We start from the raw sequence: 72,089 nt of genomic DNA, 5'->3' as shown, positions 1-72,089 counted from the left end.
AAAAGTCTTGACTTGAGCACCATTAAGCAGGGAGAGAGAGAAGGGCTACGCTCTTATGTCAGGCGCTTCAATATGATAAGAATTCAGATTCAGGGACTGTCAAATGAGGTAGCATTTATAGAGTTCTTTAAGGGTCTGAAAGACAGGTCGACCTTTAAGTTCGTCCTTGTCAGAAAAGGGGCATTCACACTGCAGGCGGCCCTGAGGGAGGCGAACAACTACATTTAAGCAACCGACCTCTGCTCGCCTGGCAACCAGTCAGACTCCAAGAAATTTGACAAACAAAAAGACAGCCGATCTACTCAGCTGACAAAGAAGAAAGAAGAGAGAAAAAAGAGATTATAAGTTTGGGCGGTTAGTGATTCTGATCAGTCGTCCCAGAAGAAAAAGAAAGAGTTTAAACCGTACGTCCCCAAGTACGAGTTTAACAAGGACTGCAACTCCATCCTCACGGAGATCAAGGACCGGTTGTCTCTTGAGAAGCCGAATCCTATGAAGAGTTCCATTCAATCAAGGAACAAAAATGAATTCTGCCAATACCATGAGGAAGTTGGCCATGACACCAACGACTGCTTTAGCCTTCAACGGGCGTTGGACCGTCTGGCTGACAAGGGGATACTGTAGTCCTATATTTCCAAGTCCAAAGGGACTAATAAGAAGAACCTAGGGCAGTCGTCTAAGACTCCCTAGCCTACTAGTAGCTCGGAAACTGGCAAGGATCCGGTCTACACCATAGCAGGCGGGTTCTCATGTGGTGGCCCTACCATCCGGGGCACCAAGAGCCATCTTCGAAAGATGGAAAAGGATGATGATGAGCAGGCATCTTCCAACTCCACTTCCCAGACGTTCTGATCACTGAGAAGGACAGGGGCAGCGTTCGCCGTCCGTATGACGACTTGGTCGTCATTGAATGTAAGGTCGCCAATCAGCTGGTTTGGCGGATCCTTATTGACACCGGCAGCTCGTTGGACATCATCAGCCTAAGATGCTTGCAGAAAGTACAAGCCCAGCAGCATGCATCCGCTAACCCATCCCCTGGTTGGCTTTGGAGGGGGGATGATGTACCCAGGCGGTCGGATTAATCTTCTCATCCCATTGGGAGAAAAAGGAGAAGGACGACACCTGGTCGTCAAGTTCCTGTTAGTTGAGGAGCTGACTGCTTATAACATTATTTTAGGTCGTCCAACTCTCAACAAGGCCAAGGCGGTAATCATTCCTTCCCTTATGCTGATCAAGTATGAGAAGGATGACGGCTCTGTTGGCTCCCTGAATGGGGATCAGATGACAGCCTGGGAGTGTTATCTCTCAGCCGTGAAGCCTTAGATGGCCAAGGACATGAGCCAATAGAACTTGACAATTTCAAGGACGTCAACCCAGCCTCACCAGCAGCCAGAAAGAAAAGAAAAGCTGATCAGCTGGTGGAGGTGAAGAAAGAGAAAAATTAGCAATCATTAACCGGTGAACGGTCAGATGAGCTCTGTCCCCAGCCGGCTGGTGAGCACATTGATATACCTATGGATGACAGTCGTCTAGAGCGTACTATTAAGGTGGGGAAGGCTGCTTATGCTAAGTTGGGTGCAGGCTTGCACCTTCTACTAAAAGAATTTAAAGACTTTTTTTACCTTTGAAGTGGAAGAGTAGCCAGGCATCAGCCCGGATCTCGCTGTCCACAAACTCGCCGTGGATCCAAAAAAGAAGCCCATCCGACAAAAGAAAAGAAATCACGGTCAGGAAAGAAGTCAGGCGACAGCTGCCGAAGTCAAAAAGCTGCTAGACGCTGGGTTCATTCGGCCATGTAACTTCCCTGACTGGTGGCGAATGTTGTGCTTGAAAAGAAGTCGAATGGTACCTGGCGTATGTGTGTTGATTACACAGACCTCAACAAGGCATGTCCGAAGGACAATTTCCCCTTCCAAAGATCGACAATCTGGTCGATCTAAAGCCGGTCATGCCCTGATGAGTTTTATAGATTTGATGCCTATTCCGGCTTCCATCAGATACCCCTGTGGAAAAAAGATCAAGAGAAGACGGCCTTCATCACTGATAAGGGGCTATTCAGTTATATTGTGATGCCGTTTGGCTTGAAAAATGCGCCTGCTACTTTCCAACGGATGATTACTACACTCTTCATTTATCAAATTGGAAGGAATGTAGAAGCGTACATTGATGATATGATAGTCAAATCCAACCAGCAGCCGAATCACCTTGCTGATCTCCGAGAAACCTTCACCACACTCAGGCGGCATAAGGTCATGTTGAATCCTAAGAAATGCGTCTTTGGTGTTGAGCCTGGAAGTTTCTCGGATTCCTAATTGATCAAAGGGAGATAGAGGCTAACCCCGAGAAGATACATCCGGTCATCCGGTGATTGACATGAAGTCACCACGCACTGTCGAGGAATGAAGTTCAGAGACTAACCGGTTGCCTGGCGGAATTAGGAAGATTCCTCAGCCGTTCAGGTGACAAATGCCTTAACTTCTTCCAAGCAATCAGGAAGAAGACTGGATTTGAATGGGGGGATGATGTTGAGGCGACCTTTCAGAAATTGAAGGAACACTTGCACTCTTTGCCAAGGCTTGTTAGCCCTCTTCCCAAAGAGACGTTGTACATGTACCTAGCTGTCTCAGACCCTGCCCTTAGTGCTGTTCGCCTTGTTGAGAGAGACGACATCCACCTCTCGGTCTATTTCATTAGCCATGTACTTAGAATTGCTGAACTCCGGTACCCATTGGTTGAAAATTTTGGTCTTGCTCTGTATATGGCATTCAAGAAGATGAAGCCATTGAAATGCAAAGTCTTCAAATCACTTACGAACTAAGAAAGGCAATGAAAATTTAGGCATTTGCCGACTTCATTGTTGAAATCACTCGTCCGGTTCCTCCGGATAATCTTGATCAGGTTTGGAAAGTGTTTGTAGACGGGAGCTCTACGAAGAACGGCTGTGGTGCAGGAATTATATATGAGTCTTCTGAGGGGGACAAATTTGAATATGCACTATGGTTCAAGTTTCAGGTCTCAAACAATGAGGCGGAATATGAAGCCCTGCTAGCCGGTATCCGCATGTGTAAGGCGGTAGGGGCAACAAAAATTGATGCGTACTCTGATTCGCAATTGGTTGTTAGCCAGTACCAGGGTCAGTATGAAGCTACCCATCCGGCAATGATTAAATATCTTCAGGCGGTTAAAGAAGAGGCTGGGACACTTGAGGAGTTCCATCTAAGTTATGCGCCCAGATCCGACAACACTCAGGCGGATGCCTTGTCCAAATTGGCATCTTCCGCCTGTTGCGATATGCTTCGGTCAGTCTTTTAGGAAGTTATGGAAAAGAAAAGCATATATGAAGAGCCCATTTGAATTCTGGACCGAAGCTCTACCTGGATGGATGGCATCCGGGCATTTCTAACAGACGGCATGCTCCCTGATTCACCACAGGAGGCAGCCGTCATGAAGAAACGAGCTACAGGCAGGTTTTCTGAAACCCTTCTTGAAGTGTGTTACCCAGAAAAGGGGAAGGAAGTTCTCGAAGAATTGCACACGGGATATTGCGCCTCTCATAATCCTTAGCCGTCAGAGCCAGATGGCAGGGTTAATTTTGGCCTACTCTTGAGTCAGACGCCATGGAGATGGTGAAAAAATGCGACAAGTGTCAGAAATTTGGCAAGCTTTTTTATCGTCCGGCTACCGACCTGACGGCAATCCACAACCCAATCCTGTTTGCTAAATAGGGCATGGACATCTTAGGTCTTTACACCCCTACACCAGGCGGAAAGCGCTATATTCTTGTGGATGTGGACTACTACACCAAGTTGGTGGAGGCAGAGGCGGTTAGAACATCAAGACTAAGGATGTCATCTCTTTCATATGGAAGAACATCATCACCTGGTTTGGAGTACCTATGTTTATGGTGTTTGATAATGGCCCTCAGTTTGAAACGCCTCAGCTCAAAACTTGGTTAGGAGATCAAGAGATATCAAACTGTTTTGCATCAGTCGGCCGACCTATTAAGGAAGAAAAAAAAACTTAAACACAAGATTTTGTTTAAGAGAAGTGATCAATTGTGCGTATTTTTAATTAATTGCATCTAATATAGAGTGATTGTAGAGCTCACTTTTTTTTCTTTTTTAAGAATTGAATAATACGTATATTCATATATTATTGCGTATAATAGTGTGCAATTTTGAAGATTTTTTATTTTATTTTATATGTTATCTTCATTGTATAATAGTGTGAGAAATATTGTGAGAGTTCACAAATGAATTTTTTTTTTTTTTTTTTTTTTTTAATTATTGTGAATTTGTGATTATTGTCCAAGTCAAACGTTCAAGATTTACACTCCTTTATCAAAGGAAGTAATAGATAAATATGTAATGTGAAATAAAACATTATATAAACACAAAATCTCCAAAAAGGCAGGTGTATAATAACTTATTGTAAGATGGGTTAAATTTATCGTAAAAGTATTAACCCTTTATACTACAAAAGTTTATATTTTTCTAATATTAAATTTTATCTAACAAAAAACTTATAATGTATTACATAGACCATTTTAGCCTTTATATTATGTAATTATGAATATATAGGAAATATCGTTCAAAAAATGAATATATAAGAAATTACAAATTAATATAAAATTTAAACCAATGAAAAATTCAAAGTTACCCAAGTGATTATAGCTATTTTTTTATTTTTTGAGGAAAAGTAGTGATTATAGTTATTATAAAACTAAGTAGCGTTACCTTTAACTGTCTTATAAAATTAATGTACACCCACCTTTACACTTATTCATAAATAAATTGCACGAGTAAACATTATATAATGTGAAGTACTGAAGTTTGTCCCACATGGGCACATGAATATAGATTATTTTTTGTGGCTTAATTGCTCGAATTCAAATTTATTAGTCCTTTTAAAACTCATTGAACATTACTATAACGTACTTCCCTAATCAATTGATGGTATAGATTTTAAAATGACCAAATAATTTCCAACAATAAAAAATCTGAGCTCAGTAAAGCCTAAGCAAGATTATGTCAGCTTTCAAAAAAAAAAAAAAAAAAGACAAGATTATGTCACAGAAACAAGTGTTTATTTATATTATAAAAACGTACATATGCTAAAGAGTGGTAACTAAACACACCCTTAAACACCATGTACATACATAGAAACTACAGATCGATTAAACGAAAAGATGAAGAGTGAAAGTCAACATCACTCTTCTTACTACTGTTACATTTTATTCATCCAACATTTATAGCCGTTGTGAAGCTACCATGCAACTACTACGTACTCTGATCGATATTGATTGTTTTTTTCAGCTTAAAACCATCCAGTGAACTCCATGAAGGAAGCCAACATAGGGTGCCTTCGGAACTGTCTTTCACACCTCTTTTCGCATTCAAATCCCTGTCCTTGCCTCTCGCATCGCTGCTGGCATTCACGGAAACGGCGTTGTTGTTGTTGGTCGTGACGGCGGGGGTTCTCGTCTTCGTCTTCGTAGCGTCTGCCTTCTTGGCCTCTCTGTTGCTGCCTTTGGAACTCTCTTTGGCACCTCTGCTGGCATTCGTGACCTTGTTGTTGTCTCTGGCATCTCTGCTGGCACTCCCTAAGGCGTTGTTGTGGCTGATCACGGTGAGGGTTGTCGGACTCTTCGTTGTCTTCGTCTTGGTAGCTTCTTCCTTGGCCTCTCTGTTGCTGCCTCTCGAACTCCCTTTGGCACCTCTCCTGGCATTGGTATCCTTGTTGTTGTCTCTGGCACCTCTGCTGGCATTCCCTTAAGCGTTCTTGTGGTTGTTCACGATCACGCCTGTTCTCGGTCTCCTCTACATCATCTTCGTCTTCGTATTGCCTTCCTTGGCCTCTTTGTTGCTGCCTTTGGAACTCCCTTTGGCATCTCTCCTGGCATTGATACCCTTCCTGTTGCCTCTGGCATCTCTGCTGGCATTCCCTAAGGCGTTGTTGTGGTTGATCACGATCATACCGGTTCTCATCGGTCTCCTCAACATCATCATCACGTCTTCCTTGGCGTCTCTCTTGCTGCCTTTGGAACTCCCTCTGGCATCTCTCCTGGCATTGAAACCCTTCGTGCTGCCTTTGGCATCTCCTCTGGCATTCCCTGAGTTGCTGTTGTGCCTGTCTTTGGTGGGGGTTATCAAACTCCTCTTCGCTATCTCGGCTTCCCCTTCCTTGCTCCTGACACTTCCTTTGACACTCAAATTTCTGACTACCCCTCTGCCTCTCACACCTTTGTTGGCACTCACGGTAGCTCCTACGATCCTCCCTATCTTCGGAGTCGAACTCGTTATCACCTTCATCATCAGACTGCCTACCTCTTTGCTGCCTCTCCCTACGCCTAATCTTCTCATCAACACACCTCTTCTCACACTCCCACTCCCTTTCAACACCGCCGCGCTGAGATTCGCCCCTGCATTCTCTCTGGCACTCCTGCAAATACTCCTGAGGGTCGCCACGACGAGGATTAATCATTGCGTCAAGCAACTCCTCATCGTAACTACTACCCCATTGACCTCTCTCCCCCTGCTGCCTCTCTCTGTAATCCTGGCGACATTCCTGAATACATTCGCGCTGCTCACGGCCGTGTTGCTGCCTCTGGCAGTGCTGCATGCACTCCCTCAGCTCATGCCGTGGGTCGCGCTCATGGTGAGGGTTAGGCAATCGGATAGCCAACGTTGAAGTTAGCAGAACCGAAAGGAAAAGGAAAAACAAAGGTGTTTTGGACTTGAAATTCATGATGATCAACTCAGGCTGTTTATTGTTTGATTTTGTGATGGATGAAATTGAAGTGCTAAATCACTCCAAATTTATAGAATACATGAAGTTACAAAGTTACAAAAATAGTTATAACACTTGGTGCAAGAGATAGCATGCAAATTGACGAGTGTTTTAGGGGGTAAAATTGAGGTGTCGAAAAATAGGAAGAAGTGGAGGACAGCAATATGTATGTAGCTAGAGCTGATCACGAGCTCGCACGCCGCGTACTGTTTGAGTGGGCCATAGAATTGCTAGGAATTTGGAATAATGACAAAACTAGTGATTTTTTAATTTTTTTAGTGGAAGTGTTGCTGGTTGAAGTTATTGATCTATTTTGGCAGTAGTAAATTGAAGAGCTAGAAGACTGTATTTTGCTACCAAAGGGGTAATTGATTGGCATCTGTCATTTGATATGCATGTGAGTATGTGACATTTCGTTTTGCAATTGCTGAATTGCATATTGAGTATTTGAGATTATTATCAGTTCAGTATTTGTAAAAAAAAACGATTGCTGGACCATTATTTGATTAACAAACACGATTATGGATGCTTTGAATGTTAACACTTAAAAAAGTTATTTATGTTATATTGCTTGTACACTTTAATCATTCTTTGTAAATTATGATAATCCCTCCGTGTTTTAATAAGTGTTACACTTATCAAATCCGACCGTGTTTTAATAAGTGTTACACTTTTTTTATTGGCAAAAAGCTATATTAAAAATTATATTTTTCTCCTTTCATGGTCTCCACCCAAACCCACGTACTACTACTATTTTTAATGTATCTTTCCTCTCACATTTATTATTTTTCAATAAACTATTAACCCAACTATCTTTCTTTTACAATTTTTTAATACTTCAACTATTAAAAATATAGGTATACCAATGATAATTTCCCTATTTAGATGAGAACATGATAAGAGGTGAAGATAAAGGAATTGAATCAAAAACATTTTGGCAGAAATGTATAAGAAATCACAAAGTCTTATATGTGACTGGCCACACGGTGTGGTCATCCATCATGAGGGTTACTTTGTTAGTGTTATAAGCGCTATTCGTTAAGTTTTATAGGGGTTACTTCGTCAGTGTTATAGAGGTTACTTAGGAGTTACTTGGTCAGTATTACAGGGGTTACCGGATCAGTGTTATAGGGGTTACTTTATTCTTTTACGAGTGGTCACATGGTGTGGCTAGCCGCACATAAGACGCACTGGATAAGATATATGGTGAGGGTAGATGGATGAACTATTATCATCATTTTGAGGATAATAGTCTTTTCATTCATCTCTCTCTTTTCCTTATGTATAATTCATTTTCTTTTTCATTTGTCAAATTATTATTTTTTTTTTTTGGTGTTCCACTCGGTTCACCCATTAGGCTCCGCATTTAGGGATTAGTTTTGGGTGGTTAGGTTCCAGTCCCCTCCCAATTATCCCAATTATTGTTATGAGGGATTACGACTTCTCCTTATCAAGTGTAGTCCCAATCATCACTACACCTCTAACTACTTACGAAGTACTTTAAAAAAAAGTTTTTTTTTTTTTTTAACACCCTTTGTACAGGACTATCATAATTAAATTTATTGGTGATCTTGTCCTAATGACATGGATGCCCCTAAAACTTAAAGTACAAAGATGGATTCTACAATATATTCACTTTTAATTATTGTTATTACATATAGACAACAATTATAGTTACATAATAAGTTCGTAAGTGTCAAAGTGGTGAGCACCAATTGAAAATTAATACAACTAGCTTAGTAAAATGAAAAGTAAACTTTAATGGTTGGTTAGAGTGTAGCAATCAAATAATACAAGCACAATAAAGTTCGATCACAAAACCAATTGATAAAGGTGAATGTATCTAACTTCAAAATCTTAACTTGAAACATGCTACAATTTAATACAAATCATTCAACCTCTTCAACAATGGAAATTGGAAACTCGTTCAGATCAAAGTAGAACCACGCACTTGATTGCACCATCTATCTCCGGTGCCAAATACACATTGATCCGCTAGTGCAATATCATCACCAGTTGCGTATATTTGCTAGCATTTTGTTCTAACAATCTAACACCTACTCCAATAATGCTACAAACCCAATTTCTTAAGAAAATTACAATAAATAATCTCATGTTACCTTTGGCTAATCTTCTCAAAATAATCCCACCTTTACATATTCCATAAATAATCCCAGTTATCCTACCTTTATAGCACATACTCTCAAAATGAGCCTTTTTACCTTCAACCTGTTTTATAGGTTAATTTTTTTTTTTTTCATTTTTTTCTTTAATCTTTCTTCTTCTACCTCACCCCCTCCATCTATGTCAACCACCATGACCATCCCTTGCTGCCTGAGCAACCCTAGCCCCACCCATGCCGCCTGAGTCACCCCCACCCAGATTCCAAAACCCTCCTAAACAGCCACTATCCCCACCCCTTACCTAATATCTCCCATGTAGAAACCTCCTAAACCCAACCTTTCACCAAACACCACAACCACCCATGAAACCTCTTTCACCTTGCTTTGCTTCCCCTCAAGCAATTACATTTCATCAATGTATTTAATTGATGAACAACCACCTGATTCGAACAAATTGAGAGGTATCAATGGAGAGAACGAAGCGCTGAAGGTAGAGGAAAAAGAAAGTTGTTTTGGGTAAAAATTACCCAAGACACGTGGCCCAACCAATGGGTGACACGTGTAAGCCCAGGATAAGTCCAAAGTAGACCTATCCCCATTAAACACGTGGAACTTTTAAAGATTGGGAGAAAAGACGGCGCGGCCTTCAGGGCCCAAATCCTGAGAAAGCCGCAATGTGGCGCAACCCATTAGAATTAGGTCAAAGTGACATAAGAAAGGGCACAATGTTCCAATGAACCTATTAATAGGAATATTTCCCCCATTTTGGGGGCACGTTCATTTATTACATTCCACCTACTTTTAATTACATCAAAGAAAACACCTGATCTCAAAATTCGAGAAGACCTCACTTTTACCTTTTCCTGACCCTTTTACATTCTCCAAACACGTTCTAACTTGATCGTCAGAGGCGGAGCTTCTACCAATCGGAGTCTCCGTTGTTTTGCAAGTAATGACAGCGCGGACCGACCAGTCTTGGAGTTGTAACTCTCCCGATGGACAAAGAAACACCCAAAACAAAAGCGATGGTCCGAAAGAGAAAACACAGTTTGGAATGTGTGTAAGTAAGGTGTTAGCTGATTGTGGGCTAAGCATTGGGGTTGGTTGATTCTCGATGGAAAGTAAGGGAAGTGTTGTGGTCGTGGCACGATGGTCGAATGGTGTTCGGGCTGGTGGGTTTCATTTCTGGTGGTGGCCTAGCTAGGTTGATTGGCGTCCGGTGGTGGTACCTGGTTTCGGGTCTGGTGGTAGCTGTGTAGTGGGTACCATGGATGCCAGGAGGTGGTTGATTTTTTTTTTTTGGTGTGAGGGTGGTTAGATGTGGTGCTGGTGAATTGGGTAGGAGGGAATCAAGGAGGCCGGGCGGTGGGGATGTGTTTGTCGGCGGCGACTAATCCGGCGAGATCGGGGGGCTTTGACAAAGGAAGAAGATGGGTTTTTTTTTTTTGAATTCCTTTTTAAAAAAAAGTAAAAATAAATATAAAAATAACCAATTAGAAGACAACATATGGCAAAAAATATCTTCTAAACAGGTTACAAATTTCACTAGCAGGTAAAAGGCTCGTTTTGAGAATATAGGTTATAAAGGTGGGATTATTTCTGCAATACGCAAAGGTAGGATTGTTTTGAGAAGATGAGCCAAAGGCGTGATAATTTGTTTCAATTTGATATGCAAAAAAATTGGCCATGTAGGAAAGGATTGCACGTTCAAGAAAGTAAGCTGATATGGAAATTGTTAATTTTGGCAAGGAAGATAATGAAGAAAGCTATTTTTGAAGAAGAAAATTAGGAAGTTGCTTATAACAAAGTGCTTTAGCAGAAATATTTGGTGTTTTGAGCATCAAAATAAGAAGGAAAAAAAGAGATGGATTTGAAAGGAAAAATTAGGGAGATACCAAATGACACAAGCATCGGTTGTTAGAAGATGGGAACACAAACAACAAAATTATTAAAAAGAAAGACAACCAATTAAGGTTGGTAACATGGGTACTAATTAACACAAAGACAAGATGAAGAGTCAAGATTAGAGGTTGTAGATCAGTGATAAGAAGAAGAAGAAACAATATCAGAGGTCGTTGGTGACAAGAGCATCAACAAAAAATGAAAGAATAATTTAAGAAGACGGTTTGGAGTACAAGATTTTTCATATTAAGGGGGAGTGTTCAAAAGTGTTACTAATTAGCTAGATAATTCTAGGATAAGCCTAGTGTCATGAATATCTAGAGAAATCTAGTCTATGTAAGAAATTAAGTTAAAGAGTGATCTAGAGCAAGCTAGAAAGTTAAGTGTGTTGGTGGAAGCAAGTATATATAACCGACATATGCTACTATATATAGAACTTACAATGCATTTGCAAGCAATTAACCCCATGCAACAAAGCCCTTACATTTCTAACCCACTACTACTTTCACTCGCCTAATTTATAACATATAATATTACGTTACCTATCAAGATTCTAAACACAATTATCTTACTTAAAAAAACATGACTTTGAATTATAAGAAACACCATCACAAATTCTAAACCAATAATACATTTAATTGATAAAGCATAAACAAGAATATTCAAAAATAGCAAACAATATAATGATTTAATTGCAAATAATGTATTCAACAGGTTCTTTGAGAAAATTGATTATAACATATCGGTTCAGATACTTCACTTGCTTTATAGTCTGGCCTCCAAGTGATGGATTTCAAACCAGACTTTGTTGCACATGAACTCATCTTTGTATGATATCTTTTGTCCGAAAAAGAATTTCATAATGATTTGAGTGGCCATGTCGAATGAAACTGAAGAAAACAAAATTAAAATAATGAACAATGAGTTTAAATATTATCACATGAAAAAGTGATTCATATACATTTTTAGTAAACATAGAATTAAAAAAGATAGCACATCTCATCCCTCCTAATTGTACTTTAATGATCATCCTCCTTAGCATAGTGGATGTAAATGAAGCAAAATTTATAACTTTAATTTCAGGAATGCTTAATCTGCAATAACATCAGATTGACTTGGTTTCCCCCATCATCTCCTAAATGAGTAAATAAATAGGTTAGCATATGTTGCATCATCTCTAACAACTGGAAAAATAGAACTATACAAACTAAGCCAAAATAGCAAAATTACAAACTATACATACGACTCAAGTCAATGATTCAACTCTCTAACTTCTGTGATAAAATGCTGCAATATCCCTTTGTACTCCAAAATTACAGCAGGGTTACTGACAACAGTTCCAGCTAGCATGACTCCTATATAGTACTCATTTGTCTGAAGTCTTCATAACATAAAAAGCAAACAAATAAAACTAATATTGGGATCTAAACCTTATCAAAACCCAATTACTCCACTCAACCTCATGCAAATGACCTATCAACCACCTATCAATCAGATAGTCTTGCCAAAACAACCATCTATCATTAATGTACCCACTTTAAAAAGTATCTTTTACAAACCTTAGCCGTTATCACGATGACAATAATATTTTGTTATTTCCTAAAAAGGGGTTTATTTAGAGTAAAAGAGTATTTTTAAAAGGGATAAATTTCCAAGGTATTACATCTCGTGTTTTTCATCCTCTCCTTTGACACGAACTCTCGTAATTAAGGTTTTTTTTTTTCCATTTTTTCCTCTTACATGAACTCTCTTGATTAAGCTTCACACATTCTCCAACACGAACTCTCGTGTTTTTCACGCTCTCACACAAACTCTCATGTTTTTCATCTCAAGATCTCTTTAAGCTCTTGAGAGAATTGCAAGAGAGAATATTAAATTAATAAAATATGATTTATGTTGGGTCTACTAGTTAGGAGAAATGAATTAAATTTTGTAAAAATTTTCCAATTAAGTAAATGAAACAATTTTTTTTAAAAAATCAAAAATAAAAAGTAGAGTAAGTTGTTAAAAGCTGTGGGAGTATTAATCTCTCCATGCATCATGTTGTAATGTCCTATGTAATTTCCCTATTTGAACGTTCTAAAATAGTAAAAGCGTGTTTCAAAATAAAATAGGGCACAATGCACAAAACATTATAGAACGTTCAAATAGGGAAATTACACAGGACTTACAAGATGAAGGGAATATATATGACGTAACTTAGGAAATCACGGGAACTAAATATTAAAAGAATAAGTTCAATTCTTCTATCCCACTTTTCATGTCCCATATCTATACCACATAACTTAATTGGTTGATAAAAACATAATAACTATCTTTTAACATTTGAAAATTAAAAATCTATAATTAAAGGGACAGTGTATTATATCAAATCATAATCATTCATTTCTTTTGACTAATGTAAATCGTTGATATGTTTTGATTTTTTAAAGAAAATGAACTAAAAAAGAATTAAACAAATCACTTTTTTATCAGTTTCTTCTTTATATACTTTTCCACCATTACTTATTTTCAATCTTTGTTCCTGATTCATGTATATTAATTGGCTATCCAACCATTATTGTAATCTTCACTGTATTTTTATCTTGAATCTATCCTTTGCTTTACTCCGTATGTCTTTAGCTTTTTATGGCTTTATTTGGGGCTATATAGATGGAAGTTAAGAAATTGATATCAAATAATAACATTTAGATATTGGCAATTGTGAAGTTCCATCTATTTTCTATGTGTTTTTTGCGCATAGTGCTATGCTATATTGTTGTGGCATTAGATCAGACATTCAAATTGTGAGGATGAGCCAAAGGCGGGATAATTTGTTTCAATTTTTCCATTTCTTAAAATGATGTTTAGCCCAAGCCTTCTTCGCGTTGGACCCAAGTCTGTCTTCTATATATTCTTGCACTTTTATACTTACTAGGGTATCCTACGCGCGCAATGCGCGCGGAGGGGCTAGCTCTTGCAGAGAATTTGTATTGGCATGTATTTATACCATTGATTTGGGTGGTAGACATGGTAATTTTAATACATAGTTACGTACACTATCTGGTTTATGTGAATTTGTAGAATAGTATAAGATAGCCACCAAAATCTTTTAAGACAATTATTTTTTAAAACCCTAAAAAGTTTGATAGTGTTATTTCAAAACTATTATTAAATAATATTTAATTGATTTGCATCCCTTCATATTTTAAGCGCCGACTGTTAGTTTAGAACTCTTAATTGATGTGCATGTTTCAATAATACTTAGGGCCTGTTCTCATTGACTGAACTCAGCTGAACTGAACTGAGCTGAACTGAACTGAGCTGAACTGAACTGAACTGAGCTGAACTGAACTGAACTGAATATTTTATAAGAGAAAGAAATTAGGAGCTGAATTGAATTGAACTGAGATAACTGAATTAAACTGAACTGAACTGAATTTCAACGTATGAGAACAGGCCCTTAGTGTAATATTTTTAGCATGTTTTTCTTCAACTGATTTTTTTGTGATATGTGGACGACCTGTGGTCATATGGACTATGGAGTAATATGTAAAATGTTGCAGCTAAAAACTTAATAAAGTATATTTTTCCTCTTAAATTCTCTCAATAATAATACCAGCCATTTTTTTCCTACCATCGATTGATTTCCCTTAATTTTAGGATTTTAAGTTCTTTATACTTCTTGATAACATACGTCTGCTCAAATATCACTGTACTATTTAATTTAATACGAATCTCATTCAAATTCTATAACGTTTTTTATATGTACATTTCAAAGCTAATAAACCTTAACGATTGTTGTAATTACATGACAACAAGATAGTAAATAAGAAGAGCAATTATAAAAGAGTAAAAATAAATAGTATCTTGGTTATAAACCGTCTCTTTGTATATACATTTTTTTTTCCTTTTTAAATAATAATAATATCATATGAAGTGTAAAACATTAGAATTTTTTTATTAGAAAAAACTGAATTAATTGATGATATATGAATAAAGAAAAAAAGGCATTAAATATATTAATGATAGTAAACATATTAATGAGGGTAAAAAAGTAAATACACATTTTGCACACAATTTGGTACACATTTTTAAGGGTATAATTGGTAGCACACTATTCCTAAGAGTTATTTTCTATTTAAAGAAAATTGAATTAATTGATGATATATGAATAAAGAAAAAAAGGCATTAAATATATATATTAATGAAAGTAAACATATTAATGAAGGTAAAAAAGTAAATACACATTTTGCACACAATTTGGTACAAAATTTTGAGGGTATAATTGGTAGCACACTATTCCTAAGAATTATTTTCTACTTTTTATAAGGTAGGAATATGAATGGTTGTATACTTGAGGATACCAAGTTTGCAACCTATTTATTTATCATGCATTTCCGTTTAAACTCAAAGAAAATCTACTAGGCTTCTTCATTGTATTATGTCCATACCCTCCACGCACGTACAAAATTCAGACTTTGCTAGCTAGCTAAGACATACAAAGCAATAAGTTGAGAATCACATGACACCAAAGACCAAAACCTAGCTAGTCATCTTGCCCTTTGTTAGTTGAGACAAACTACTACAAGAGAGGGTTTGAAGTATAATTTTTCCAAACAACACATGTAAGTGTCCAACATTGGAGGGAAAAAAAAAAAAAAAAAAAAAAAAAAAAAAAAAAAAAGATAAACACTTTACAAGACTAATGGCGTGTTCACGTTATTAAAATGAACTGAACTGAACTAATTGGAGTTGAACTGAACTAAACTGAACTGAACTAAGCTGAAATGAATATTTTGTGAGAAAGAGAAATTAAGAGCTGAACTGAAATGAACTGAACTGATTGGAGCTGAACTGAACTGAACTGATTAGAGCTGAATTGAACTGAAATTAAGTAAATGTGAACAGGCCCTAAGGGACTACTCCTACTATTGCGATATGGTTTTGAGATGAAACCTTATTTGGTCTTGTTGTTAAGTAATTAGGTTTTGATTGTAAACTAATGATGATTATCTATCTAACATGTTTATTAAGTTGTGCATAAAAGTGACAATTTATGCTTGGAACAAGATGCTATGCCTGATGAGCTATGCTTGATAATTAAGCTAGATGATGACTAATAAGGAACACATGAAGGAAACTATGTAAATAGGTGTTTGCATAAGATAGCTTCATGAGAGGTAAGTATCCTATGTATAAATGAGTTGTGTATGTGTACGGTTATATATGTGGCTTTAAGTTTGATTAGTTCTCTCACTTGCAGTTTGTTGTTTAATCTAATGCTTTCTTAAGTGTTTATGTGAAGACATGTTCTAATTAGGTGAAGTCAAAGAATTAGAACATAGACGATTTCAAGAGGAATAAGGAAGAATCAAACCTAAAGTGGGTTCTTCCATGAGAACCAAACCACAAAGGAACATGAAGGTATTATCCAACGAAAAACAGAAGGAACTTTCCCATGAGAGGTGGAGCATGTTACTTAACAGGTTCATGAGGTGTACCCTAACAGGTACACGATGGAAATCTTCCTTACAAAAGTGTAAGTCACCGCAAGTTCCATAAAGGAACCTCGTATGCAAGTTCCAGCAAGGAACAAACTAGAGAGACCAGGAGTTCTAGTTAGGAGCTTGGCCTACTGATCCTGAATTGGAACATCATTGCCCCAATTTCCAGAATACTTCAAGAGTAATACAAGTTTTTAGAACAAGATCTTCATAAAAACAACATGAATATGGAGAAAAAAAAGTATATTGTTCTATGATTCATGTAAGTATGTTGGGCATGAAATTATGTTTAGAACAAGTCTATGAACCAAGGTGGAACACCAGACAGTCAATGAAATTAAGTTATTCTCTGTAGACACCCATTTGTGTCTCCCCAAACCAAACCCAGTGATGAATACCTTTCGCGTCGAACCATAATCGAATAAAGTGAAAGTGTGAAAAGTCAAGTGTTGCGGTTAGTTTTTATTAAAATCCTTCATTCTGTTTTCGAAAACCCACTCTATTTTATGAAAACGTCCATTTCAGTTTAGTTTGGTCCCTGATAAGGGTCCAATAAAAGTGTAGTTGGATGGAGTTTGAAAAGACCTTTCCAACGATATATTATAAGCCCAATTCCGATGAATAATGAGGAAGTTATGGCCAAAATACTAAACTGGGCCCAAACCGGATTTTACCTACGACCCAATGATCATGAGGAGGGTTCAAAGGTTTAATCCTATTCCTAAACTAATTAGGATTGATTAGAATCTTTTATAAGTTTCTAAAATATCTTAATTAACCTTTTTTGAAAAGATAAGATCATGGAATTTAATTTGAATATAAACTTTCTTTTTTTAAAACTTTCCTAATTCTCTTCGGATTTAAACATGTTCAAAGACAGTCAGATATTATTTTCGTGCTTCATATATTTTATCCAAATTTTATATGGTTGGATAGATCTTGAAATTATCTTTCCAATGATATATTATAATAATAAATCCGAGCTATAACGAAAAAGATATGAAAGATATACAAAACTCTATCCAAAACTAACACCATTTCACTATTTTGTCCATATCTTTTTATCTACAAAAGATTTTAATCTGATTCTAATTGAATTAGAAAGTAGACTTCAAGATCTTTCCAACGACATATTATATGACTTATTTCGACTTCTAGATCAAAAGAATGATAAAAACAAAATCCGCAAAAACTGTTTCTGTCGCCAAACGACAGGTTTGTCGCCTCGCGACAGACTCTGTCGCCTGGCGACAAGATAAATCTTTGGCGACAAGGTCGGTTTGATTAGCGACAGAGTGGAGTTTTATTCCTTATCAAATTCTATGATTTTCCAGTCTATTTTCTTATAAATAGGGTCCGAATCTCTATTTTAAGCATCATCAATTCTCTCAATCAATTCTAATCATCAACTATCAATCTAAGATCAACTTTCATCATCAACTCTCATCATCAATTCTCTCTATTCTCCCTCTAAGCAATATAGCTTATTCTTTCTCTCCCTATTTCTAAACCAATCTTTTTATAAAATACAATATTCCGCATTCACAAGACTTAGAGTCACTTAGCCAAGTTCGAAGTTGCCTTCGCCCTAGACGTGCAAGGTTTAATATTTTCTGAGAGTTTGGTCCAAATCTAGTCAAAACTTTATTTAATTTGATTTCAATTTGATTCTTTAATTATTCTTTATTATTTTTCATTGAAGTTTACTAACTTGTGTATTTTGTTATTAGAAAGAGGTACGAGGCTTCAAAGTATGTAATCTTATTACTCTCTTTCAATGTAGAAAGCATGCTTATTATTGTTTTATATTCCTAGTATCATGTTAGGATGTTTAATATTCCTAGTATCATGTTAGGATGTTATTTTATGCTTTCTAGTATCATGTTTAGGGTGCCTTTACTCTTTTCTAATATCATGTTAGTACCATGTTAGGTTTAAAGCTTTGATCTTTATGGTTTAGTGACATACTAGGATTTGTTATTAATCTTGTTAGTATCATGCCTAGGATCTTGCTATTATTATTAAGCTTTATTATGCCTTATCATGTTATTATCATGCTATTATCATTATCATCATTATTGTTATTTTGCTTATTATTATGTTGCTTGATATCTATATTTTATTGTTATTGCTTGATCACACCTTTTATGCTTGTTAAAGGGAATTTGTACTTGAAATCACGCTTAATAAGATAATTAATAATTTGGTTTAGGCTAATGTGATTTTAACTCAAGTGATCGCCAATAATAGTTTTGTTTGTGCATTAATTTCAACCAACATAGATAAACAGGGTAGGTTTAATATAATGTTTGTATGTTATTCGAAAAGCGCGCATGAATACGAGCAGAACAAAGTAGAGGCCTATTTTATAGGGCGGGTCCTTTCTTTTGTAGATTGGATTCGTACCCTCATCCCCGGACCCTGTTTGGTTCAAGACCTTATGGAGTTGATGATCCTTTTGGATTGTCTTTTGGGTTTACAAGTTCCTAAAACTTGTTGGCGACTCTTTTTGCTCTTTGTCTTTCCCTTTGGAACGCCACCGTACTTTAGTGTATGATCACAGTGGGGTTCAAGTTTGGGGTTATCATAATGCTTGAAATATTCCCTACATTCTCCCTCTGTTTTTTTTTAATATGCATCAGTTTGACCGGCACATTTACCGAGACGTTACTTTGACCATTAATATCTTTAATTGTGCATTAGTAAAAAATGTAACAAAATTATATTATGAAACTAGACGAATTATGACAAATTTAATGATGTATAATATAATAACATTTATTTATTTTTTAGAGGTGAAAAAATTAAGTCAACCATAGTATGTGAATAGTGCTATTGTCAAAGTGATGCATATAAAAAATTAAAAATAAAAAATAAAAAAAAACGAAGGGAGTAGTTACTTACTTGTCAGGAACTCAAACTATCAGAGTTTCGAGCTTGATAGGAACTTAAGTTTGCATGTCTTACAAAAGTTGGTTTACATGATATCGGAAAGAGCAACGCACAAAACACACACTTGTTCGGAAGGAGAAGTGGGAAATTAAAGTAGTAGTGTCCTTTGAATAAGTCTATTATATTATTCTAGTAGATGGTTTAGATTAATTACTGAAATAATTTAGTTAAAAAGATAATAATAAACTCGAGCAACATTATTAGACCAAAAATTCATTATATTTTTTTCCGAGAACCCAATAAAATGTCTATTTTGATCCGTTTTTGTGTTTATTTTTAATATACTAGATGAAGCCCGTGTGATGCATGGTTTGTTTGAATTTCTTAAAATATTGCTAAAATTTGTTATATATTTAGATAAAATTCCTAATATCAAAAGATAAAATTTTATATTTAATTAGTTTAAACATAAAAATATCATTCGCCAATTTTGCTTATATGACATTTGAATTATTTATTTCTAAAAGAAAAAAATAATCTCTTATTTGATTGGCTACAATTAAAATTTATAATTATACATGGCGCGCTAAGAAAATTAATTCCTACGTGGCTCTCTAAAAACTCGGGAAAAATATATATATATATATATATATATATATATATATATATATATATATATATATATATATATATATATATATATATATATATATATATATGTATATTAGATTTTCCCATTTTAACTATCCAATTAATATTTTATACCTTTTTATTGTACTAAATCCTAAATTACCAATTTTATTTTTGCCTTTTAATTTTAATGTCCTTAATTAATAAGGGATTGGAAAATTAAATGAATATTTAAACTTTTTTCTTCAATTTTAATTTCTCTAAAAATGTTAAGTAAATAAGTCGAAAAAATAAATGGGGGAAATCAATAACTTAGTACTAAAACAGACACTGCGAGTGAAACGTGTCACATCCTGGTGCTGTATTTTCCCTCCAAAACTCCCCTTCCCTTTTTAACAATTTTTTTGTTAATATGATTCTGTAATTATATCATTTCAAATCCTTTATATTATCTTTATGAAAAATATGTAAACCTTTTTATTTGGCGTTTATAATTATTTTATACATACACACTAAATAGTTATTTAAACTTCTTTCAAAAAATAAAAATTATTTCAACTCCTTTTAACTATTAGATTTTAGATTTTGCCAAAAAAAATTATAATAAATTGATTCTTATAATAGATATTAAAAAAATTACTTTAAAACATCATTTAATTTTTTTTTCAAATACCTCTAGCTAAAATTTTATTTCAATTCAATATAACTAAATATTCGAGTTAATTACAATTTTTGTAAGTACATATTATCACAAATTTATTTATAGAATATAGTACACTATAAAATAAATGTTGTGTTTAACAAAAGATTTTTTAGATATAAAGGTAATATATTATTTGTAATTATGTGTATGTTTGCACTTTTGCTGATAATTTTAGTGGAGATTTTAGTTTGTTGTTCGATTGACTTTTGATGTTTATTAAAAATGCATTTATAAATAAGAATTCACTAACATGGCCACTAGACCAGATCAAGCCCCGCCTAAAAATTCTCGAGTTCGGGTAGACTAAATAATCTATTTTTTTAGATAATTTGTTGTTTTGCCTACATATTAATATAGATTATGACATTATAATTTCATATACTTGATTTGTATGTTTTATCAAATTTTATTTGTTGGATATAATTAATTTTCTTCAAAATATCAGACTTACCGTGCATGGCATGTGCCTTTAGCTAGTAAATAATAATAATAAAAAAAAAATATAAAAAAAAAACCAAAAAATGAATTTAATTATTCACAAGCAATTGCAGGAATTTTTTTTATTTTTTGGATCCATTGTCATTTGAGTTTTTTTTTTTGTTTTTTTTTTTAAGTTGTTGTATTGAGTTAACTTCTTATTAATAAATTGTCGCTGGAGAGAATTTCTTTGATCAAATTGTCGCTAACTTTTTTTTTCTTTCTGTAAATTCAGTCAATTGGCCTCCCACTAGCACTGTCAAAACGGTTTGACAGTTCAGGTTTGCATGGTTTGGTTTGAAATCGGTTCGGTACTAAATCGGGTAGGTTTGAAATCGGTTTAAGTGTTTTACGGGTCGGTTTCACTTCGGTTCAAATAGCTATCTGTTCGATTCGGTTTTGGTTTATTCTTGAACGGTTTTAATTCGGTTCGGGTTGTAAACAGCTTGGGTTGTAAACGGTTCGGTGCAGATGGGTTGCGGTTTGTTAACGGTTCGATGTAAACGATTTTTATCCCGGTTCAAACAGTTTCGGGTTCGGAATGGTTTCGGGTTAGAAATAGTTCGGTTCTTTTTCGGTTCGGTTTATAACTAGTTCGGTTCTTTTTCGTTTCATCATTTTATAACCGGTTCGATTCTTTTTCGGTTTAGTTTATAACTAGCTAGTTCGGTTCTTTATCGGTTCACTTTATAACTAGTTTGATTCTTTAATGCTCGATCGATAGTAAACATGTGTGCAAAATTAAATCTCATTTAAAACACCTTTTTACTTGATTTTGATATTCTCTTTATAGTAAGCCGTTTGTAGCCGATTCGTTCATAAGCGATCCGGTTAATAAACGATTCGGTTAGCAAACGCTTCGGTTTATAAATGGTTTGGTTTATATACAGTTCGGTGCAAATGGGTTGCCGGTTGTTAACAGTTCGGTATAAACGGTTCTTATCCCGGTTCAAACGGTTTTGGGTTGAAAGCGGTTTCGGGTTAGAAACAGTTCGGTTCTTTTTCGGTTCGGTTTGATTTCAGTTTGGTTTATAACTAGTTCGTTTCATTAACGGGTTCGCTTGTTATACGATGTAACGTTATTCGGATCGGTTCGGTTTCGGGTTCATTCACATACGGTTCGGGTCGGTTTTCGGTTTCATAAAAAACGGTTTTTAATCGGTTCGGTTTTCATTTGGGTCGGTTCGTTTCGGGCAGTTAAATGATTTCGGTTTGAAATTTGACAGTACTACCTCCCACATTAAGATAAAGAAAAAAAAAAAACGACTAGCACCCAAACGTATGTAGCATGTTCATAACGTGGCATAAACTCTTCGATTCTTAGACACACTCGTCATCATGCATGCTTCCTATGAAAATGCTAGTAAAATTGCCACTATACTTCAAATTTAGAATAGCAGGAAACATATCCACAAATCTGAAGAGTGAAGACTATCCTAGTATTAGATCTTATCTCATTTCTTCAATTTCTTTCTATAAAAAGTACTTTTCTCTATAAAAAAAACCCATCAAAAACTAATAGCTAAACTATCTATCATAGAGCCGCTAAGATGAAGCTACAAACTAACATTTCATTAGCACTTTTACTAGCATTTTCAGTCCTACTTGCATTCGCTTCCGTCTCAAGGGCCTCCAACGAGCTAAGCCGGGACCCGACACGAGCCGTGAGGCGGTGTGAGCAGCAGTGTCAGCGACAAGAGCCGTATTTCGAAGAGCATCTATGCAAGCAAAGATGCCAACAGGATAGGGTGGATATAGAAGCAAACACCGGAATGACGGCGAATGAAAGAGATGTAGAAAGGGAGTATGAGCGATGTCAAGAAGAGTGTCGTGCCCGTGGGTCGGGTAAGAAGCAATGGCAATGCCAAACGAGGTGTCAAGATGATTACGAGGCCGCTTCGAAGAGAGAGAGGGAAAGGGAAAGGGAAAGAGAGCCGGAGGATGAACGTCCGGAACGAGAGCCAGAGCATGATCGCCATGGCGGGAAAGGAGACCATGAACGGTATGAACAATTCCATCATTTTTATTTTTCTTGTTTTTCATCTACTAGTAGTTCAATTATTCCTCCATTTTTAAGAAACACTTCTATGTCTTACACTACTCTTACTATTTGTAAGTACTTCCTCTGTTTTTAATAGTTACAACACACCTTTTATCACGCTTTTCGAGAAGGTGATTAGACTAGGTAGACGAATTAATTAAGCTATAAAATTTATCCATTTCTCCCTATCGGTGGCAAAAATTTGTGAGTTCATTTATCCGTTTACTTAGTCTAATATCTCCCTTAAAATGTGTGCCAAAGGTGTGTTGTAAGTCAATAAAAACAGAAGAAGTTTTACATACAGACTTACCGAGTATTTCCTTTATATCTAAATAAGTATTTAACAGTTTGACTACACACGTGTCAATATACAATTTTAACCAGGGAGGTATATTATGTCATTGACACCATAATTAACATGATGATGTGTCATGTTATGATTGATCATTTTTTTTATTTATTTTTAAAATCCTAATTTACTATACTTGTATCCCTACCTTATAAAAAGTAGAAGATGGCTCTTAGGAATAGTGTGCTTCCAACTATACCCTTAAAAATATGTATAAAATTAAAATGTATTAAAAAATGTATATTTACTTTTTTACCCTCATTAATATGTTTACTCTCATTAATACATTTAAACTTTTTTTTTCATTAAACATATATCAATTAATTCAAAGTTTAATTTAACAAAAAAACTTATAATTATGTTTTTTTTTTGAATAAAAAATTCTAATGGTTTATGTATGTTATTTTTATTATTTAAAAAGAAAAAAAATTGTATGTACAAAGAGACTGTTTATTACCAAGATAATATTTATTTTTCCTCCTTTGTGGTTGTTCTGTTTTTTACAATTTTGTCGTCCTTTAATTGCAACTATTGTTAAGGTTTATTAGCTTTTGAAATATACATTGTTTGATGACACATAAACAATGTTATGGAATTTGAATGTGATTCATATTAAATAGTGATATTTGAACAGATGTTATAAAGAGATATAAAATAAATAAATAAATAAAAATAAAAAAAATAACTCTCCCTAAAAAAGGTATACAAAACTTAAAATCCCTAATCAAGGAAATCGATGATAAAATATAATTTTTTTTTTTTTTTAAAAATGGTATTAGTTATGGAGAGAATTTAAGAGGAAAAATATAACTAAATGGTTATTGCTTTAGTATTAGATATAGATCTAGATGGTCGTATAACATTAAAAAGCTTACATTATTAAGTTTTTAGCGGCAACGAACATTGCACCTATTATTACTCCGTATATAACCAAAGCTCACAAACAATTCATTTAAAGAAAAACACACTAAATATTATTGAAACATGAAATCAATTAAGAGTTCTAAACCAACAATTGCCGCTTAAGTTTTGAAGGTACGCTAACAAATTTAATATTATTAATAATAATTTTAAAATGTCACTATTAAACTTTTGAGGGTTTTAAAATGAAAATTGTCATAAAATATTTTGGTAACTTTCTAGTACCTCTACAAAGCCACCACATAGTACGTATTAAAACTACTAGGTCTACCACCCAAACCAAAGGTGTAAATATACACCAATACAAGTTATCTGCAAGATCTAGCCCTTTGCACGTTTCGCGCGCGTAGGCCACCCGAGTATATGTATAATTGTAAATGCATGTATTTTTTTAGAGAATACGTAATTATAGTTTTATAAAATTTATTTTTATCTTTTTAAATCATTTGCGAAAAGTAAAATATAATTATAGTTTAGTGTGAGAAAGTCTATCATAATTTAATATTTTGTCATATCCATAATATTATAAGGTTAATACGACCAAACACAGTTTAAGTCCTTACCTAATCCACAAACAGTTCGAGAAAACTTAATTACATTTATCGGATCGGATCAAATAGGAGTTGCGGTAGGTAAAAAAAATGCAACTACTTCATCTTTTACATACAAACTTGATAATCCTTGTTTTTTACAAAATTACACAATTTCAGTCCATAAAATCATATTTTCGAACCATTCAATGTGGAATCCGTCATTTGCAAATAATTATAAATAAGATTGTTGTTGAGATTTTTTATGAACGAAAACCTAGAATCAAAAACTACAAAAAAAAAACACAATTTCTTTACGAATTTTTATCCAGACTTGCAAATTCATCAACAACTAACATTAATTTTGGTAATAAGGGGCTAATATATGATATGATTGATTAACATTGATGAACCTTATGCACAATGATGAAAGATATGAACAAGGATGAACGATCATAATTTTGTGATTTTTAATTATAATTATAAATTTCAAATTAATTAATATTACAAAAAGTAGATTTTCATCATTTATTATTATGTATTTCTAAAAAAATACATGTATTAAAAAGAATACAAAAAAAAAACAATTTTAATACATTATAGATATTAAAAATAATTTAAAATGAAAATAAGAATACTAAATATAGGCCAATCAGATTTTGCCACACAACAAATTGTGGTGTCATTTTTAAAGAATGACATTGTAGAATTTTCAACTTTTAAGTTTTAACCACTATTATATTTAATTATCTATTAGTAAGATTAAATAAAAGTTTTGAATTATAGTCAACAGCTATTTTGAGTAGGAAAGAGAGTCTTTAAGGGAAAATAAGGATATAGAGTAAGAAGAGGATTTTCTAGAAACCTCAAGGAAAATATACCGCCCCTCTTTTATATATATACATATATATATATATACATACATATATATATACATACATATATATATATATATATATATATATATATATATATATATATATATATATATATATACATACATATATATATATATACATACATATATATATATATACATACATATATATATATATACATACATATATATATATATACATACATATATATATATATACATACATATATATATATATATATATATATATATATATATATATATATATATAAATCTTTAGCTTCCTAAATTAATTTCATTGTTATAATTTTAATTTTCGATGGTTTATGATTATTCTTTGATGAGTTTAGGAGTTGTGATCAAATATACTAATCTATAAAAAGCATTTCTAAAAGAGTCTATAAGATTATTATTGTTTGATTGACAATCTAGGCTAAGTGAGTGTTATTTCTATTCACCTGATTTTCACTTATTTAAACTTAGCAAAACTTAACTAAACTTATTAAAATTTATTTTAGTGGTAATTTGAACCTGGGCAATCCTTATTAGAACTTATTTTTCCTAACTGAATATAAACTTATTTTTTACTGCACTTAACTGAACTTATCTTAAATTAACTAAACTTATCTGAAGTAATTAGACCTAAAATAAGTGAAAATAAGGTGAACAGAACAATCTGTAATTTTCATTTATGCTATAATTTTGCTCACAAATTAATACTATACTACAAAGCATTGAAAACACATACAAACTATTAAATGCTTTTTAAAAATTGGCGGTAACAACTTTGGCAACAGGCTACTCACTAGTTTCTCTCTAAAAGGTTGTTCATGTTTGACATTACAAATTTGTCTATGCTTACTTTTAGAATATTAACTAGTAAGTAGTCCGGGCGTTGCCTCGAGTTGCTTCTGTTGTAGACGTTTAATTGATAATTTTTTTTAAAGGTTTTTCAAAATAGAAATTGTGATCGTCAAATCAAAATTGAGTTATTTTTTTAGTACCTTTAATTTTTTTAAAAATTATATCTCGTGGTTTGCACTTAAATATATATATTTTTTTTACATATTATTAACATAGGGGATTAAATAGGAATTTTTTAAAAATTATATCTCGTGGTTTGCACTCAATTTTGAATTTTTTTAGTACCTTTAATTTTTAAAATTAATTTTTTACATATTTCAAAATAGGAATTTTTTTTTTACATATTTCACCCTTTATAATATTGGGTGAGTTCTTTTCATAGTGTGTCCAAAATACTTATTATTGGTCATATTGTTACTTGAAAATGGTATAATTTGAAAAATGTATGTAGCATGCAATTTATTTACAAGTCAAATAGCTAATCATTAAAGCCACGAAATACTCCGTACATTTTTGTGGCAATGTGTTATTTGTATTGAATAGTTACGAATCTATGACTATCTACACATTGCCCTTTCCATTATGTTCAACATTTTTTTCTTTTGTTTAATTTGCTTGAACTCATTGATGGATAGGCACCCACGAGAACATGATTACACACATTGTCTGAAAAAGTGTGAGGACAGGGAGGAAGGCTTTCCACGACAAAGGCAATGCAAATTGCGTTGTGAAGAAAAATTCGATCAGCATAGGGGAGGGCATAAGCGCCGTGAGGGTGAACGAGGCCATCGAAAAGGATTAAATAGCCTCGACAACAACATCAACAACAAAGCCAAAGAGAGTGATAACCCTTACTACTTTGACTCTAAGAGCTTTGAGTCTCGCTATGCAACTGGAGAAGGACACATGAAGGTACTCCAAAGATTCTCAGAGAAGTCAGACCTCCTCCTCGGCATTGACAAATTCAGGGTTGGCTTCTACGAGGCGAATCCCAACACTTTCATGCTTCCTCACCATTGGGATGCTGACTCGGTTCTATTCATCATTAAAGGTATATACTTCATTAAATTCCTTGCAACAAAATCGTATAATCTATGGCTGATTTAGTTTGTAATTCCTGTATCAACTTTTACATGCTTACTGTCATGGCTTAAATTATAGGAAAGGCAACTGTGACATTTTTGAAGCAAAAGAACCGCGAGACCTTTAATCTTGAACATGGGGATGTGCTGATGATTCCTGCTGGCACCACGGCGTACTTAACTAGTACGCATAAAGCTGAGAAGCTGCAAATAGCTGAGCTTTTACGCCCTGTTAATACTCCTGGTCGTTATCAGGTACATAGCATACATTTTTTGTATCACTGCTACGGGGTAGATTTAGATTTATTGAAATATAAATATGTAATGGTATATGGTGAGGTATGTAATTAACATCCTTTCAATGCAGCAATTTTTTGGTATTGGTGGTGAAGAGTCCAAATCGTTCCTCAACAGCTTCAGTACAGAAATCCTTCAAGCCGCTATGAATGTTTGTTCTATACCATTAGTCGATTTCATCTTACTCTTTTTTTTTAACCTAAGCTAAATCTTCCATGGTTCAACTTTGTTGCTAGATACCAAGGGAGCAGCTTGAGCAGCTGTTAAAACAACAGAAGAAAGGTACGATCGTCAAAGCCAGTCAAGAGCAAGTGAGAGCGTTGGCTCATGGAATGTCTAGACGACAATTTGGAGCATCCAAAGGCCCATTTAGTTTGTTAGATGGACGTCCACAAATGTCTAATGAACATGGGGAGTTCTATGAAGTTACTCCAAATGATTATCAACTACTCGAAGATCTTGATGTCTCGGTTGCTTACTGTGACATTAAACAGGTAGGATATTTATACTTGCAAATTGATGATGATGTTTAAGAGTAATGAGCTAATTCTAATAAGCTTAATTATTTGATTAATAGGGGTCAATGATGGCACCGCACTATAATTCTCGAACAACCTATATCGTGCTAGTGGAGGAAGGGAGTGGATACTTTGAAATTGCACGCCCTCACTCGGAAAATGAAAGTAATAAGAAACAACAAGGTAGCAGCCAGAGGTATGAGAAAGTCAGATCCCCCTTGTCTAAGGGCGATGTATTCGTAGTTCCTGCTGGCCACCCACTTGCTTTAGTTGCATCAGAGAATGAGAGCCTTAGAACCATTGGGTTTGGTATTAATGCCCAAGACAACCAAAGAAACTTCCTTGCAGGTAATTAAACTGGTTACAACCTTATTGATAAGAACGATGAAGGTTCATGTATGTTTAATGTTATACTTGTATTTTATTGGATCAGGGCAGGACAATATCATAAATCAATTAGATGAAGAGGCGATGGAGTTATCTTTCAATATGCCAGCAAGAGAGGTAGAAGAGATGTTTCAGAAACAGCAGAAATCTTACTTCATGACCGGGCCTAAACGACAGCAGAATGCCCTGATCTCACTTTTGGAGTTTGCCGGCCTCTAAAGCATGGTTAACATAAGTATGTCAAAAATGTAAGATAAATACAGTGTGAAGGTTTAACTTCCCTACTGTTAAATAAATAATAATGTATCATAGGATTTTACTGGTTACATATGTTTGTCTTCCCATGTTTCTGGGGTTAAGAATCAAACTTGAGTTTTAATTTTAACTAAAAGTTGTGACATTCCACTGATGCAAAATTTTATTTACCACACAACAAGATTAACAATAAGGCATGTTTGGTATTGGTTTTTTTAAGTAGTGGTCGTAGAATCAATTAACCATTTTCATTACCTATTGTTTTGGATTAATTGTAATTCACTCCATTTCCTAGGGGTAATCATTAACTCTCAATTATTACCTCTCCAAGCCTCCAAAGTGCATATCAAACAATAAATAATGGCTACACTTTATAATAACCCCTCTCTTTATTTGTTCACATTCCATTTCCTTTTCGTTACTCATACAAAACACACACTTTGTATAGAATTAAGATTAGCATGGTGACAATTGAACCAGATCAATCAATTTGATAATTGTTTCAGCATTAAAGATAACAGTTGGGTAAAATCTCAAGATGACAATTCCAAAGTAAGGGCATACAAAGACCATCCTGTTACATCAACCCTACCACCTTCAGAAAGTATAAAAGACCTATTTTTCACTACTAAACAACCAGATAACCTCAGGCAGAAGCAGAAACAGCAGCAGCATTTGCATCTGCAACGGCCTCATCTTTAATGGATTCGCGCCAGGCAAATTCATGAGCTCCATCAATTGAGACAAGTGCTGTATGGAAAAGGCATAAACAATTTTAGGGAATATATTAAAAAATTATCTTTTAAAATTAATGATTACACCTGAAGTAATGAGACCTTTATGGAAAAAAAAGCATCAGAACACAACCTAATTTAAAGAGAAAGGAAGAAAGCCAGACTAAATCCCCAATACTAAAGCTGAAATCCTAGTTTTAAGCTCACAGGGGCATCCTTAATTACTATAACTACTGCGTAGTATTATTATTTATAATAACGAAACCCCCCCCACCCCCCCAAAAAAAAAAAAAAAAAAAAAAAAAAAAAAAAAAAAAACTGAAGTGTTTACATCCTTAAATTGAGTTATATTCTCTGCTATTCAGATTCCTCTTTATGTTATTATGGTTCTTATCAAAATTACAAACAAAATCCCAATTTCAGTAGCAGAACACATTTCAATTAAATGTGTAACACATATAATGCAATGTAATTTGCTCGGAGAACCTGTGGTGCATAGTACAAAAATTTGAAACTATATATTGAAGCAATCAAACAAAGTCAAAGCATAATATAGAATTGCATAGAACTTAGCAAACTTGGTGGACAGTGAAATTTAAAAGGCATGAATAACAGCAACTTCTAACAAAAAGTAACTGGCTATAAATAAAAAAGAAAAATATGGGTAACATTCTGCTCCTCCCTTATTAGCAAAACCACAGTGGCCCAAATCTCATATACTGGATATACAGTCTTAATAATCAGTTACCAGAGACAACACATAACTGACTTGGACATCCAAGAAAACATAAGAACACAAATCCTCTGTCCATTCCCCACAAATCCTCTTATAGAAAACGTAGGGGTGGATCAAAATGATTAAATGTCATAAAATATGGACATAGAAGGACAGTAGAATTAACAAAGTGTAGGAAATGTGAGAAAAAGGTTAAGTGATGAAGAAAAGGTGGACCCACATTACATGATGGCCGGTTTTATGAAATAGATAACCAGAGGATATGTATAGGTAGCATGGCTTAATAGTTGATGATTCTTATAATTTCTATCGTTCTCCTTCCCTCCATCCTCCTTTTTTTTGACATGGTAGTAACACTCTTGATCACTCATCACAATCAAAGTAACCTTGACACCATCAGTAAGGCAATAATTAATCATCTCCATGACTCCATCAACTTTTACTAAACATCCATCACATTCCTGTCCGTCCACTCAAATCCCATACTACCCATCCGACCATCTCCAGTGCCCACCAACGCACAACTGATGCTGCTGGAAACAAAATTTAAGGAAGATACTAAATTTACTAGAACAATCACAGTAGGAAAATAGGCCTGTTAATCAAAGTTTGATTTTTGATATAAAGCCTACTCAGCAGCACTGGATAATGGTAAGGGGGCAACAAGTCAATATATGTTCTAGTTGCATCAGAAACAAATCTAGTCTGGCTCTATGTTCAGAAGAAAGAGTGGAACTGCCTTCTGACGGTAGTGACAAATAGCGGTTGTGGAAGTTTCAACATGGCAATGCATGTACAGAAAAACAGGGAAACAAATCTAGTCTGGTCTTATGTTCAGAAAAAAAAGTGGAATCGCCTTCTGGCAGTAGTGACAAACAGCGGTTGTGGAAGTTTCAACATGGCAATGCATGTACAGATTTAAAAAAAAAAAAAAGAATAAGTTTAAAAAGGGCAAAGAAGAAATGGATGAAAGAGAAACTTTAAGTTTTAAGATAGATAAACAAAGAGGATGAATGGCTCCTTCTACATTAACACTTCAATTGGATTGAGGGAAATGAAGGAATGAGTTATCCTTCATTTGTATAGCAAATGAAGAAGGGAGGGGATTGGAGGAATTGAACTGTACGAAATTGATCACTTCAACAATTGAAAAGATATGGAAATAAAATTCATCACTTTCCCTCCCCTTCTTTCCTCCCTCTTTCTGTATCCAGACAATTTGTAACAGTGCGTTTTGGACACACAAATATTGGAAGGAAATTTAGGGTAGAAGAGGGAGAGGAAGAGGAGGTAAAGGGAGGGGAGGGGGGGAAACTCTTTTGCTCCCATGATTGGGTAGCAGAAAAAGTGAGGGAAAGTGAGGGAGAAGACGTTCTAGGTCTTATAAATTTTACTTTCTTACAATTAAAAAAAAAAATGATTTTGATGAAAAATCTCACCAGCATTATGCAATTAAGAAGCTTGATCCACCATTATGTATGCTTTGAATCTTCAAGGAAAACCTACAGCAAAGAAAAAGGTTTGTGAAAATAACAAAAAGACTGACTCCATTTGTGAAGTTCAACTCAAAGTAACAGCTAAAAGACTTACTAAAAAATAGCTATAATACATCCATTTACACAAGTAAATTCACAACTTTCCAAAAAAACTGACAGGATGTAATAGGATATCATACATCATCAAACCTAAAACACCATCTCCAACATCAACAAAGTTTGTTGGATCACTATGGAAGAACGGGTGACAACAAGCAAACAACACCTGCAGAGAAAAGGGGGAAAATTCATTGTTAGAAAGCGAAAATCAAGCGACCAAAACTTCAAGTGAAACAACATATATATGCAAATGATAACCTTTCTGTTTAGCAGCATGCTGCCTCACGATTATACCTAGAACTCTCAGAGCTTCTATGCTGTTTTTTTGGCCCCATACAACAATGGCTTGCCAAAAAGCATTTAAAATCACATACAATCACAATTCAAATCAAAGTAAAACTAACATGACTCGGAAGAATCTAAAGATAGATGTACAATGTTCTTACAATATAAATTAACCAAATCAAGATAAATTCTAACACTCTCACTCTTGGTTCGCTCAATCTTGCAAACCTTATGTAAGAGCTAATTTCCATTTTAGGAATAATTGTAAGAGATTTTTCTACAAGAGAGATGACGTAGAAATTTAGGTTACAATAAGCAAATAGAAATCTGATTGTTAAACCTGAAATATTCTTGGATAAGTAATCTGATACCACGATTTGACCCAGCCGCCAAGCTCTGTTCTCCAAAAACATTACCCCGGCAACTCTTTCACCAAAAAAAAAAAAAAAAAAAAAAAAAAAAAAAAAAAAAAAAAAAAAAAACCCTGCAACTGTTGCAAATAATGCCTTTGTTATACCTTCTTCCTCAATACCATCATAATCCTCACCCCAACTAATCCCCAATTATTGCAAGCAGTTATTCCAAATTATGACTGTTTATAATATAACTTAATTTATTAGCACACACATCTAAAATAGACATCATCACTTCCCTAATACTTTTTTTAAGAAAAAAATTAAAGAATAGACGAGAATGGAAAAGAACAGTAACAATAATCCCATGTTTGGATAAAGGATTTGGGAAAGGATGGACAGGAAGAGGAAGATATCAAATTTCCCTCCAAAATCAGAGAGATTTGGAAGGAAGATGGAGCTTCCCCCTTCCCTTTCCTTTTTACGTCCTTTTCCTCCTCTTTATCTTCTGTAAGGAATTCGGGATCAAAAAACATGCAAAAATAAATAACAATGCTAAAGAACAACAAAGACGACACAAGCAATTTATGGGTAACTTTGTTACCCTTCATAAACACAATTAACAAAAGTATGAGATCATCCTCACAGAGATCATGACATACAAAGCCGCTCTTGTAGCTTCTGCAGTGGTTAGTCGGTTACAACTAGAAGGGTGAGCTGAAAAGTCCAAGCTTCAGGATCAGCTATGCTAAAGATAAAAATAGTTGTTGGTTACTAAACATAATTAATCAAATAAGACGGGAACTGCAACAATATTCTGAGGCATATATCAAAGCTTCCTACAGAAAAACTCAATACTTTCAATAAAAGATTACATCCCAAATGTTCTTCCATACAACAGTTTAAATTAAAATATAAGGTTAAAACAAAGCTAGTCTCATTAAGTTGAGATGATCAAGAGTGGCCCCTGAGTTAATCAAACACACAACTTCGAACATTGATCATACCCCAAAATTCAATTAAATTTAGGACAATTGTTTCCAATAAAAAAGGAATTGTTGGCTTGTTGCAATTAAGATGGGATATATTTTGGAACCTTACAATTCCCCCCCCCCCCCCCTATCAAAACCCTATAAATAAAAGTTGAACTCAGCAATTATGCCTATATCAGTATAATCTATCTCCTACCAAACTCAATTTCCATTGATGACCTAAAAGATACCAGTCCTTAATACAGGTGTGCACCACTTCATGTGAAATCAAAGAAGCATACCATCCAACAGATTTCTCCACCAAAATCTACAAAAAATCACACAACTCTAACGAAAAACCCTAACATAGTCAACTTCTTTTGTACTTAAATCGCAAACTTCATTGCGTTCGAAACAATTCATAATAACAAAAAGAAAAAAGCACAAGAAATCACAGTACCATCTAGTTTGCTTGACCATATCAAGAATCTTAGTCTGAAAAACATGGTCAGCAATTTCAAACACTAACACCAGTTCCACTTTGCAGCATCAGAAAACATCAACAACCGTGACAGCGTACTCATACACAAACTCCCCCAATATCAACCCCATCACCTTCATTGGAACTCTTTCTCTTCCTGCAAATTTCCCATAAAAAAATATATAATACGGGTTACTAAATTGCGTCAATCAAAAACATGAAGTCACAAATGAGGGGAAATTGGAATTACCGTGTTTAAACATCTTGAGAAGAGCAAGAGAAGAGATGTAGACTTGCTTAGAAGTGCCAAGAGTTGGCAAATCAGGTACTTTGTGAGGCCAAAAAAGGAGGATTTGTGGGGAAGTACACGATTTAAATACAAACTAACTTCCCATCCTTGTTTTTTATATTGCATGGATGTGATCAGCCCATTTCATTCATAAGTTGTCTTGCTTTTGGCCAATAATATAGATATGCTTACCACTTGCAGCAATGCTTACTTGTATAACCTTGTCCCAAGCAACTGGAGATGACCTAAAACAAACTATGTTTCCAAACTAAAGAAAATTCCTACATATTGCAAAGTTACACTTACTCCATCCATCACCCTTTAAGGAAGAATTAAAAAACCAACATATAGAAGTCCAATTTATATGCACAAAGAGCAGGACAAAATTACCGGTTGAGTTCTTCATATGTATGAATGACTTGTAAATGTAATAAATAATCTAAGCAGAAATGACAACCCCGCGGGAAATACACCAAGGGAAAAAAGCATACTTCGCCCGTGGGAAATACACCAAGGGAAAAAAACATACTTCGTACTTGCTTCAAAGTGAATTCATTCACTAAAGACCTAAACTAGACAAGTCAACTAATCCATGTCCAATGTTATATAATTAACTAGATAATCCAGTTGGATTCAGTGCAATACACATGGACCAATCCAATTAACAAGAAAAACACTCTAGGCATCTAAGAAAAATTTCAGCAATATTGAAGGAAAATTAGCATCTTCTTTTAGGGGTTCCGACTATTTGCAGTGGGACTTGGGATGCAACCAGGAAATATCATCCCTTTGGCTTGTGTATGTAGCAAAATGCAAGAGTTTGAGGATTCAACTGTTCATTGAATTGCAGGGCATCATGAGTTAAGGGAGAAACAAGAAATGAAGAACACTTTTGATATGTCTAAAGGCTCATCATTTGAAAAAAAGGATTGTCTCTATATTATTTCCAAGAACCCTAGGAGAACATTTGACTCTCTCTTTCAGTGCAGATAGAGAGGAAGTTGTACAATAGACTAAAGACTGCAGCAATACTGCAACACTAGAAACTGTGGAAAAGCGATGTATATAAAAATTTCATTCAACTATTGTTCTATAACACTTTAAATCACCATCCACACCAAGGGCTAATTTCTATGCTACGTGGACATACCAGTTTATGCACAAGAGACCAACACAAAATTCTAAGAACAAGTATATGACATCACATATGGACAGTTGAAATAGTATTAAGTGTGTAACAACCATAGGACATCATAAGTAAAAGAGGGAGAAGATCAAAGTACAAATTCCATCTAGTGTTCTACAATTCATAAGTGATGCCCCATATATAAATCAGTCTCAATATTTCATAAACACGAATACCATATCAAGTTTCATTCATCATAAAAATGATACTAGATCTTCCCCATTCAATTGTTTGAAAATAAAAAATAAAAAAAAAGAATAAATCTTCATAACCATACAAGAGAAACGCACTACCAAATTGAAGAGCTTAGTTCCTAATAAAAAAATACATGTGATCAATAATTACATAGCATATAGCACAAATTTATGATGAGCAACGTTACTGACTCTTTTGTGATGAATAGTTATAGATTATGTGGAAGTTGAGGAATTACAGTCGGCCATGCAGTCATCAGAAAAGAGTCAGCTGAAAAAGAGAGACGAGGCAATGTGGGGTGTTCAGGTATGTCAAAATCACCAACAACTGACTGACTCTTCATATTATAGAGCACAAACTTCCTTCTTGTACCGCTGAGGAACCATTTCATAAAAATGATCTCTCCGTTGGTTTGGCTGGAGAAGATAAGAAGCATATTTAAAATGGGTTTTTTTATAAGAAACTTCAAATCCCACTTGCCAATGTCATAGTCTGTAAGTTCATAAACTGAATATGTCCCTATTGCAGTTCTCGAGTTCTTCAAACTATAGGTAGCCATTCGGATACGCCCTTCACTTAGCTCAACACGACTACCATTATTGGCTAATTCTTCAGGGATGGGAATTGAACTACACTTGCAGGGTTCATTTAGTGGATCATATGCTATAAGGCATGAACCACCATTCCAATGGAACATCCCTTTGTAGACAGCAATTGTACCATAATCATATAAATTAGTATCATAATCAGTACCATACATCCCAGTCGATTCTCTAGATGGCCAACTTGGACCTGGCGGGCAAGCTACACAATATACGCTCCAACAGCCAGTCAATGAGGAAAAAACACGAGTGTAGAAAAACTCATCTTTTTTCCACCTTTTCTTCTCAACCTCCAACACAACAAACTCAACCTTGTGAGGAAGGCGAGTGTCCAAGGCATAGCAAGTGAACCCAACATAGTCAACTTTAAAACTCATTCGATCCAACTTAGGAATTCTCAACCATTGTTTTGTAAGTGGATTACATACGTAGTATTCACTTTGACGGTGGGATGACTGTGGAGATGATGTACGCGACTTGATTAATTCTCCCTTGCATAATAATAAGCCACGGGAATTCCTCACTAATCCAAAGCTGGTGAAACGATCTTCCAAATTGAACGGAAAGAAACGGAAAGTGAAATCAAAGAATTTACCGGTTGGATCAGAAATTGGATATTGATCACTTATGTTGGGTGGATAAAATACGAGGGGCATTGGTAGATGACCATAATGATCTGATACACACTCATCCTCAAGATAAACCTGATAAATTATAAGATGATCACGTAAAGGCAAGTTTTGGCGTCGTCCAATGAAGGAAGTGATGAAGCAAGGATGTGATATTAAAGCCAGCCATCGCTTGGAGATGCACTTACAACGGAAGACGCATTCTAATGGAAGTCTAATCAAAATCTCAACAATTTCATCATCTTTCAGATCCTCAATTGTTGTACTACTTGTTGTTGTTGATGCAAGTCTCTGTTTTTTATATGGTATTATGCCTGTAGAATCCATAGCTAGCTCCTCCTTTTCCGTCTACAGAGTGATGGAAAGTTTATTATCAAGCTAATTATTTATATATTACCTTGACGTAACAGCTTATAATTATGATATAAACCATTACGATTAGGATTCCATTTCCTATTAGGATTAGAAATCCAATTATGCGGATTGAGAAAGGGTTTGAATTTGCAATAATAATAAAAATATAAAAGTATAGTAGCAACGAAAATAAAAATAAAAATCTGACCTCGAGAAGTAGAAGGAATGTGAACAAACTTGGTTTCTTCTCCCTTTTATTTCAAAGTATGGCAGATGTGGGAAATCCAACGGAGAAGCCACTCCGTCACTCGTTCGCACTGTAGCAGTTATAGGTGTTCCTTTGCTGCTCTTTCCGTTATTTATAGGAGTATTTCCCAAGTGTTTTGATTACCAGCTCTCACCTTTTCTAGGTGTTTAATCCCCTTTTCGTGCTACCTCTTTTGGTTTAGTTTTCTCTGTCGTTTTGATGCTCTTCTTTTAATCTTGCTATTATTTATAGGTAGACCTATCAACCGGGTCGAACAAATCGGGTTTGAGTTGGATAACTTGGGTCATGGGTTATTTTGGGTCGGGTTACAGTCGAGAAAATGCTTAACTCTAACCGAAATATTCAGGTTTAGGTCAATATCAACACACACTTCGTAGTCGTATAATGCGAGGCTCAGAATTTTAACTAAGTAGAGTGGGAAGGCCAAGCAATAGGGATATGTAGAATGGAGATGGTGAGGTGTTCACTCAACCTTCCACGATTCTCAGACAAATTAAGATTATCATGGTGATAATTGAACCAGATCAATCAATTTGATAATTGTTTCAGCATTAATGACAACAGTGGGGGTAAAATCTCAAGACGACAACTCCAAAGTAAGCGCATACAGTTTTAAACATAGTAAATCATCCTGTTACATCACAGCTACCACCTTCAGAAAATTAAAAAGACACATATTTCACTACTGAACAACTAGATACCCTCAGGCAGAAGCAGAAACAGCAGCAGCATTTGCATCTGCAACAGCCTGATCCTTAATGGATTCGCGCCAGGCAAATTCACGAGCTCCATCCTTATCAACAATTTTGATAACGAAATTAGGTGGAGCTACAACCAACCTAGTCCGGATCTCCACTATGCAATCATCAACTAGTTTGATGGCCTCATCAACGGACATATCACTACGGTAATGCCTGTCCATCATGGAGAGTGCAAAGTAGGAACCATAGCCGAATGCTGCCTTATCTACCTTGTGAAGAGTTGCTATGTAGTCAATAAAGTATAGTGATGGTCCAGTGTCTTGGTCAAAACCAGCTAGAATTATGTTGACTGAGTATGGATTCTGCAAATAAACAACGATAAGTGTCAAGAGACTACAAGTGATCAGATTGTTCTTGAATGGAATTTGCAAGTTCAAATAAGCCAAATAAAGTGAAGGAAGCATTATGGAGGATGGAGTTGGGAATAGAGGAAATCTGATCAGGGATATGACAAAACAGAGACAAGTGCTGTATGGAAAAGGCATAAACAATTTCAGGGATATAAATTAGAAAATTCTCTTATAAAAATAATGATTACACCAGAAATTATGAGACCATTATGGAAAAAAGCATCAAAACACAGCCTAATTTAGAGAGAAGGAAGAAAGCCAGACTAAATCCCCAATACTAGAGCTGAAATCCTATTTTTAAGCTGACGGGCATCCCTTACTATTACTACTACTACTACTACAAAAAAAAAAAAAAAAAAAAAAATCAAGTGTTTACATCCTTAAATTGAGTTCCACTCTCTTCTCTTCAGATTCCTCTTTATGTTATTATGATTCTTATCAAAATTACAAACAAAATCCCAATATCAAGCTTTTCAATTAAATGCGTAACACATATAACGCAAAGTAGATGCTCAGAGAACCTGTGGTGCATCAGCACTAAACTTAAAACTAAATATTGAACCAATCAAACAAAGTCAAAGGATAATATAGAATTGCATAGAACTTAGCAAACTTGGTGGACAGTGGAATTTGAAAGGCATGAATAACAGAACCTTCAAACAAAAAGTAACTGGCTATAGCAAAGTATGCATAATTAAATACGAAGTAGAATACATGGACAATATTTTACCAATAGAAGTTGTAAGCATTCAATGTGGTGTCCCATCCACCAAGCACAATGACAAATGAGATATATGGAACATTATTAAGTGTACCATCTCTAAACTTAACAGTACCATCTGACATCCCAAGTCATTTCAACTTTCAAGACAACTACTCACAGAAACTCTCAGCAATAGAGGTTTAAGAGCATGGATATGCATATTTGACACCTTTATAGAGGCTCACATCAATCAATCAACCAATTCCACATTTGCAAAGCCTTGTCAAGGTGATGAAAAAAATTTTGGAAAACAGTTTGCTCCTCCCTTGTCAGCAAAACAACAAGGGCCCAAATATCATAATATACTGAGCATAGAGTCTTAATAATCAGTTACCAGAGACTACACGTGTTCACTGACTTGGACATCCAAGAAAACAATAGAACACAAATCCACCGTCCGTCCAAAATTTTTCTTAGTTTGGACCGCACTTCTAATAGAAAAGGTAGGGGTGGACCAAATATTATAAATGTCATAACAAATGGCTATAGAAGGACAGTATAAGTAATCAAGTCTAGGAAATGTGAGAAAAAGGTTATGTGATGAAGAAAAGGTGGATCCCACATTACATGAAGACCGATTTTTATCAAGTAGGTAACCAAAGGATATATATATAGATAGCATGGCTTAATAATTAATGATTCTTATAATTTCTATCGTTCTCCTTCCCTCCATCCTTCTTTATTTGACATGTCTCTTGATCATTCATCACAATCAAAGTAACCTTGACACCATCAGTGGCTATAATCATCTCCATCAACTTTTACTTAACGTCCATCACATTCCAGTCCCTCCACTCAAATCCCATACTCCCCATCCGACCATCCCCAGTGCCCACCAGCGCACAGCTGATGCTACTGGATACAAAATTTAAGGAATAAAAAAATTTACTAGAACAATCACAATAGGAAAATATGCCTGTTCATCGAAGTTTGATTTTTGGTATCAAGCTACTTAGCAGAGTTAGCACTGGATAATGGTAAAGGGGCAAAAGGTCAATATATGTTCTAGTTGCATCAGAAACAAATCTAGTCTGGCTTTATGTTAAGAAGAAAAAGTGGAATTGCCTTCTGACGGTAGTGACAAACAGCAGTTATGGAAGTTACAACATGACAATGCATGTATAGATAAACAAGGAATTAGTTTTGAAAGGGAAACAAATGTAGTCTGGTCCTATGTTCAGAAGGAAACGTTGAATTGCCTTCTGAGGGTAGAGACAAATAGCGGTTGTGGAAGTTTAACACGGCAAGTCGGCAATGCATGTACAGATAAAAAAGGAATAAGTTTTAAAAGGGCAAAGAAGAAATGGATGAAAGAGAAACTTTCAGTGCTTAAGATAGATAAACAGTGAGGATGAATGGGTGTTCAATAGTATTTAACCTTCAGATGCTTTCAAGATATTTACCTCAAATAAAAGAATATACTACAAGCAGCAGGTGTCAGATTTAACAGCTCAGATGCCAATTCTCAGGTCGCCTTTAGTTGATTATTTTGTAATCTATCAACAAAACTCTATTCAGAAGAATCAAAACCATGACTGTAAGTGGCAGAGAAACCCATTTCTCAGTGATGAATTAAGGGTGACAACGAGCCTCACCTGTTTGTGAACTATGCAAGCTTGATTCAGTCAAAGCTTGGTTTGATAAGGCTCGACTCGAGTTTGAGTTCGAATTCGGCTGGGAAACTTAACGAGCAAGGACAAGCAAGCCCAAGCTTGGCTCAAAAAGCTCGTGAATGAGCTCAATTAAAATATATTTCTTATATCTAAATAAAAAATATAAATTAATTGAAATCATATATCATTAATAATAAAACAGAATGATTAACCTCACAATCTCTCTCTCCCTTGTTCTATTTGTCCCTCTTTGTTCACTCCGCCTCCCTCTACTTCATCTCTTCTCTTGATTTTGTACTCTTGTATTCTACACCACTGCAATTGATCCTATATCTTCTATCCTCATTGTTTCATATTCTATTATCATAATTTTATGGCTATACTTCCTCACCTCTCTCACTTTTTTAATCTTCTTAATTTTTATTTGGGACAAGAAACGTGCATAGGGACACAACTCCATCACACAAGGAAAATAAAGGGTTTAAACTTTCAAAACATAGCACCATAGTCACCGTCGTTAACTCTCAAAAGTCAAAACCAAGTTTAAAATTGAGCACAAACCAAGCTTGAATTCGAACCCAAGTCGAGTATATTAAAAGACAAACAAAATCACAAAATTGAGCCCATGTTTTTGAAGCTCAAGCCGAACAATTGTCTAGACTAACGAGCTCAAGCCAAGCCCATGTTTTTGAAGCTCAACGAGCTTCGAGTGCTTTGAGGTAAACGAGCTCAAAACGAGCCTATGACTATTTGAGCTCAGCTTCAAGGTTTACACCTAGTGATAGCATAGAACTTAACAAGGAAATAAACCAAGCAGCACTTTTCAACAACTAAATTTTAACCGGACAAGCATTAATTCACAATAAGCTAACTAAACACATGATTACATGAATGTCTTTTTCTTTTTCTCCAACAGTGCAGCAGTTTCTATAAACACAATTGCCTAGAAATTATATGGCAAATTTTACTCTTGAAGTAATCTTGATTAAAGATAAGATGTCAAGACAGTACACTGTAGCAGCTTTTGCACTTTTGAGTTGATATATTCACATGTTGAAATTGTAATATATAATGGTTTTAAACAGTGTTACAAGGTTCGCAGTACGTAGCCACGAATCGCGAATCCGAGTTGCGCGTATCGGAACGCGGAACAAACGCGACTTGGGTCGCTGGGGTTCGCGATCTGGATCGCTAAAGGAGGCGACTCTGGTAGCAGCTAAGCGGTTATTCTTCTTGTGCAATGTTCAATGGTTTCTTCCCGATATTTCCAATGCATTTTCTCTCTCTTCTGATTTTATTTCTTGAGAGTAGTTTTTTCTCTCTCCTCTCTTCTGTTTTACACAGTAGTACATAGGTTGGCAGCTAGGGTTCCGTTCCAAATGGGCTTAAGTCTTTGGGCTTTTTATTATACAAGTAAATATTATGTACTTTATTTTCTTAAGCAATTCACTAACTTAAATAAATTCAAGCTAGGACTGATACAACTACGTTTTATATTATTTTCCAAATCAAAATCTTATTAATAAAAATCACCCATATATTTTATTAATTTATTTATTTCGTACCCAATCGTACCGGATTCATCATGGGTAGCGTACCACGTATCCGTTTCCGTACCACGTTTCGCATCGAACCACGTACCTTGTAACATTGGTTTTAAATAAGATCAAAGCTGCAACATCAAACTCAGTTGCCCTCAAGTTTAGCAACCCAAAAGGAAAGGTAAAGAAGAAAGATGTAGATGGCAATTAGCTAAGTATGTACATGTTAGTAGCTTCCAAACGGCAGTGGCTACTAAACCATACAAATATGTTACATCTGAAACTAAGCATCCTATGGAAAAAGTCAAATGTCATGACAACCTTATTTCCCAAGTCCCAACCCTTATAATTGTTATTAGAAGCTATTCTACATCCACCCTCTAGATGGCATGTAGAAAAACTCTAAGATGTATTCTGGAAACAATACGAACCCAACACTTTTGCAACTCGTAATTGCACAAGTGAAAAAGAAGATAGCAGGTTTTCTTTAAGTCTATTTGCTAGGATCATGAAGTGAAGCCAGTTAAAAATATATTTACTTTCAAAACAACTTTTCTATATATAGAAATAGAATAGGTAGTAGGATATCAAAATAATTAATTATGATGCATTTTTCACTTTCCAAAAATATCCTCATCTATTTAACCCATTATTGTATTCAGCTAAGAGAGGTATAAATAAAATTGCAAGGTGAATTTAGGCTTACATTGCATGTATAAAAGAGTAAGATGGAACTTTTATGTCAAGTATATTTAAATATCCGTCTAGGAACTAAAGCATGACAAGCAATGAGCACCAAAAATAGAGAAAAATTAAGAATTGACATGTCAACCTATTATATCCATACAACCCAATCAAATTAGCACCATTTTGCAAAACCCTGAGCAATTGAATAGGAAAGCACCCTAAAACATAGCCTATAAGCAAAGTATTGATCAATAGTGTGATTTATTGCTGCATAAAATGCACAAGAAATGAAAATAAGTTCAACTAAGCATAAAATTAATGCAATTTATGAAATGGTTTGGCGTTCAATCAATCATAGCCTTAATCCCATAAGTAGGGTCGGGCAAATTTGATTATTCCGTGTAGTCATCGACATAAATCTTCCTCCTAAATCTCTTACGGTCACTGCTTCATCCTCATGCAAATCCATATACCTCATATCTTCCTAACTCCTTCCAACCAAGTCATGAGGGAAAAAAACCTAACAGGTTATGAAGGAAAACTAATAGGTTACTCTACTAACAAAACTTAGTTTCGACTAAGATTGCTTAAGGTTATGAGCCGAACCTAGCTTGATGAGCTAAGATAGCTTCATAATAGCCCTTATGCAGACCTATAATTTTTCGAGTAAACCTTTGGACAGCGATTGAATGTGTAATCCACAACATTTTCACCTCCGCCACCAAACCACCTTCTCCAGCAAATACCCACATAGGCCACATTCACTAATTAAGTTACCAACACTTGTGACAATTCAGGTTCACTAAACAACACTAACCCTGAATAGCATCTCCTCAAATTCTAATTTCACACGCAGTCATCATACATACATTCAAATCAAGTCGAAAAAACCTCAAATTTACGAAAACCCGGAAAATGTTAAAAATGCCCTTATACCTTTCTTAAGGCAGTAGCAAGTTCACCCCGTGTGAAATTAGCAGCAGCAGCAGTAGTCAAAGGGATGCCATTTCTGAACTGATACAAAGAAACATTCTTCTGAACAAACTCCGTAAATTGAACTCTGAAAACCAATCAAACAAAAACCCAACAAAAAATTTCAAATTAAACCTCAAAAAATCACAAATCAACGAATTAATTTGCGAAAATGGTGGAAAATTAAGAGATTGAACCTATCGCCGGCTTCGCCACTGGCGCCTAAAAGCTTGTGAGAATCGAGCTTCATGATCTTGTCTTCGTTGGTTTTGTGCACCAAAATGCTGTTGACTGCCGATGTATCAGCTGCAATAATTGCGAATCCATTGCCTACTAATCCGAAAACACACTCCATTTTTGCTCGATCTTTGAATGTTGGGAAGTTTGATTTGGAGAAAAGGAGGAGTTGGGGAATTTGGTTCTTGTAGTGTGATTTGAGTGAGAAGAAAAGAGAGAAAATAAAGGCACGCTTTTGTAATTGTTATTTAATTTGGGTGAAAAAGCTTCTTGAGGAACAAGTTTGCTCAAAGATGGGGGACTTAGGCACTTTGGCAGGTGAGGCGAGGCTAGGCTACAACTATACGAGTAGTGCTGTGTGCCAAAGGTGTGATCGGTGCGAACCATTATTGTTGTCATGGATGTTAGTGGGACGGATCAAGTAGTCTCGGTTTGGCGGGTGGTGGAACAGGGATGGGGATAAAAATAATACCCGCCATGGGTGATGGGCGGAGGTGGATTTTAAGTTGTATATGCCTCCTCCCGCCCACCCCACTTCGTATCCAATCCATCCCCATCTCATACCCACATCTATATATCTTTAAAAGTAAAATTATATGCTTTTATACTGTTTTATAAAATAATTACATGAAATAAAATATTAGTTATAAACTTTTTTTTTTTACAAGAATATTAGTTATAAACTTATAATACTTTGTACTACACTTATATTATAAACAAAAATGTGTATAATATTAAGAATGTTCTATTATTATTATTATTATTATTATTATTATTATTATTATTATTATTATTATTATTCGTATAAATTATGTAGGATTGTATATTTGAGAGATGGAGATTAAGCGGGTCTTGGCTGGGGATGAATATTGGACTCGCCGCGAAGATGGGGATGGGGATGGGGATGGGGATGAGAAGGCTAACATCCGCCCTGTCCCATTGACATCCCAGGCGTCATATGGCTTGGGTCACGTATCGGCCTATTTTTGGTGTGTTGAGAGCCATAAGGGAAAATTTTATGAATCGATCTCAAAATCTTTTGGAATCGGGGGGAAATTCTAACCACTTGATTTATCCCTCACTCTTTCACGTACCGGCTTGTGAGCAACACTTCTACCTATCTACCTAATAATATAGTTACCACGGTACTACTAATCTCACCATTATTTATTTTCCTCTTTTTTTTTTTTTTTTTTTTAATATAGAGTATGTTTAGGGTAATTTTACCCCGCCATGTGGACCAACCAGAGGGCAACACGTGTCAGCCCAAGGATGGTCCAAAGTGGACCTATCCCTGCTTGACACATGTCATCCCAGATATTTGGAGGAAAAGACGGCCTTCATGCCCAAATCCCGAGAAAGCCGCAATGCGGCGCAGCCCACCACTGATTAGGGTTCTATGACCTAATCAGGGGGCACAATTCCCAAGGACCCTATAAATAGGGAGATTCCCCTCTTTTGGAGGGCACGTTTTTCCATTTATTACAAACTGCCCCTTTGATAGAGACAACTGAGCTAGAAATCCTAGCAGATCCCCACCTAAATTTCCGCACCTTTTTCTCTCCTTTCAAGTTACTAACTTAATCGTCGGAGGCGGAGCACCTACCAACTGGTGTCTCCGTTTGTCTTGCAGGTACAGGCCGCACCGGACCAGTCTTCGAGCTGTAACTCTTCCGAGGGACAAAAACACCCAAAACAGAGTATACATAACCTTATTGTTATTTTTATTTTACTTTACTCATAATAATAAAATAACGCAATTAGGTAGACCTAAGGGCCTGTTCATATTTACTTAATTTCAGTTCAGTTCAGTTCAGTTCAGCTCCAATCAGTTCAGTTCCAATCAGTTCAGTTCAGTTCTTAATTTTCCTCTCTCATAAAATATTCATTTCAGCTCTGTTCAGTTCAATTCAATTCAGTTCAGTTCAGTTCAACTCTAATCAGTTCAGCTTAGTTTAGTAAATATGAACAGGCCCTAAGTTGATAGCGAACGATTTCTCTTACTCCGTAAATTATTAAAGCAAAAATTAACTCCTCTTGTGCAATTGGTTTAAAACAAATTCTCTAACTACTGCCCATGTGAGTTTTTTTTTTTTTTTTTTTTAACTTTATTTTGGTTCCACATAAATTGCTAACGTTGTTAGCGGCTTTGTATTAAAACCTCTAATAATATTAGCAGTATATATTAGGATGAGGGTCAACAAATATATATATATATATATAGAGAGAGAGAGAGAAAAGAGACCTATCAAATAAGAAATATGTTCTCTTTGAATTCATCATCTACAATTACACTCATTCCGGCAAGCACATACGACATACCCTACTTTATTGGAGGGAAAGAAACATGTTGTTACTGAAGTCCAAAAATCTCAAAATCGGTGAGAAGGGAAAGAGTTAAGAGTGAAGTCAACTCTCTTTGACTATTGCTTGAACCGATAATTGTACTTTTACCAATAACTAATTTTAACTGTTGATAGTTTTAGAATTACCAGTGGTTTTAAAAGCTATCGGAAAATTAATGATGACCTTAAAATTTACCGACAACTTGGTCGTCGGTGAATATAGTTTCAAGGCTTTCACGGTTTACGACATGTAGACACCTAAATGTGTTTCCCCATCCCAAAACCCAAAGATGAATAATTCATTCACCATTACTTGATCCGAATTGCGTAGTGAATTGAAGAACTGCTGGAGTTTTAGTTAGAAACCCTTAGCCCATTTACTTTCCCTAGCCCATTTCTTATTCTATTCTAACCCCAACCCTTTTTGTTCAAATGGTGATTATATGCGTTATTTTAGCCTTTTAGGACAGAACATTATTTACTACACGAAAGGCATTCCTGGCATTTTACTGTTTATAAGCTACATTAACATGACTCATATTTTAGGATTTAGGGATTAAAAATTACCGAAAGACTTCCTCCTTACAACTAAAGTACTTAACCTTTGGCGACAAGGTGGATTACACCAATCCTAAAGACGTCTATGGTGTAAGTGATCCACCAATGGTACAGCCGGTAAAAATTCTGGGTTTCTAACACTTAGCTTCCATCTGCAAAGTGCAAACTACGCTGCAAACAACACACTAGATAAGATTCTGAGGGTGCACGACATCAAAGTCCAAGATAATGAAATTTTCAAACAAAATGCAATTAGAATATTAGATTAATTTTGCCATCTCTTTATCATTGTCATCCTCTCCAAGTATAGTTGCATTACCAGGATAAAGGCTATGTATCATTTTACCATGAGTCATCCACTTCTTAATGTAGATGGTGTTTGGAACAGCTATTTATCTATCACGACCATGGATGAGACCAGGCAGGCAAGAAGGGATTAATGGACGAAGGATGGATTTAAGCTGTAAAGCAAAAATTTTGACAATAGCTCCTATGAGTGTTTTCCTAATAGGCTGTGCATTGATAATGACTAACCAGTACAGGGTCAATTTTCTCTTGATGCTTCTGGACTTCTGGTAATTTCAAGCTTTTTTTAGGCTGCAGCAGAGTACAGTCAAGACTCAAGAGCCATCCTCGGAAAATAACACATTTACATCTGTCAAATATGAAGATGAATAGTCTGATGTCTGGAAGAGATAATTTGTATCAAACATAATATTTTGGCCAGCTATTATTGCTGAAATGATTTGGTTTTGATGTTATAATCGACATATTGGGTGCATCTGATACGAATAGCATTCAGAGAAGACAACACATTGCTTGTGTTATTAGTATTAAGAGCAATATGTAAATGCTGCAGTAAAAGTTGCTCTAAAAGGTCAATAGAGCAGCTGCCTCACACAATATGGCTTGACATCTTTACAAATAGTTCCTGTGCTGTTTTTTGTTAGAAATAGTGCTATACACAGCTAATACACTGAATTCTGTACGTATAGCTGAGGTGAAGATATCTGAATGAGTTAAAAACAGGGTTACCAAACTTCAGCAGCTCCAAATCTGTAGCTTTCACAGAATCACACTAACCCCATCTGGCCGTGTACAGCATTATATGTAAACTGCAAAGTTATGCAAACCCGTAGTAAACAGATTGCAGAAGAGAATAATCAACAAATATGGTCTCATATCGTAGTGAATAAAAGAAAATACCTGGAGAGAATTACAGTTAAAGGAGTAATCAAGCTGACCCTTGTTGCTGGTGAAGCTTTAGAGGAGATCGAATGCAATCCTGGTGGTGGTGGTGAGGTATCAGCTGATGTCGGTGTCAAGTCCATTTCTGGAGTTGGAGAAAGAAGAGTTGGAGAACCTACAATAAATTACCAAGATTATTTTAGTACCCAATCTCATGAATAGAGACTACATCATGCTCCAGTTGACATATCGAAAGATAAATACCTGAGAACTGCTCAGAAGTAGTATTTATTCCAGACTCTGGACCTGCTGTCACGAATTGCATTACAATCATATCAATTCTGGATAGTTGTTTGGTTGATTACTTTGAAAGCTCAATTAGCGAGTTAATCCAACACTAAATTTAGTACCTGCGCTTTGGAGAGGGGGTGATGCCTCAGAATCTGGACAACGGAAAAAGTAAGAAAGACAAAATTATTAGTCCAGAGAGAAATAGACAAAACTATTATAAGTGAGATTGTAGTAACATGTATGTGGATGATTTCCTAGTTAGTACTCAATTGTAATGGGGAATATTATATAATACTTCGTATTAACTTAGTAGCATTACTTCATTTGATAGTTGTAGTATTGTATTCTGCTACACATCCTAACTAAGGGTTTTACTTAATTACAGATTTATAGCTGCTTACTTACCAAAATATTGTTTCATCACCTCTACTTTGTGTTAAACGAAGTTAAAGCTCAATACATTGGAGAGTTTCGTAAAATGAAGTTAACAATATTAGTAAAAGTTAACTATATCAGTAAATTATTTACATCTAGAAGGGCTAACCACATGTGAGTTCAATATCATCATACATTGTTCATAATAACTGATATTGCAGTTTATACTAAGACTCACTCAATTCATTTAACTCTTAAACCAGAATTTCAATGTATACTAGACATATCTAGGGACATGGTAACCAAAACCCGGCTAAGATTGAGCCTTGCCTACGCCACAACTCTTTTTGACTAACTCGATCAGCTAAAAGGCGAACACCAATAGAGTAAGAAGATGCCCCTCATCACATAACACCAAATTAACCAATAATAAAGATAACACTCTTCATTTACCATGTCTATGTACGAAAACAAGCCCTTCTAACCAACATCATAGAGAGATGATAATCATATATTCCGTGAGTATATTACAATTACAGCCTAACATACTCATAGCAAATTCCGCGTAAACCTAGCTCTATATACACCCGGGTGCAAGATGGACTTCGGACAACCAAACAATTGCCACTTCCAAATCACGAATACCTCAACACTTTTCAATCAAATTAAAAATAATCCAAACGCTAACAAATCGACCACATTGAAATTACAAGCATCTTAAGATTCAGTATTATATCAGATAATTTCATAATTTCAAACAGTATATTTTTGGTTTCCTCTTTTAATTAATTTTTTACTGGATCATTCCAGGTTACGAAAAAAATTGAAAACTCATCAAAATCCCTCAAATTAGGGTTGAGCAAAATGCAATCAAATAAGAGCAAAATTGAGCAACAAATCAAAGCAACAACACAAATTAAAGATTATCATAAAATCAAAGAATTCAAAATGAAGAGAAAAATTAAACGAATCAAACCTGAGCATAAAGACTTGAGAGAGAAATCAGTTAAGGAACCGAAGTTACTCTGGCGAGGAGGAGGACGAATGGAAGAGAGAGAATGAATCTTATCGGAATCGAGCGGAGCGCTGAAAATGGGAGGTTGAAGAAGAAGATAGCACAAGCAAAATCCACGCCCAGAAATGAGAATGTCGTTGTAGTTGAGACAACAATCGTCGGAAACAGAGGAGGAGAAGTTGCTTGGTGGAGATGCAGTGTATGGAAGACATGGTGAGAAGGAGACTAGTTCTTTGCTGCAGTGTTCTGACGCCATTGTTGAGGTTGAAGTTGAGGAGGAAGGAAGGTGGTTGGTGGAGAGGAAAAGAGTTAGGAGAGAGAAAATTGCAGTGTTGATGACCGCCATTGTTGAGTTGCTCTAAGCTCAGAGAGAGAAATAGAGGGGAATGTGTCAATGTCACACCTTATATTGTTTAAGGCGGGAAAGAATTGCTTATATTGACATCGTCCGTTCGTTTCCTTTAAAGGCGTCAATTCGGTTGTTTGGATCGGATTTGAGTGTCTTGATCGGTTCGTGAGATCATCGAATTGGATCTATTTAAAATCGAGTCACTATATTATCATCTCCATACGAATCAAAATCTGATTTTGGTTGTTGTTTTTTTTTTTTTTTTTTTTTGGGGGGGGGGGGGGGGCTGTTTCGAATTAGGTCGGTCGAGTCAGCTTTTGACTAGAGGTGTCAATTCGGATAACCGGATGGAGTTTGGGTCGGGTCTGTTCGGGTCGGGTCTACTCGGGTCGGATATGTTCGGATCAAAATTATCCTTTTAACTCGGGTCGGGTTGGATCGGGTCAAATTCGGGTCATGGTCTATCGAGTCCGGGTCGGATATGGGTCGGGTCAACTCCAGATCGGTTCACTTTCGGTTCGGATAAATTTGGATCGGGTTTAAAACGGGTTTAACCGGATAACTTCGGGTCGGATGAATTTGGGTCGGGTTGATTTCGGTTCGGATGATTTCGGTTCGGTCAAGTTCGGTTTGATTAAGATAAGGTTGATCCGTTGATTCATTAAATGGTCAGTTTCGATTTAATTCCTTTTTGTGTTTGGCTGGATTTTGGTCGAGCTGACCAAATTCATATCCAAATAAGGTTATTTTTAATCTAGAGATATTATTGAGTTTTTAACTTATTATTGGTTCAATATGATTATTAATTATGAAGCACGAAGTTTTAGTTTTCTCATTTGATCAAGTTATGTATAATTTTTATCTTAAAGGAAAATTGAGATTGAATAATTATCGATAACTTATCATACCTATATAAGTGAGACCGAGCTAGTGATATGTTGATGAGTAATAATAGTTACATATGGTGATATATACAAAATAGAATATCAATTTTTTAAGGTTATTACAAGGTTACAACTCTTCATCAATTGTACAATCTTGCGAGGTTATGAGTTCTGTACTATTAATTTAGTTTATTACTAATTCAATTTGTATAAGATATTTGTTAGAGTTGTTAGAATTACTTTATTACTAATTCAATTTTTATATTAAAAACTTGACATTATACATAGTGATTGTTAATTGTTACTATGTACATTCTTTTTATTTGAGCATAAATTATTGCATATGTACGTAGTGTGTGTATAACCGTACGATGTATAATGCCTATAATTCTAGGATAATGCACAGTTGTAGAGGAAGTAGTAATGAAGGAATGTTATGTATTTGTAAATACATAACAACGATTAAAATATTCTAAAAACACATGGTAGAGAGAGAAAAAAGGAGAGAGATAGGAAGAGAGAGCTCTTTATATGAACCTCATCTACTTTTTAGTCAGATTGTCTCACGTGATGGGTTTGTAGTAAACTTAAGACTCCAGACTATTTCTTTGTAGTAAAAAAGTTAACTTATTAATAATTAGTAAATATATAGTATAAGAACTTGAATAAAAAGGTCAATAATCAATTATGGTCGGGTTAAATTCGGATCGGGTAAAAATCAAATCGAGTTTAAATCGGATCGGGTTAATATCAGTTCGGGTCAAAACAGATCGGATCTGATCGGTTATTTGTCGGGTCAATTTCGGATCGGGTTGAGCTCGAGTCGGGTCAAATCGGTTCGGTTTGAGTTCAGGTCGGGTCAAATCGGATTCGGGTTGAGTTCAGGTCGGATCAAATCGGTGCCGGATTAAGTTCAGATCGGGTCAAGTTCGGATTCGGGTTGAGTTCGGTTCGGTTACAGATCGGGTTTGGGTCTTGAATTTCTCGGATCAAATCGGATCGGTTACAGTTCAAAACGGATAATTTTTTTCGGGTCGGTTCGGGTTTGACACCTCTACTTTTGACACCTCTAATTGCCCCTTAATTGTTGACTACTTGGAATAATTTGATATCATATGATATTACACTTTCTTATTAATATATAAAAATCAAATGTTATTGTGTATGAGTAAAATGTTGATAAAATAATCTCAATTAATATTTTCAATTTCTTGAAACTTTGATGTGTATATTATGATCTTATTTCTAGACATAAGACCTGTGCAATGAAAATCACGCAAATGGTAATGAGAAGAATTTTATGGTATGGAGTAAAACTATAATTGGCATCGTTTTTTGTTTTCAGTTTTCTATTTTTTTTTTAACAAAAAACCAAAAACTAATTGGAAACAAGAAAAATATGTTTCCACTTTTCTATTGTCAGTTTTCAAAATTATCATGATTTTAATAAGTTTGACTAATTTTTGTTTCATTACATGACTTACTAGATTAGTTTCTGTACCTTGCACAGTAGTTCATTTTTAAATTTTCGTTATAATTTATAATTAATTTTTATAAACAAAATAAAATCTAAAAATGTAGTTGACAAATTTTGATCAAAATAAAGGATTACAGGTATAAAATGATGTAAAAAGTTATCAAACTTATGTTAAGAATTTTTTTTTTTATAGATATATTAATATTTTACGTTTAAGATATGTCAAATCTTTTTGGAAAAATTGACGAGAATAATCCCAACTTTGCCTCAATCGCTCAAAATAATCCAAATTTTCGATTATTTTTTAATAATCCGAACTTCAATATTAATTTGCTTTCAATGATCCCAAGTGACCTTTAACCTGATGAACATGTAAATTTTTTTTAACAAAAAGTTTAATGTACATGTATCACTACATAATTGGTCAAAATAAGTTTAATTTTTAATTTGACTGCTAATAAAATCTTAACTAATGTTTTAACTACCTATTTAAAAAAAAATCTATTTTAAAAAATCAGCACCACCAGCGTCCAACACCAGCAATCACCTCCCCAACCCCCATCCACCGTGTCCAGACCCACTCTCCTGCCCCGCCCCCGCCGTCGTCCTTCCCCCTAAACCACCATAAGCTCACCACGAATCCCTTTCTCTCCCCCCCAAAATCCTTAAAACAAAATCCTTCCCCAACGCTTAAATTGCCCAACGCCCCTCCCCCAACCCTCGAAACCCCTATTAGTTCCAAGGATGGGCGAGGTGGAATCGGGGTTTTTGTGGTGGGAGAGGTTTTTCTCAAGGATTTCGGGGGAGATGGGGGTAGTTTTGGGGTGGCGGACGACGACTAGGGGTAAGGGGAAGGGTGATGTTGTTGGCCGACGCGGGGGAAGGTGGGTCTGGGGTCGGGGCCTTGGCTGCGGCGAAAATGTGGTGCCGAAGGTAGCTGGAGTTGCCGGGAGGTGGTGGTCTTTAGTTTAATAATTGAATTTTATTTAAATTTAAATTATCTTTTAAAATTTGTTTTTTTTACCAATTACGTACTGACACGTGTCAAATAACTTGTTATAACAAGTTGGATGACCGGTTGGGACCATTGGAAGCAAATTAATGTCAAAGTTCGGATTATTAAAAAATAATCGAAAGTTAGGATTATTTGAGCGAATGAGGCAAAGTTGGGATTATTATCGTCAATTTTTCCAATCTTTTTAATTTTTTAATTTTTTTATTATAAGTAATTATATTTTATAAATTTAGAGAACTATGTTTGTATAAGATTTGTTACTTTAAATTTTTTTTTTTTTAAAAAAAATAACTAAGGACACACCAGGAGATGACAGGTGTCATTGCTGGTGTGTCTTTTAGTATATAGTTATTGATTGATTGATGATTATTGATAATTGATTGATATCATATGAGTTTGAAAACCAAAAAATAGAAAAACGTAGCAATGCCAAACGAACCCTATATTTCAGTTTTGATTTCATTTTGTTTTCAATTCAATTTAGTTTAGTTATTTACTTTGGGTAATGTTATATGTAGCACTTAGAGTTATGAACAAACATTTAATAACTTTCCTCACTTAGTATTAATTTAGAAATGTATGACAAAATCACCCTCAAATTAGTGTAATTAATATTATATTTTTTATTTGTTTTTTTTTTTTTTTTTTCCATTTTATGCTTCTTATATGTAGCCCTAAGGATTATATTTAGCATTTTTATTATCGGTCTATAAAGCCACGAACTCAAGTTTAAACTCTAATGTGTTAGCCACTAAGCTATTACTCGCCATATTACATGTCATACAATAAAAAATTAAATATTACATAGAAATTGTAAGTGTGTATAATTCTCCTTGATTAGGTCATTCTCATTAAACAATATTTATAGGGATTACAACCTAACATATGAGTTAACCTAATTATACAAAAGGATATTCACAAAATATACTAGAGAATATTAACATATATCTCTATCATACCCCCGCAGTCATAGCGGTAGGAGGACGGACGCTAAGACTGAATCTAAAATCAAGAAATAATTGTCGCGGTAAGCCTTTGGTGAAAATATCGGCATAGTTATATGATGACGGAATATGTAGCACCCGGATGTGACCTAACGCTACCTTCTCACGGACGAAGTGTATATCCATCTCGATGTGCTTCGTTCGTTGGTGTTGGACCGGGTTGCTTGATAAATAAACCGCTGAAACATTATCACAATATACCAAAGTAGACCGTCGTAGTGGACAAAATAACTCGAGTAGTAGATTCCTAAGCCAGCACGTCTCAGAGACGGCATTAGCGACCCCCCTGTACTCCGACTCGGCGCTGCTCTTGGAGAGCGTTGCTTGCCTCTTTGCGGACCACGAAATCAGATTATCCCCTAGGAAAACACAGTAGCCCGACGTTGACCTCCTCGTGTCGGGGCAGCCACCCCAATCGGCGTCGGTGTAAGCCACAAGTCGTGTTGGTGAGGAAGGGAATAAATGAAGACCAAGGTGAAGAGTACCTTTAATGTATCTGATGACTCTTTTAAGAGCATTGAAATGTGGTTCGCGTGGGGCATGCATGAACAAGCACACTTGCTGTACCGCGTATGAAATGTCGGGGCGAGTGAAGGTTAAGTACTGGAGCGCTCCAGCCAAGCTGCGGTATAAAGAAGGGTCTGCCACGGGTTCCCCAACATGCGCACTTAGCTTGGAGTTAGTATCAACAGGTGTGGCGACCGTCTTGCAATTTAGCATTTTAGCTCTTTGAATAATCTCTTCGGCATATTTCTTTTGACAAAGGAACATGCTATTGGGAGTGCGAGTGACCGAAATGCCCAAAAAGTAGCTTAGCTTACCTAGGTCCGACATAGCAAATTCGGACTTGAGTAAGTCTATGATTTGGCACTTTAAACCCTCTGAAGAAGCAGTAAGAACGATATCATCCACATAGAGAAGCAAATAAGCCGTGTCCTTGCCACGATGGAAGATAAACAATGAATTATCACTCTTGCTGCAAGTAAACCCAATTTTCAAGAGATAAGAGGCAAAACGTTGATACCAAGCACGTGGTGCTTGCTTCAAGCCATAAAGAGATCTATTAAGACGACACACATGTGTTGGAGCATCCCAATTCACAAAACCCGGTGGTTGGTGCATGTAGACGGTTTCCTTTAAGTCACCATGACGAAAAGCGTTCTTAACATCCAACTGATGAATCGGCCAATTATAACCCATTGCAATACTTAGAACAGTCCGAATAGTAGCCGGCTTCACAACCGGGCTAAATGTTTCGTCACAATCCACACCCACCTCTTGTGACTTGCCATTAACCACAAGTCTAGCTTTATGCCGCTCAAGATCACCATTGTCCCTGTATTTATGTTTGTACAACCACATACACCGAATAACATTGACCCCTTCCGGTCTTGGAACAAGGTCCCAAGTATTTTGACTAGTGAGCGCATTAAACTCCTCGTGCATGGCCGTATTCCAATTAGGGTCGAGCAAGGCTAACTTTGGGTTCTTAGGCAATGGAGAAATGGACTGAACCGAAAGGTTTAGGGGGATTTTCGGTTTGAAAATACCATGCTTTGCTCTAGTCTGCATTTGAGGAGATAGAGAGGGCTGCGGACTTGGTGGAATTGGGCCAGTGAGAGAGGGAGTTGGGCTCGTGGGGGAATCAGGTGAGGTGGGCTGAGGGGAGGGAGGGAGATGAACTGGGCTGACCTGTTGGGTAGTCTGCCGTTGGGCCGTGGCTGGTTGCACAGGCCCACGTCCAACGGGTGGACTATTCTGCCCAACAGGTGACACGGGTGGGCTTAAGGGATTGGGAATTGGGCCAGCTGTAGGAGTGGGCTGGTCCGTGGACATGTATTGGTGGGTTATAATTTGTGGCAGATCATGGTCCAAGAAAGAGTAGTCTTGTTCTCTAAATTGTGAGATATTAGAGAACGGGAAAATATTTTCTACAAAAGTAACATGTCGAGAGGTGATTACTTTGTTTGTAGAAATGTCATAGCACAAATAACCCCTGTGGTTGGTCGGATAACCAAGGAAAACGCACGGAGTAGACCGTGGTGCTAGCTTATGGGGGGGCGGTGGAAGAGAGGTTAGGATAGCAAAGGCAACCGAAAATACGGAGATGGTCATATGTAGGAGTACGACGAAAGAGTATTTCAGTGGGGGTCTTGTTCTTAAGAGTGGTGGTAGGAAGGATGTTAAGAGTGTGAGTAACCACAGTGAGAGCATAGACCCAAAAAGAAGGAGGAAGTGAAGCATGAAAGAGAAGTGTGCGGACCATGTTATTTATAGTGCGTATTATACGCTCGGCTTTACCGTTTTGTGAGGAAGTGTTGGGACATGAGAACCTAAAACGTAAGCCATTGGTTGCACAAAATTTGTGAAAAGGTGAATTATCAAACTCACGGCCATTATCACTTTGGAAGGTTTTAACATGCTTCTCAAATTGAGTGAGAACATAGGCACGAAATTCGAGAAAAATATTGTAGACTTGTGATTTGAATTATAGGGGAAAAATCCAAAGAAAATGAGAGTAATCATCAAGTAACACCAAATAGTACTTATGTCCCAATTTACTAGAAATAGGAGAAGTCCACAAATCCGCATGTATTATATCAAAAGGAAAGAAAGTGACAGATACAAAAGATTTAAAAGGGAGTCTAACATGCTTCCCTAAAGGACAAGAGTAACAAAATTGGGTTTTGTGCCCATTATTACATTGAATTAAATTCCTATTCCTTAAAGTACTAAAAACTGGTGCACCGGGATGACCAAGTCGACTGTGCCAAATTGAAGGAGATAAAGCAGCTAAGGAGAGATTAGTATTATTGACTGAAGTAGCGGAAGATGAAGTGAATGGATAGAGGTCCCCCACACTATTGCACCTCACTAGAGGCTTCCCCGTATTGAGATCCTTCACAGAAAAACCGAAAGGGTCAAATTCAACAGAAACAGAATTGTCATAAGTGAACTTCCTAACAGAAATTAAATTCTTAATTATATTAGGAGTGAATAGGACATTTGTGAGGTTGAATGGTGGATGGGGAGAGGGTGTGGTAGTTGTGCCATAGCCTTTAATTGGAATACGTTTGCCATCACCAACCAAAATAAATTGAGGAACGCTCAAATTAGACAAAGTGGAGAGATTACCGGAGTTATTAGTGAGATGAGAAGTAGCGCCGGTATCCATGTACCAACCATTGTCCGGTTGTTGGAGTGTCATTGAGCTATAGGCCTGCCTAAGTTCAGTTGGGGACATGAGAGGCCCATAAGAGGATTGCGGTGGCCCAGGAGAGAAGTAGGCTTGTTGCTGAGATGGTCTTGGGCCCAAGATGCTCTGCTGTGGCCGAAAGTGCTGCTGGGGCTGCCAGTTGGGTACGGACACGGGGGAGAGGCCCATTGATTGGGCTGGGCTTGCTGCCAATTGAATTGGCCTGACCATTGCTGCTGCTGCGGGCCTTGAGGGTACCACTGCTGCTGAGGTTGGGAACTCGGGGTGGATTGGTTCTGCTTGCCCTTTCCACGCCCTTTCCCACCTTTGTTGTTGTTGGATTTCCCACGGCCACGCCCAGCACCGCGACCACCGCCACGAGGCTGCTGCTCAGATTGATCGTGTGGCGAAGGTGCGTGCTGCGACGCGCCAGAAGATGACGAAGAGGACTGAGTGACCAGGGCTTGCTGGGATTGCTCATCTTGCTTCGCCTTTCTCGTTTCTTCTAAAAGAAATTGAGAACGGGCCTTGTTGAAGCTAGGAATCGGGTCTGCCTGTTGAATCATGACGGCGAGAGTGTCATACTCTCCCTTGGGCAATCCCTTGATGAGTTGCAACACCATGGAATTCTCGGTGACCAGCCTATCAACGTTAGCTAATTGATCGGCCAAGAGTTTGATTTGTTTGCAATATTCAGCCATATTTGCAAAGTTCTCCAGACGGGTATTGGTGAATTGTTCTTCCAAGTACACGGCACGGGTATGTTTGTTATCATGGAAAATCTCTTTCAAGCGTTTCCACAATTCAAGAGCAGTTGCACCGGGCTTCATAATTGTATTCATAAGATCTCTAGAGATCGTACTATAAATCCATTGCTTGACTATAGCATCAAGGCGAGTCCAGGTTGCATCATCAATCCATGATGGACGAGAGACATCAGCATCAATGTGATCTTGTACATTAAACGCACAGGCATGTATTTTGAACAATTCGACCCAAGCTGCGTACTGGCCTTCTTCCTGATCCAAAGTGACAGGCAAGATGGTTTTGATGTTGTTGACAGCGTACGCAGGGTGAAAGGAGGAGGAGGGAGGAGGAGGAGGAGGAGTCTTGTCATTGCTGCGGGAAGGTACTTCGTCAGAGGCCATGGTTGAGACGAGGGGCTAGGCACGGATCGTTAGGGTTTAGGAAATTGGAGAGAAAGGAATTTCCTAGGAGGCAACTGATACCATGTAAGTGTGTATAATTCTCCTTGATTAGGTCATTCTCATTAAACAATATTTATAGGGATTACAACCTAACATATGAGTTAACCTAATTATACAAAAGGATATTCACAAAATATACTAGAGAATATTAACATATATCTGAAATAAAGATTATTATCATAGAAATAATGCAGGAACTCCAGGCCAAATTAACATATACTTCCAATGTAACTCTTGCCGCAAGGTATATTAGCTAGCTAGAAGCTATTGCCGCAAGGTATGGGATGTTGCTTGCTCGAAATTTGGGATATGAGAAGTTCGAACTTGAATGCGATGCCTTGACTGTCTGCAATGCTATCAACCAGAGACCAAATGGTCGTTCTGTTTTTTATCTGGTGGCAGATGATATTATAGGTGCAGGGGATCAATGTCTTGATTTTGCTATTAATCACATAAGACGAAATGACTATGTTGTAGCCCATTTGTTTGCTAGATTAGTACCTGTTAATGGTGTTGAACAATATTTTGTAAGTTCCTTCCCCTAGACATATTATTAGCTTTGGTGAAGTTAGATTCTAGTTGACTTTATATATGGCTTCCCCTGTTTCCCCAAAAAAAAAAAAAAAAAAAAAAAAAAAAAAAAAAAAAAAAAAAAAAAAAAAAAATTTAGGCAAGGACATCAAATTCATGAAACAAATTCTGTTCTTAGGCAACCTTCAATGCTCAATTAACTTTCTCATGGTCTGACTACAAATCTACAATAAGAAGGATTAAAACACCACATAGAAAATTTAGGCTATATATAAACCAAGGCATAAAGAGCTATAAAAATCAACCAACAGTTGAAGCAGAAAATATGATCCTCTTTACTACCAGATGAAGGTACATTATTGTTTCCATTCTCCACTACATGTAGCATCGGTGTAACATTTTTGGTTGGATGCGACTGCTGCTCCACCGCAGTAGAATTAGCAGTTGTGGTAGTGAGGCCTAATTGATCGTCGATTGCCTGAGGAGAAGCAGGAGGAGGAGGAGGAGGTTGCGGCAGTAGGGGGGTTTGTTGGGCAGTCCGAATATCCTTGGCTGGACTGTTGGGAGGAATTGGAAGCGATATTGGCATTGTACCTAAATCTTCAACAATAAATGAAACTCATTCATATTCAGCAAAGATTATGAGTAAATAAGTAATGTATTGCATCATTGTAAGAATATGATTAGAATGTATTTACCTCGGCACATGGTGAAAGGAGGGACTGTAATGTAACAGCTTGAAAAGGACAAAGAGAAAATGGTGGTTAATTGAGGAGCATCAGTCATGAATACCGAACACAAACAGTGGAACCCAACTCGGAGAGCTTGGTTAAGGGCTCTGCAACATGGCTCTAAGAAAACATATTGTCCTTCTTGGTTTAAGCACTTATCAAGCTGTAGGCCTTGTAACGAGCAACCCGGGCTTTGAGATTCTATCCCAAGAGGTAAAACACACAAGAATAAGGTCATTACTAGAGCTAATTTTACGCGCATCATGACTCTCAAACCCATTATGTTTACAGCAGTTTACTAGTGTTCATCAGTCTAAACTATATATGTGCTTAGAGCATTAGGAGGGCAGTTTGTACTTCCTCATTCTATTTTCATGATTCCATCGTTGCCCTTTTCTGTATCAATTTGTTATGCTCATTTTCGTTGTTTGATTAAAATGATGGGGCAGATTAGTAATTTAGGACGAGTCACACGAATGGTAAACGAAGTCATGTAAATGTGAAGGGTACCAACTATGAAGGGATGCTTAGATGAATGACTCATCCCACAATCAAAGCATTGACTGTATGAGCAGTAGGGAAGAAAACTAGGTTATGTACTGATAAACATTCATGTGCATTCTGATTACACCTAAAATATGTGTAAGTTCTCTGCATCAAGATCATTAAACATTTCGATATCAAACTCTACACAGTATAAGGACACAAAATAAAATTTTATTTCACAAAAACATGTACATAAATATTTCCTGATAAACAATCAACCTTACAATACAAGAAAACGAAAACACACCCGAAACAAATAATCACAACTCTCAAAAGAATAATCCTCATCCATATATTACATAACAGTGGATAAATCAGAAAATGATCTAGAAGTACTTCATCATCATGACAGCAACTGCTGAAAGTAGGACAGCAGGTGAAATGCTTAGAGAAGGCATTGCAGCTGAATCAGAAGGATTTAGAGAAGAACCCGAACTAGTTCCTGTACTTGTCGATGTTGGTGGCAGAGAACCACCTTCTACTGTAGATGGTGGAGTCAATGTTGGATTCGCGTCTGAAACTGGAGCTAGTGCTGGTGTATCAGATGTTGGGACTGTACCTGATGCATAGTTAAGCAACATATAAGAATTAGTCTTAATACTTTCATAAGCTTTTCTCATGTAATGGAATTCAAATAAATTTCATAATATATAGAAGATACTAACCTACTGGACTAGGGGAGATGGATGATGCAGGGGAGGCAGATGGGCCGAAGGCAACCGGACCTGGAGCAGGAACTGGAGCACCAGGAGAAGCTGAAATCAGAGGAAAAATACAAGTTTAGTATCAAGCACAAGATAGGAAAACAAAATGACTTAAATAGTCCTTTCTTTTTACTTCGGAATTAAGTCAAGTTTGCAAGCTTTGATTAATAAGTTTAATACAAATTATATATATTGACACAAAGTTGTATATATAATATTACTAATGATGAAGTATATCCTTAAATGTTACTTCATATTACATAGATCATACATGGTTGTAAGAAATTATGCTAGGATTCCATTAGTATTATATCCACCTAATTAGTGTAGTCAATCTTTTTGTATTTTAGCCAATTGTATCAGTATAGATAATACGTAGTATAAAGTAATTTAATGGTTATGTTACTAAATTTATCATAATAAAACATGACAGGTACTAAAAAAAACTATAGAGCAGAGGAGGTTATATTGTTATAATGATTTCACCTTTGCACTGAAGTGGAACACCAGGTTGATTGCAGGCCCTAGGGAGGGAAATAGCCGTGGTCCGGTTGATAGGAAGACGGAAGGGAACACCCCCGGTCACAATTTGGCAAATACAGTCAGTACCATTGCTCATAAGATTCCTTAAAGAGTTGCAACAATCGGCTGTTGGTGAAGATCCGGTGCCACTGCTGTTGGTAAGGTAGTTTACGCAAGGGGTAAAGCTCGAAAGCATCGAGGATGTGCAAGGGGAAGTAGGAACTTGTGCATAAGCTCCTAAATCTAGCACCATCAAAGAAACTGCTAGTACTATGACACCTTTCATCATTTCCATGAGGAATTTAATTTTCTTGCAAACTTTAATTTGGTGCTTGGTTTAAATAACAAGAGTAAGATTATTGATTAATGAGTGTTTTTCCTATAGTAGTAATGAAATATAATTGAATTTGTAAGTTGGTGATTTAAGAAGGTTTAGTATGCAACAATTTATAGACAATTTTGAGGTAATAATAGTTGAAATATGGAATATTTGGTAGTTTTAAAGTGGGTTAGGAGCTCAACTACTTTTAACTAATTTATAAATACTAAAATAGGACTAAGGTTAGGTGGGTTTGGCCTGTTTTTGGGGTTAGCCATCTGACTTTGGATATTACTAATTTAAATGATTGGTTATCAGCTTAAGTCACAGTTATTATCAATTGGAACACTTATAACTGTTTTTGGTTTTAAAAGTAACCTAAACTATTGAATAAGTCAGCAAAAGAAGAGTTCAAAGAAAGTAAAAATAAACAAAGGTCAAAATACTTGGCACAATTTTCTTTTGGATGTTTAAGTTTGTGTCGTATTCTAAGGATTGTATAGCGTATTAAAATAAGTGCTGTTAAGTTTCTAATTATTAGTCAGTAAAAAGGTTTATGTTTCGGGGTTTTTTTTTTAGTCCCTTGGGAGAGTTACAACACTAAGACTGGACGCTCGCTTGGATGCCAGTACCTGCAAAACAACGGAGCACCGAATGGTCGGTGGTCCGCCTCCGAAGCTTAAGTTAGTCTAAGTCCGAAGAATAAGGTGCGGAATGTAAAAAGTTATCTGCTCGGATTCCGAGTTCGAGTGTACTGTTCTCTTGAGAGTGACAGTTCTGACAATGATTAGTAATCACTGAGTATTCCTCGGAAGGAGTGTAAAGGGTTCTTTTGTGTACGTATCACGTAGAAAGGAACGTAACGTAACGTAACCTCTTCATAAATGAGGAGGTCATCTCCTATTTATAGGCTTCTCGAAAAGCGTGCACTCCATAGGGTTTCGTGCCCTAGGGAATATTCACGCAGCTTTTGCAGACCTCGGGATTTGGGCCTGAAAGCCGCCAATCTCAGGTCCCTTTATCTGTCTGCCACGTGTCGTTCCCTGAGAGGTCCAAGGTGGCGCCCCTTTCAGTGACACGTGGCGGACTCTGATTGGGCCAACTGGCCTAGGGTATTTTTACCCAAATCAGTTTATATTTTGAAAGTATTTATTAAGATGAATCGAGCAATGTTGGTACAATAATTTATGGGAAGTAAAAGCTCATATGAAGGATGAGAAAGTACGCTTGATTGTGTGGTAATATTGCAATAATATAAAATGTCGCACTTTTGATCTTAAGACTATTTCTGTTGGAGTTAATGATTTTAATGATGACACAACTTCACTTACTTACAGACTAATAGGAGCTTGATTGTTTAAGTGTGTAATCAGATGCAATGACTAGGAGAATTAAGTGTCGTACAAAGATACCATGAGGAACAGGAAAGCCAGAAACAGAGGTATCCAAAAAGAAGAGATTTTTTTACAGGAAATGGTGCTTCAGAAATGAAGACTTAGCTTGAGAATAGAAGGTTCCCCTAAAGAAACAAATTAAAAGCTTCAGAGAAGAGAAGTTCCTTCCAATGAACAGAAGCCTCAGAGTAGAAGCTTCATTAGAGAAACATGAAGACTAAATATATTTTTATATTTTAGGATTTATGTAAGTATGAGATATTAAGTTACACTCAAAATTAGCTGTGTGGAATTGGTCTAAAAGATAAAATTGTGCATGCTAGTTTTTAGGAAAGCTGTTATTTCTCTAACGATTATCTTTTCCAAACAAAAAGGGATTTTTATTTTATTCTGATTTTTGAAATATCTTTTTAACAAATAAAATTTTCCAAAACTTACGGCCTACTCCCCATGACCTCTTTCATGTCATGGTCAAGCACATTGAGGAGTTCATGTTTCCTTGAATTTAGGAACATGATCTTCTTATTGGGTTGGAGTAGTGGCGTAATGGAGTTGCTGCGCAAAGAAGTTTTTCCATTGAGTTTATTTTTCTATAAATAGCTTTTGGTTTCGTATGGAAAACTCACCCTTGCTCACATAAGTTTTCAAGCTTTTGCTTTCTTAATTTGAGTTAAGAGTCCAATTCCACATTAGTGAAATAGAGTGTTCTTATACTAGAGTTATTTTCTTTCGAGATAGTTGTATTTTGGGAATGGGGAAGTTTGAGTGAACTTCTGTTTGTGAGAAAGAGAAGTGAGAAAGAGAAGAGAAGAGAAAGAGAAGAGAGAAATAGAAGAGAAGAGTAACAAGTTGGGTGACTTGTTCCTCGAGGCTTTGGGTTCGTTGAGGAACTCAAAGTTAGAGTCTTTGGTTTGTAATAGGATTGTTTGCCATATTCTAGTGAAAATTCTTTTCCTAAAATCGCAAGTGGTCGTGGTTTTTCTCATTGATTAGGGCCAAGGAGTTTTCCACGTAAAATTCTCTCTTGCACTTTTAGTTCCTTCGGTTTATCTTTCTGTTCCTTTAGCTTACTTAGTTTTAATTCCGCAAAAAGTTTGGCTAAATTGTCATACTACAACTCAAACCCCGGCCCCCACCCCCCTTCTTGTAGTATTCATTGAAACAACAATTTCGTATTGAAACAAGTTGCTTTTTGAGGTATTATGGGTAAGTGAAATTTTTAGTTGGAACAAAAACTTCAGATTCTCAATCAAATAACTTTTACCACTTCTTACGAGTTTAAACTGCACGAATTAATAACTTCCAAAGTTCCAATATAATGTATATCATTTACTACTACTTCTATTTATTTCCAAAAAAAAATAAATAAAATAATTACTACTACTTCTGTTTCATATTGTGAGTTTTTCACATTAGTTAAAATTTTGAACCACTACATGATTGCAATTGTCATTGCTTTATTGTACATGAACTTTTATTAGGAAATACACAATTCAAAGTTTACCTTAAAAAAGACCGAGAACTTGAAAAGAGAGATGAGTGACCGCTCTACATAAACAAGGTTTCTAGGTCTATGAAACATGAATCCTATTTTGAAACACCATCTAAAAATCACGATATGGTATGCGAGTTTGTCAAACCAACAACCCGTCTTGTGTGCGGCCGGCCACACCGTGTGGCCACTCAAAGCAACCCCTATACCATTGATTAAATAATCTCTGTAATACCAATCGATTAACCCTTATAACACTAATCGAGTAACTCTATAACAATGACGAAATAACCCCTTTAATACTGACCAAGTAACCCCATTACACTAGAGAAGTAACCCCTATAGTGGCTGAGCACACCGTGTGGTCAGCCACATATAAGACTTTGTGTTGTGCGCATCTTATATCTATTTTCAAAATCTACATACATTCTTATAGTAAACAATTAAATCATAATAAAAATCCCATTATTTTTTTAAAAAAATAAGAACATAAAAAGTTAAGGATATATAAAACTGGTAAAATGAAATTATTATTGTTGTTACCATAAAGGTTATTATTGTTGTTAACGTTCAAAAATTAAGTGTCCAAAAATTACACTCAACCATGCCAAAATTTTCCTGAACAAAATCATATCTTATGGTATTAGTTTTGTGTTAGGTAACCTGAATCTCATGATCTTTCAGCTAATCCTTCGCCAGGTGTATTATAACGGCTACCATATTATGATAAAAATAATACTTGCATACGAAGTATTGCACATTTGCACTGTACATATGACAAAAGTTATACAATTAGTTAAATTCATATCATCAAACACAACAATTTTAAACCACAAATTTAGATAGATGGACTACCCCTGAAAATGACACAAAAGTGTAAAATTTTCTTTAAAGTTGTTAACTGCTCTCTAATTTTTTGTTCTTGCTAGTCAAAATAAACCCCTACTTTGTTCACCTAGTACGTGCCCAAAACTACATAACATGCACTTCTTATATTTGATTCCTCAAAAAAATTGAAACAAGGTTTGTATAGCAAAAATAAAATGGCTTTGAGAAACATGGGGATGACGACTATGGTTATTATTATGTTGATCGTATCGATGTTTTGGGCAGGGGTTAGTGGTCAACCTAGCTGCCCTGCAGCGTTAACATCCTTAACTCCTTGTTTAAGCTTTAGTGTCCGAAATTCATCTACACCGTCTTCTTCTTGTTGCTCGGAGCTTGCTAATATGCTTCAAACGGCTCCAGTGTGTCTTTGTAACGTGCTTAATGGTGCTGGTGGGGAATTACTAGAAGGTTTCCTTGATCGGACACTCGCTAGTGCTCTTCCTAGCGCTTGTAATATGCAAACTCAATCTAGGAGTCAATGTGATGGTAAGTAACTACTATTTTGTTGATTCAATTCTAATTGAATTTGTATATTTTTATTTGCATGATTTTTTGGTTCATTTTCGTAATTTACAACATATATACATGCCATGCATTTTAAGGAATAGATTACGTAATGTAAACAGACAAATTAAGTAATCAAAATCTATGCACGTGGTACGTACCTAATTAAACCTTCTCTATTTTTGGTGATAAAATTAATTTTATAAAGTCACTCATTTACCTGCACTAAACAACTTTTAAAAAAAGCATGCCCCCCACCCCCCCGGCACCCAAAAAAAAAAAAAAAAAAGACTCGAGACTATTTTGAGGGCCTCACATGTTTCAATATTTGTAGTAGTATACTTCGTATAAGGTTAGTAGTAGCTAAGGGTAAATATGTACTCCCTCCGTTTTTAAATACTTGCTCCAATTCTCCATTCGCGGAATTTTAGAAGAAAGTAATAAAATATGAAGGTAGTTGGGTAGTTGAGAAAATAAAAAATTGTAAAAAAAACAAAAGTAGTGGAAGAATAGGAGGACACAGAGTATTATGTTAGGTCCACCAAATGTGAGAAATGAATTAAATATGTGGATTGCTAAATACCGCCAACGTTTTTTTATCAAACCGCCAACAAAAGTGATGAAGGGACAAAAATACCCTCAGTCATCTCCACTTTGCTTTCACTCTCCTAATAAGTCCATAAAGCCCAAATTCAACCGTCAACCATGCACCAAAAAGGCAACCACCATTGCCAGTTTTGCCACCACCACGACACCACCTACGCCACCTTGAGCATGACCACCGTCACCAACACCACCAAGATCACGATCACCACTACCTACCATCATTGCCCACAAGTCCACAACTACCAAGAGCTAACATATTTTTGTTTGAGTTGTCGGTTGCACCATCAGCATTCATTAATCATCAGAAAATGACCCACCACCTTCCTTTGTTGGCAGGAGGGTGGTGTTTTTTTTATATTGCCGGCGACCAGCACAATCGGTGCGCAAAACTGGTCACCCGGGACGGTAAACAGTTTCTAACGCCGGTTGATCATGGTAACTGGCATCCAAAACCGGTTCCGTCTCGGGTGACCGGTTTTCAAGCTAGTTGACCACGGTAACCGGCGTCCCACCAGTTTCCAACTTTCCATGGTGTTTAATCGGTTTTGCATGCCGAAGATTAATAATAATAATAAAAAAAAACAAATCGGTTTTCCAACTGATTTGCCGACCACCGTCGCTGTCCTTCCACCTCCGACGTACGGCCTCCGGTTCCCTTCACCTCCGAAGTAAAGGCGCTTTTGTAGTTGATGGTGGTTGGGAAGGGGTGGTTGTGGCCTTTATTGGGTTGTGAGAGAAAAAAAAAATAAAAGAGAAAGAAGAAGATGGGTGGGGGTATAGTAAGGGCATTGATGTCCATTCACCTAAAATATTGGTGGTTTTGATAAAAAATTGTTCACCCCCCCTCAAATATTGTAAAAGCTTTGTAAAAAAGGAAATGAAGTAAGTATTTAAAAACGGCCGGAAACGGAAAGTGGAGCAAGTATTTAAAAACGGAGGGAGTATTATGTAATTTCTCATTTCCTCAAGTTCAATAAAGACATCATTTTGTCTATCTATGAAGATGTACGTAATTAACACATGGTTATGAAGATATTAGGCATGATAGAGCTTTTTTGATGTTTTTGTTTTTTGTAATGTTAGACAAGCATGTAATACGGTTGCCCATCATATAGCTAGGTGGGATATTGGATTTTGTGACGAACTTGTTTGTACTGGGCCGTTTTCTTAGAGACGGAAATCGATTTAACTTAATAATATGCTCACGCTCCCTTTTCCTCAAAAAAAATTAACACATGGTTATAATACGTGTGTCTTTTTTATTCATTAATCTTCATTGCATTGTAATAACTTCAATTTATCTTTTCATAAACTTCGCATTAAAAATAACAAATAAAGTTTATAAATTGTTTGCAGGATTGGGCTCTCAAGATATGGGTGATAGTGGCAATGGTGCATACTCTAAAGGATCCATACTAAAGATGCCATTGATGCTTGCTATCTTCTTCACATTAGTAGCATCATATACACTCCATTTTTAATTAAGTACATACAATACTACATACGTTATTACTTTGTTTTAGATTTTACTGGAAATTCCTTATGTATATTTCGTCACATTATATAGTATTGTTTCATCTTGTTTTGGTTATTGGCTAGCCTCGTTGTAAGTCTTGTAAGTACAATGAACATTATAAAGTTTATACAAATTTTTAAAAATTTTTTTGTTAACTCTATTTGAATAAAATTATTAAATTTTGGTTTTACTATGCAATATGGATAAAAAACAATGCACTCAAATGAAAGAATATCAGAAATACATTAATTAAATAAAAGGCATTAAAAAATGCGGTGAGCGTGGATCGAACACGCGACCTTCAGATCTTCAGTCTGACGCTCTCCCAACTGAGCTATCCCCGCAATTGGTATTTAATTATCCCACAAATATTATATAAATAAAAATAGTAACGTTAGCTTCCATAAATTGTTAGTACGGACTACAAACACTATGGAACGAAAAAGTTTGTACACAATTGTTTCTACGATTTATACACTTTAGTAAACATTAATTGAGTACTTATAGATCATAACAGTGTGATGTTGAATTTCTTATTCTCATTCTTATTGATTAAATTAATACTTGTATATATTATTCTCACCTTTTGACACAACCCAGGCTAGGAAACTACAAGCTACCACCTTGATTCAACAGGCCAGGAGAACCAATCGCTTGGATACAAACTTTTTGAATTAAAAAACCAACTTAAATACTTAATTAAAACAATTGGCCATTTCTTTTCAGCTTAATTTCAGTTCAGTTTGGCTCATTTTAGTTCAGTTCAGTTCCTAATGTTCTTTTCTCATAAATAATTCAGTTTATTTCAATTCAAGCAATTCAGCTCATTTTAGTTTAGCTCAGCTCAATTCAGTTCAGTTCAGCTCAATTCAATACATCAGTTTAGGCCCTAACAAAACATCAAGCAATGCAAAATCGAAACTACATGAATAACATTGGCCTGTATAAAATACCTAACTAACATGTGATAATCAAACTTCAAAACAAGCCAAACCTAAAACTAAGTACAAAGTGTAGGGGTCAAAGTTCGGTTTGCGATTTGGATTATAGCCAAAACCGAATCCAATCCGAATTAATTCAGTTTCGGAAATCTCAATCTGAAACCAAACCGAATTAAGATTCAATCCAATCCAATTCAAACCGAATTAATTCGGTTTTTCAAATTAGAATCCAATCCAAACCGAAATTAATTCCCTTCTTTTGCGGCATTCAAACCTGAAATTCGGAGTTCACCAGAAAATTCCTACAATCATTTCTTGTTACTTTAACTATATTCTTTGTAAGAGAGTAAGATATTGAGAAAGGAGAATTGAGAAGTAGGTTTTTTTTTTTTTTTTTTTTTTTTTTTTTTTTTTTTTTTAATTTATGAAAGGGGAAAGTGGTTGGGTAATTTGAAAAAGAAAATGCGCAGTATTAGGTTGAAATTCGGTTTGTAATAATTCGGTTTTCGGTTTTTTTAAACCCCAAACCGAATCCAATCTGTAATCCATATTTTTTAATTTTTTGAATCCGATCCAATCCGAATTCAAAAAAAAATCCAAATCAAATTACTAATTCAGTTTGGTTTTAATCCGAATTACTTTCACCCCTAACAAAGTGTTATACACTTCTTCAATTCATATTTAGTTCATATGAACTGAGAGAGTCAAATTTTAGACATATCAATTTAATTTAATAAGAACTTCCAGTTCCAATCGAAGCATTTAGATCCGGGAGTATAATATTGTGTGAAAATTGGTAATGGGGTAATAAATTTAGTATTTTTAGGTCTTGTTCAATTTACCTTAAAAAAATATATCTTAGTAAAAATAGTTTCAATCTTGTAAAAATAAGTTCAACAAAAAAAAAAAAATTAGTTCAATAAAATTAAGTTCAGGTCTGTAAAAAACTGTAATTTCAAAGATTAAATATAATAGAAAATTTGTATAAAAAATTTCAATTAAGCAAAAATAATTTCAATTCAATTAAAATAATTTGAATTTAACAAAAATAAGGTGAAGTGAACAGGATCTTAGAAGATATTCTTTTCACCCTTTTAAACATTCACAAAAAATACTTTACATCCACTAAAAAAAATTTCAACTAATTATCTAAAAGTTCGCAAGGACATATTTTCTTCACCTTATTCAATTAATAATATTCATCAATAAAAATAATTTAAGTGCAATAAAAGTAATTTCATTTCAACAATAACATAAATAAGTTTTAATCATTAAAAATCAGCAAGGGCTGTCTAATACCCGAATAATTTTTTATTTTAAAAAATATATTTTTATAAAAAAAATAATTTATTTTAATTTATTAAATAACTTTCCTAATCTCATATTTTTAATTTAGAGTTCGAATAGTTTTAAAACCCCATTTCGTTTAAATAGCATTGTACATAAACTATTTTAAATCCTATAAAAATAAACCCTAATATTCCCTTTATGTTCTATAAAACTTGTACCCGAGTGTTTTCTTTCATGGAAAATTATGATTTTGTGCGTGAATATCAAAGCCTTCACCAAGACTTAACCTCCACTACCTAATTTATGCGCACATCAATTATTCATTTTCACTACTCATCAGATATGGTGTTCATCTTTGCTAATGAATATCCTGGATCGCTACCCATATCTCACAAGTTAGACAACCCTTGATTTTCTTGTTTTCAAAAGGTAATCACACTATCTCAATTGTTTTATATAATAACTGTCTGATTTG

General features: G+C 35.7%; 5 protein-coding genes, 1 long non-coding RNA gene and 1 other non-coding gene across 7 annotated transcripts; 2 read left to right on the top strand and 5 right to left on the bottom strand.

Moving 5' to 3' along the window:
- The first annotated feature begins 22,552 nt into the window (after window positions 1-22,552).
- Window positions 22,553-29,162, top strand: LOC145609215 (vicilin Cor a 11.0101-like). The gene is made up of 7 exons (XM_081664756.1): window positions 22,553-23,004; window positions 27,220-27,635; window positions 27,746-27,921; window positions 28,034-28,114; window positions 28,200-28,457; window positions 28,541-28,829; window positions 28,915-29,162. Exons 1-7 carry the CDS (start codon window positions 22,553-22,555, stop codon window positions 29,085-29,087), a joined length of 1,845 nt encoding a protein of 614 aa, XP_081520882.1. The 3' UTR covers window positions 29,088-29,162.
- A 523-nt stretch (window positions 29,163-29,685) lies between these two features.
- Window positions 29,686-33,919, bottom strand: LOC145609496 (uncharacterized). The gene is made up of 3 exons (XR_014106034.1): window positions 32,269-33,919; window positions 32,033-32,095; window positions 29,686-29,873 (listed from the first exon to the last, which is right to left on the bottom strand). It is a non-coding gene; the product is annotated as an uncharacterized LOC145609496 (long non-coding RNA).
- A 2,237-nt stretch (window positions 33,920-36,156) lies between these two features.
- LOC145607160 (F-box protein At5g07610-like) lies at window positions 36,157-37,506 on the bottom strand. The gene has a single exon (XM_081662906.1). It carries the CDS (start codon window positions 37,504-37,506, stop codon window positions 36,157-36,159), a length of 1,350 nt encoding a protein of 449 aa, XP_081519032.1.
- An 806-nt stretch (window positions 37,507-38,312) lies between these two features.
- Window positions 38,313-44,917, bottom strand: LOC145608323 (proteasome subunit beta type-2-A-like). The gene is made up of 3 exons (XM_081663942.1): window positions 44,686-44,917; window positions 44,453-44,576; window positions 38,313-38,864 (listed from the first exon to the last, which is right to left on the bottom strand). The coding sequence occupies exons 1-3, from the start codon at window positions 44,841-44,843 to the stop codon at window positions 38,505-38,507; spliced, it is 642 nt and encodes a 213-aa protein (XP_081520068.1). The 5' UTR covers window positions 44,844-44,917; the 3' UTR covers window positions 38,313-38,504.
- A 16,676-nt stretch (window positions 44,918-61,593) lies between these two features.
- LOC145609383 (non-specific lipid transfer protein GPI-anchored 21-like) lies at window positions 61,594-63,055 on the bottom strand. Its single transcript, XM_081664878.1, has 3 exons — window positions 62,629-63,055; window positions 62,104-62,193; window positions 61,594-61,997 (listed from the first exon to the last, which is right to left on the bottom strand). The coding sequence occupies exons 1-3, from the start codon at window positions 62,957-62,959 to the stop codon at window positions 61,765-61,767; spliced, it is 654 nt and encodes a 217-aa protein (XP_081521004.1). The 5' UTR covers window positions 62,960-63,055; the 3' UTR covers window positions 61,594-61,764.
- Window positions 63,056-66,912: 3,857 nt separating this feature from the next.
- On the top strand, window positions 66,913-69,348 carry LOC145607158 (non-specific lipid transfer protein GPI-anchored 5-like). The gene is made up of 2 exons (XM_081662905.1): window positions 66,913-67,243; window positions 69,224-69,348. Exons 1-2 carry the CDS (start codon window positions 66,913-66,915, stop codon window positions 69,346-69,348), a joined length of 456 nt encoding a protein of 151 aa, XP_081519031.1.
- A 306-nt stretch (window positions 69,349-69,654) lies between these two features.
- Window positions 69,655-69,727, bottom strand: TRNAF-GAA (transfer RNA phenylalanine (anticodon GAA)). Its single transcript has one exon. It is a non-coding gene; the product is annotated as a tRNA-Phe (tRNA).
- Window positions 69,728-72,089: the final 2,362 nt, after the last annotated feature.

The sequence above is a fragment of the Chenopodium album genome, chromosome 23, assembly GCF_948465745.1.
Source record: "Chenopodium album chromosome 23, dcCheAlbu1.1, whole genome shotgun sequence".
Taxonomy (NCBI): Eukaryota; Viridiplantae; Streptophyta; class Magnoliopsida; order Caryophyllales; family Amaranthaceae; genus Chenopodium; species Chenopodium album.
The sequence above is the reverse complement of the archived record's forward strand: the minus strand, read 5'-3'. Positions and strand labels throughout refer to the sequence as shown.

Excerpts from the sequence above, each read along its gene's own strand:
- LOC145609215 (XM_081664756.1), top strand. The coding sequence starts at position 22,553 with ATGAAGCTACAAACTAACATTTCATTAGCACTTTTACTAGCATTTTCA. Across the intron at positions 27,636-27,745 it reads GGTTCTATTCATCATTAAAG|GAAAGGCAACTGTGACATTT; the intron begins GTATATACTTCA and ends CTTAAATTATAG. Across the intron at positions 28,830-28,914 it reads CCAAAGAAACTTCCTTGCAG|GGCAGGACAATATCATAAAT; the intron begins GTAATTAAACTG and ends TTATTGGATCAG.
- LOC145607160 (XM_081662906.1), bottom strand. The coding sequence starts at position 37,506 with ATGGATTCTACAGGCATAATACCATATAAAAAACAGAGACTTGCATCA.
- LOC145608323 (XM_081663942.1), bottom strand. The coding sequence starts at position 44,843 with ATGGAGTGTGTTTTCGGATTAGTAGGCAATGGATTCGCAATTATTGCA. Across the intron at positions 44,577-44,685 it reads AGTGGCGAAGCCGGCGATAG|AGTTCAATTTACGGAGTTTG; the intron begins GTTCAATCTCTT and ends ATTGGTTTTCAG. Across the intron at positions 38,865-44,452 it reads TTGCTACTGCCTTAAGAAAG|AATCCATACTCAGTCAACAT; the intron begins GTATAAGGGCAT and ends GTTTATTTGCAG.
- LOC145609383 (XM_081664878.1), bottom strand. The coding sequence starts at position 62,959 with ATGGAAATGATGAAAGGTGTCATAGTACTAGCAGTTTCTTTGATGGTG. Across the intron at positions 62,194-62,628 it reads TGTTCCACTTCAGTGCAAAG|CTTCTCCTGGTGCTCCAGTT; the intron begins GTGAAATCATTA and ends CTCTGATTTCAG. Across the intron at positions 61,998-62,103 it reads CATCTCCCCTAGTCCAGTAG|GTACAGTCCCAACATCTGAT; the intron begins GTTAGTATCTTC and ends ACTATGCATCAG.
- LOC145607158 (XM_081662905.1), top strand. The coding sequence starts at position 66,913 with ATGGCTTTGAGAAACATGGGGATGACGACTATGGTTATTATTATGTTG. Across the intron at positions 67,244-69,223 it reads ATCTAGGAGTCAATGTGATG|GATTGGGCTCTCAAGATATG; the intron begins GTAAGTAACTAC and ends AATTGTTTGCAG.